General features: G+C 42.3%; 1 protein-coding gene and 1 pseudogene across 1 annotated transcript; both read right to left on the minus strand.

The window, feature by feature from the left end:
• Nucleotides 1-731, minus strand: part of LOC127419373 (probable tubulin polyglutamylase TTLL9) — a 20,200-nt pseudogene extending 19,469 nt beyond the window's left edge.
• A 6,606-nt stretch (nt 732-7,337) lies between these two features.
• Nucleotides 7,338-50,415, minus strand: LOC127418726 (endothelin-3-like). Its single transcript, XM_051659459.1, has 4 exons — nt 50,355-50,415; nt 49,782-49,983; nt 20,883-21,023; nt 7,338-8,201 (listed from the first exon to the last, which is right to left on the minus strand). Exons 1-4 carry the CDS (start codon nt 50,413-50,415, stop codon nt 8,165-8,167), a joined length of 441 nt encoding a protein of 146 aa, XP_051515419.1. The 3' UTR covers nt 7,338-8,164.
• Between the last annotated feature and the right edge of the window lie 21,674 nt (nt 50,416-72,089).

Raw genomic sequence — 72,089 nt, forward strand, 5'->3', positions numbered from 1 at the left:
CAGCCATTTTCAGATCTCTCCAGAGATGTTCAATCGGGTTCAAGTCTGGGCTCTGGCTGGGCCACTCAAGGACATTCACAGAGTTGTCCCAGAGCCACTCCTTTGTTATCTTGGCTGTGTGCTTAGGGTCACTGTCCTATTGAAAGATGAACCTTCGCCCCAGTCTGAGGTCCAGAGCGTATGTGGCAAGAGTTTCCCTGCCTTGACATCTGACTCAAAGTATGTCTGTCTTGCCATGAATAACCAAAACTCAACCTTCTGTGACAGAATAGTGTTGTACCTATATTTTAGCTGAGTCAACTCTCTAAGACCATTGGATGTCATTCAATGCTTCAGCTCTGTTTCAGCAATTTTAATACTCTTTTCCAATTCTATAAATTCCTGTGCTTTGATCTTTTTAATGTATGATGCACCCCCTAAGGACTGCCATGCCATGGCCACAGAGGACCAGTTGGTTTCAGCATAAACATTGACTTCTGTCTTTAACATTTGTTGTCCCCACTTTTGCCTTTTAATGTCCCCACAGGCCATCGATTTTAAATTTTTCAACATCTTGCACTCCCAGTACAGCTTAACAATCGAAACTTTTTCAGTTCTCACCAGTTAATATTGATTAAAGGATAATTGTAGCAAAGTGAAGCGGATCTCACCTCTAAGCGACCAACACTCACATAGCGCCATGTCACCAGCACTTCCCTTTCAACCACCAGGATTCTCCATTCTGGTGACATCCAATTTTCACAATGTAAACAAATAAAATCAAGTCCCTCCAGGGTCTGATTGGGAGACAACATTTTCCAGGGAATTTCAGGATTCTTTCAGCCCATTGAACATAGGTTTTACCATAAATATACAGTATATCTATTATTATTATTATTATTGACTTATATATGGGTTTCAACAGCTACATTGCATGTAAATAGAACAGTTTGATTCATGCACTATGACACAAACTGATGTAATTGACGACACAAATTGTTATAATACACAACACACAACCTAATTTACTCTCGTGCTTATCTACATGCAGCTGGATGGTAAATAGGTGTTTGTTGTTTATAGGTGTAAATAGGTTATGGTAAATAGGTGTTTATTAGTAAATACAAAAGTTCATGATTTGCTTCATTCAAAATATTTTTTTCAACTTCATTAATTTCAGTAAAGACAGAAAAGTCTGCGTTGCATGGTTTGAAGTATTTCCACTTATATGACACACAACTGCTACTATTGAGTCCCTATGGCACAATGTTTTTTTTCTATCCTCTTTGATCCAATGACAAAGATGGGTACGTGAAACATTCAGGAATGGGGGTTGTTTTTTATTTTCAAAATGACAAATATTTTATAGCAATAATATAATATGTTTAATTTTTATATCACAATGTGCATCGGCCTGCTAGCGGCCCGCCAGGAAAAGTCATAACTTTCCCAATGGCCAATTCAAACCTGAGTCCTGCCTATTTCTCATTGAATATCCTGTTTCATTCGAAAATATGCCAGATTATGTCCGAAAATATATGTCTGGGAAGTAAAATGGGTAAGGAACATAGTTTCACGTTGACTTTAATACATAGTGATACCTGATTAGGACACAGGGAGCAGTAATTCATTACTGTCACATCTCACTAGAATTTATCAGTCAACAACACTATCAAACATGTACAGTGTTTACATCATAAACATAGCAGTGTATATAGATTATGGATCCATAATCTCTCTTTGTAATCTACACCTCAACATATTGTTTACCTTTCTAAGAAAGATTCTATCTGTCATACAAGCCTTGCATCATGCATCAGTGAAACACGACCTGCTCCAGTCAGCTGCTTCTGGGATTATTTTGTTTGCTCCTGCAGAACAGACTGTCGATCAACAAGACAACAAGCTTAATTGTCTGTGAAAGATTACCACAAGGGGCTCAAAATTTCCCTATACGCCTAAAAGCAATTACCTTGCCCTTGTTTTTAGAGGGCCATGCTTGTGTGGTGATGCATGGATGAAAACAGGGATCATGCTGGGACTGTATTAGGTAAAGGCCTGTGTGAGGTCTGTTGTTTTAATCAGTAATATATTATAACCAAGCCACTTGAAATGAAACATCAGCCTAGATGTTAATTTAACTGATGATGTAAGCAGAAGACTTCAGGTGTGACATATTTTCACAGACATGCTATTAGAATTAGATCTACTCTGATGTGCCTTCTTTAAGAGTAGGTTTGCCACCTTGGCCCTGGAAAATACCTGGACACCTGATCAATGACAGAAAAACAAGTTCAGTACAGCACAAGTTAAAACAACACATAACAGCTGGGCTCAAATATAACTGCACAGTATTGAAAAGTAGATTAAATGCTATGCAAGATGTTATGCAACTTCAACATCACAAAATCAGATATTTGTTCATTCATGAAATATCACCAGAATCCCATCAACACATTCTATGCCATAACTAACAGTATATTTCATCCAGTATCTCTAACATTAGAACAAAAACAAAAAACGTTTGTTGAAATTATTTCGTTAACACGTTGCAAGGTTAGCTGACTGCCTTCTGTCGGTGCCATAACTGACATAGTATGGGGCCCTGATGATTATTTCTAAAAATGTAATGCATCATACATAGCCACATACATTTTCTTCTGTGCCTACACAAATTTGTAGAAGCAGTGTCTAATATTGGAGAAAGCTTTTCAAAGCAAGCAGAGTTGTAAAATTAGGGTAGATCTCAAAATAAATTGGACTCACTGATAATTTTACCCCAAAATGCTCCTGGTCTAATACAATTTTCTCCTTCTCTTATAAGGGAAACCAATAACAATAGCAAGCCTCTTTACTGATCATTATTAAAGGAAAACTAACCAAAATCAAGGAACTTTTAATGTATAAATTCACAAACATTGACAAAAATAAAATAAATTGATAATTAATCAGAATCACAAAATCTTAATGAATGTGAAACGTGGTTAAGGATGCTGCTTTTATAATAAATATAAAAGTTCTAAAGATTATGTAACAATTATCCTGAATTATCCTGTCCTATTTAATAAGCTGTGAAAAGATGTTTAATGCAAATCTCCCTAAACAATATCATAAATAAAGCAGTTAGGTCAATGCTAAAAAAAAACTCTCAGGTCACAGTATTTAGTATAGTATTTAGTATAGTATTGGACAGTTTAGTATACAGTATGTCTCAACAATGGTAACCATTATTTCATACTTTTGCATGAATAATAAAATTATAGCTTAAAGCCATCTGAAGAGTATCAAATGTCAACTTCCTCAAATGCCGTATAGTAGAGATACATTTAGCTTGAGTGAGCAAAAATCTAAGGAATATTTTCTGGAGGTTGAAAATTGATGTAGTGGTGGTTAATGTGGCAATCTTTCTCTCCAGAGATGACTTAAAAAGGAGACATATGAAATAGTGTTCAAAATGTTTTTTCTTCTTGTATCAGGTAAGTTGAGAAGCTTTGGTACAAGTAAAAATTGAAGAACCACATAATTTTCATCTTCACCCAATAATTTCTCTGGGTTCTCAGAAAATCTGACAAAAAGTGGAGGTCAATGTACAGTATAACTTACAGGCATATTTTCAACACTGCAAGGTTCCCAAATTCAAGGACATCCACTTAATATATGCATTAGAAGCATACTTATCTTTGCATAATGAGTTTAGAGCCAAGTTGAAACAAGCACAGTGGTTATAACCCTTGAAGCAAAGATTTGGGACCCACAGATATGCTTCCAAAATCTGCAATGTGTTTTCTTAAGAATTCAGATGGTACTGTGGACCAGATGAGTCAAGGGTGTTCCCGGAAATGTTGGCTGAGGAATGTGCGTAGGTGCTGCTCCAAATCAGAGTCAGTAAAAATCCAAAACCTTTGCCTTGTAAGGTGCCAAGTTTGATAGTTTGATGCTAATCATGAGTTCAGATCTCTCAAGGTGTGAAGATGAAGAGAAGGCAGCGTTTTTACTCAGGGAAGTGTCATTTCAATCTTCTGTCTGGTACAGTGTTCTGCAGTCTGTGTTATCCAGAAGAAAAAAAACACAGCCATAACAGATTACACACTGAATGATGATGAAACTTTAGAATAAACTTTTCCCAAAGTTTTTCAATGAGCATTTTGCAATATTGGAAAAACATCTGAGTAGACCAGGGCCGGTCAACCCATCAGGCGACATGCTGTAGGCGACCGCCTAGGGCGGCATCGCTTCAGGGGCGCCGATCTACCGAGCCAATTTTAGCATGTTTCCAATCTGTGTCGAACAAAATGCACCGTTTATTCTGATAACGTGTTGTGGCACCCTGCACGGAGCATATAGACCGTGTACTAAACTACCATACTACTGTTACTGTTTATGTTATATCTGTGTTGACTCTTTTGAGTCGGTTCTTCTCAATGAATTTGTCTAACGTGCAGGCTGAATCATTTGAAGTGCTCTGTCACACAGTAAAACAGTAACGGGATGCTTTAGAAGACAGAAGACAAAAACAACACTGAATGAAGTGTTTACTTTCATTTCACTGAAACAAAACCTGCAGCTGCATTCAACCATTTGCCAGTGATGAAGAAGGTCATGTGCAAGTGCGATTGCTGTGAGCAATTGTCTATTGCAGGTAAAGACATTTTCTAAATGAAAGTGTATCAAAATACTAACATTACATGAAAGCACTTAAAAGTACCAAAAATTACCAAGCCAATACCATGTTTATTGGATACGTTCCTTGGAGTAGCCTACCATAAATACCAATTATAAAAAATTATTAAATATTATAAAAATACCAAGGTATTACCATATTGTACCAACACTGTACCATGAAACTGCCACAGCAGGCTTTTGAGAACGGTAACTTTGATAAACTTCATCTTGTGTTGTGTAATGTGAAAATGTGAAAATGTGCCAATATGTTTTTAGTCCATAGTTTCAAATGCTACATAATATATGTAGGCTTCTAAAGAAAATGTTCATATGATGCTCCTAAAATCACCAGAAATTAATGCTTTGACGCTGTTTTTGCAAAAAGAATAAAAATAAAAATCTCCCAGGGACCATGCCCGCAGACCCCCTACAACATCATAGTACAATAGATTGTGTACTTGATGGGCCCCAGGCTCCCCAGTAATAAGAAAAGTCTACAAATGCCCCTGCTGTCAAACATACTGAACAATGTGTATAGATCTTTAGGGCAGTGCACCTTTGCTTTCTTTCTTTCTTTCCTTCCTATTTATTTTTCTTTTTTCTTTTAACATCTTAGACCACTTGGCTTATGTGCAATTTACATTAAGTTTATTTCTATATACTGTATGATGATACCATTTATGATGCCTTAAGAACACATGCACTTGCATATTTCATCCCAACATTGTTTATTAATGTTTTGCTAGATTTAGTTTATACCCATTTGTGATGTATTTAATTAAGTTTTAATTTGTACTGTTATGTGTAACAGTGAATCAATTTTCAGTACATTGGGGGTGGTGGTGGGGGTGTGTGACTGGGGGGTCTCGTCTAGGGTGCCAAATGGGGTAGGACCGGCACTGGAGTAGATTATACAATTTACTTAAAGGGGTCATGTAGTATATGTTATATTTTTTCCCCCTGTGGTTCCCGAAGATACATCATGATGGCACCGCAGATGGCTGCCTCGGTGTGGAGCGCTCCTATTGTTTTGTTGTTTTTGTTTGTTTGTCCTGTGTTTAGTAATCTTTTTCCAGTCAGTTTTACCAGAGACGAACTGTTAAACATTCGACAGCATATACCAGTCAATCTTTTCCTGGATTTTGAATATTCAGACGTTTTGCTGGATATTTTAGTTGGAGGCGCGGCTGTGTTGTTTGGGAGACGCAGGTGAGGGAGACGAGCAGGCGCGCTGGTCAGACTCCGTTGGCGCGGATTTCAAACAGCACTGCAGAGCATTCATCTTGCGAATCTCCGCACTCTCCCTAACAAAACGGACAAACTACATCTCCTCACCCACACAAACAAGGACTTTTCAACCTCTACTGCCTTGTGCTTCACAGAAACCTGACTGAGTGAAGCCATTCCGGACAGCACGTTATTTCTGCCGGGCTTTCAGCTGTTCAGAGCGGATCGCATCGTGGATTTAACGGGGAAAACGAGAGGCAGTGGAGCATGCTTTTACATCAATAAAAGTTGGTGTACAGATGTAACAACGTTAAAGAAGATGTGCTGTCCTAATTTGGAAGCGCTCTTTATTAACTGTAAGCCTTTCTACTCGCCACGGGAGATTTCTTCATTTATTCTGGTGAGTGTTTATATCGCGCCGAACGCGTGCTGCAACAGCTGGCTGATCAAATCACAGACATGGAACAACAATACCCGGACTCAGTTATTATTATTCTTGGGGATTTTAACAAAGCAAACCTCACACATGAACTGCCCAAATACAAACAGCACATTACATGCCCCACCAGAGGCAGGAACATACTGGATCACTGTTACACAACAATAAAGGATGCATATCGCTCTGTCCCTAGAGCAGCTTTGGGACTATCTGATCACTGTCTGGTTCATCTTCTTCCAACCTACAGACAGAAATTAAAATCAGCTAAGCCTGTAGTAAGGACTGTAAAGAGATGGACCAACGAAGCAGAGCTGGAACTACAAGTCTGCTTTGACTGCACTGATTGGAGTGTTTTTGAGGCTGCAGACACCGATCTGGAAGAGCCCACAGATACTGTAACATCATATATCAGTTTCTGTGAGGATATGTGCATTCCTACTAGGACTTATTTAACATTTAACAATGACAAACCAGGTTTACAGCAGAACTCAGGCAGCTTTGTCAGGCCAAAGAGGATGCTTACAGAGTTGCGGATAAAGTCTTGTACAATCAGGCCTGGAACACAATGAATAAGGGAATCAGAGTGGCTAAAAGAAGATACTCTGAGAAGCTGAAAAGCAAGTTTTCAGCTAATGACCCTGCATCAGTGTGGAGTGGCATGAAACAATTTACGAATTACAGGACTCCTGCCCCCAACCCTGTGGTCGACCAACAACTGGTTGACGACCTGAATGTGTTCTACTGTAGATTTGAAAGGCCCAATCTCACACCCCACACCCGCTCTGACCTTCACTTCACACAAACACCAACACCTCCTGCAAATGAATGTGAAACGTGGTTAAGGATGCTGCTTTTATAATAAATATAAAAGTTCTAAAGATTATGTAACAATTATCCTGAATTATCCTGTCCTATTTAATAAGCTGTGAAAAGATGTTTAATGCAAATCTCCCTAAACAATATCATAAATAAAGCAGTTAGGTCAATGCTAAAAAAAACTCTCAGGTCACAGTATTTAGTATAGTATTTAGTATAGTATTGGACAGTTTAGTATACAGTATGTCTCAACAATGGTAACCATTATTTCATACTTTTGCATGAATAATAAAATTATAGCTTAAAGCCATCTGAAGAGTATCAAATGTAACTTCCTCAAATGCTGTATAGTAGAGATACATTTAGCTTGAGTGAGCAAAAATCTAAGGAATATTTTCTGGAGGTTGAAAATTGATGTAGTGGTGGTTAATGTGGCAGTCTTTCTCTCCAGAGATGACTTAAAAAGAGACATATGAAATAGTGTTCAAAATGTTTTTTCTTCTTGTATCAGGTAAGTTGAGAAGCTTTGGTACAAGTAAAAATTGAAGAACCACATAATTTTCATCTTCACCCAATAATTTCTCTGGGTTCTCAGAAAATCTGACAAAAAGTGGAGGTTAATGTACAGTATAACTTACAGGCATATTTTCAACACTGCAAGGTTCCCAAATTCAAGGACATCCACTTAATATATGCATTAGAAGCATACTTATCTTTGCATAATGAGTTTAGAGCCAAGTTGAAACAAGCACAGTGGTTATAACCCTTGAAGCAAAGATTTGGGACCCACAGATATGCTTCCAAAATCTGCAATGTGTTTTCTTAAGAATTCAGATGGTACTGTGGACCAGATGAGTCAAGGGTGTTCCCGGAAATGTTGGCTGAGGAATGTGCGTAGGTGCTGCTCCAAATCAGAGTCAGTAAAAATCCAAAACCTTTGCCTTGTAAGGTGCCAAGTTTGATAGTTTGATGCTAATCATGAGTTCAGATCTCTCAAGGTGTGAAGATGAAGAGAAGGCAGCGTTTTTACTCAGGGAAGTGTCATTTCAATCTTCTGTCTGGTACAGTGTTCTGCAGTCTGTGTTATCCAGAAGAAAAAAAACACAGCCATAACAGATTACACACTGAATGATGATGAAACTTTAGAATAAACTTTTCCCAAAGTTTTTCAATGAACATTTTGCAACATATTGGAAAAACATCTGAGTAGACCAGGGCCGGTCAACCCATCAGGCGACATGCTGTAGGCGACCGCCTAGGGCGGCATCGCTTCGGGGGTGCCGATCTACCAAGCCAATTTTAGCATGTTTCCAATCTGTGTCGAACAAAATGCACCGTTTATTCTGATAACGTGTTGTGGCACCCTCCACGGAGCATATAGACCGTGTACTAAACTACCATACTACTGTTACTGTTTATGTTATATCTGTGTTGACTCTTTTGAGTCGGTTCTTCTCAATGAATTTGTCTAACGTGCAGGCTGAATCATTTGAAGTGCTCTGTCACACAGTAAAACAGTAACGGGATGCTTTAGAAGACAGAAGACAAAAACAACACTGAATGAAGTGTTTACTTTCATTTCACTGAAACAAAACCTGCAGCTGCATTCAGCCATTTGCCAGTGATGAAGAAGGTCATGTGCGAGTGCGATTGCTGTGAGCAATTGTCTATTGCAGGTAAAGACATTTTCTAAATAAAAGTGTATCAAAATACTAACATTACATGAAAGCACTTAAAAGTACCAAAAATTACCAAGCCAATACCATGTTTATTGGACACGTTCCTTGGAGTAGCCTACCATAAATACCAATTATAAAAAATTATTAAATATTATAAAAATACCAAGGTATTACCATATTGTACCAACACTGTACCATGAAACTGCCACAGCAGGCTTTTGAGAACGGTAACTTTGATAAACTTCATCTTGTGTTGTGTAATGTGAAAATGTGAAAATGTGCCAATATGTTTTTAGTCCATAGTTTCAAATGCTACATAATATATGTAGGCTTCTAAAGAAAATGTTCATATGATGCTCCTAAAATCACCAGAAATTAATGCTTTGACGCTGTTTTTGCAAAAATAAAAAATAAATCTCCCAGGGACCATGCCCGCAGACCCCCTACAACATCATGGTACAATAGATTGTGTACTTGATGGGCCCCAGACTCCCCAGTAATAAGAAAAGTCTACAAATGCCCCTGCTGCCAAACATACTGAACAATGTGTATAGATCTTTAGGGCAGTGCACCTTTGCCTTCTTTCTTTCCTTCCTATTTATTTATTTATTTATTTTTTAACATCTTAGACCACTTGGTTTACGTGCAATTTACATTAAGTTTATTTCTATATACTGTATGATGATACCATTTATGATGCCTTAAGAACACATGCACTTGCATATTTCATCCCAACATTATGTTTATTAATGTTTTGCTAGATTGAGTTTATACCCATTTGTGATGAATTTAATTATGCTTTAATTTGTACTGTTATGTGTAACAATGAATCAATTTTCAGTACATTGGGGGTGGTGGTGGGGGTGTGTGACTGGAGGGTCTCGTCTAGGGTGCCAAATGGAGTAGGACCGGCACTGGAGTAGATTATACAATTTACTTAAAGTGGTCATGTAGTATATGTTATATTTTTTCCCCCTGTGGTTCCCGAAGATACATCATGATGGCACCGCAGATGGCCGCCTCGGTGTGGAGCGCTCCTATTGTTTTGTTGTTTTTGTTTGTTTGTCCTGTGTTTAGTAATCTTTTTCCAGTCAGTTTTACCAGAGACGAACTGTTGAACATTTGACAGCATATACCAGTCAATCTTTTCCTGGATTTTGAATATTCAGACGTTTTGCTGGACATTTTAGTTGGAGGCGCAGCTGTGTTGTTTGGGAGACGCAGGTGAGGGAGACGAGCAGGTGTGCTGGTCAGACTCTGTCGGCGCGGATTTCAAACAGCACTGCCGAGCATTCATCTTGCGAATCTCCATACTCTCCCTAACAAAACGGACAAACTACATCTCCTCACCCACACAAACAAGGACTTTTCAACCTCTGCTGCCTTGTGCTTCACAGAAACCTGACTGAGTGAAGCCATTCCGGACAGCGCATTATTTCTGCCAGGCTTTCAGCTGTTTAGAGCGGATCGCATTGTGGATTTAACGGGGAAAACGAGAGGCAGTGGAGCATGCTTTTACATCAATAAAAGTTGGTGTACAGATGTAACAACGTTAAAGAAGATGTGCTGTCCTAATTTGGAAGCGCTCTTTATTAACTGTAAGCCTTTCTACTCGCCACGGGAGTTTTCTTCATTTATTCTGGCGAGTGTTTATATCGCGCCGAACGCGTGCTGCAACAGCTGGCTGATCAAATCACAGACATGGAACAACAATACCCGGACTCAGTTATTATTATTCTTGGGGATTTTAACAAAGCAAACCTCACACATGAACTGCCCAAATACAAACAGCACATTACATGCCCCACCAGAGGCAGGAACATACTGGATCACTGTTACACAACAATAAAGGATGCATATCGCTCTGTCCCTAGAGCAGCTTTGGGACTATCTGATCACTGTCTGGTTCATCTTCTTCCAACCTACAGACAGAAATTAAAATCTGCTAAGGCTGTAGTAAGGACTGTAAAGTCATGGACCAATGAAGCAGAGCTGGAACTACAAGTCTGCTTTGACTGCACTGATTGGAGTGTTTTTGAGGCTGCAGACACCGATCTGGAAGAGCTCACAGATACTGTAACATCATATATCAGTTTCTGTGAGGATATGTGCATTCCTACTAGGACTTATTTAACATTTAACAATGACAAACCATGGTTTACAGCAGAACTCAGGCAGCTTCATCAGGCCAAAGAGGATGCTTACAGAGTTGCGGATAAAGTCTTGTACAATCAGGCCTGGAACACACTGAATAAGGGAATCAGAGTGGCTAAAAGAAGATACTCTGAGAAGCTGGAAAACAAGTTTTCAGCTAATGACCCTGCATCAGTGTGGAGTGGCATGAAACAACTTAGGAATTACAGGACTCCTGCCCCCAACCCTGTGGTGGACCAACAACTGGCTGTCAACCTGAATGTGTTCTACTGTAGATTTGAAAGGCCCAATCTCACAACCCACACCCGCTCTGACCTTCACTTCACACAAACACCAACAACTCCTGCAACCCCTCTCCTCCCACTCAACCTGCACTTAAGATCTGTGAAGATGATGTGTGCCGTGTCTTTCGATAAACAAAGGATAAGGAAAGCACAGGGCCCAGATGGCGTTTCACCTGCATGTCTTAGATCCTGTGCTAACCAGCTGGCCTCCATCTTCACACAGATCTTCAATAGATCACTGGAGCAGTGTGAAGTCCCATGCTGCTTCAAACATTTCACTATCATCCCCATCCCAAAGAAACCAAAAATCACAGGACTTAATGACTACAGACCTGTCGCACTGACGTCTGTGGTCATTAAGTCATTTGAGAGACTGGTGTTGGCCCACCTGAGGGACATCACCGGACCCTTTCTAGATCCCCTTAAATTTGCTTATTGAGCAAACAGGTCTGTGGATGATGCAGTCAACATGGGATTGCATCATGTCCTGCAATATCTGGACAGACCAGGGACATATGCAAGGATCCTTTTGTGGACTTCAGTTCGGCTTTCAACACCATCATCCCAGCTTTTCTCCGGACTAAATTACACCAACTCTTTGTTCCCACGTCTATCTGTCAGTGGATTACCAGCTTTCTGACAGACAGGCAGCAGCTTGTGAGACAGGGAAAATTCACTTCCAGCATCTGTACAATCAGCACTGGTGCCCCCCAGGGATGTGTGCTCTTCCCACTACTCTTCTCCCTCTACACCAACGACTGCATCGCCAAGGACTCTTCTGTCAAGCTCCTGAAGTTTGCAGATGACACCACTGTCATCGGCCTCATCCGAGATGACGATGAGTCTGCATACAGAAGGGAGGTTAAACAGCTGGCTGTCTGGTGCAGTCAAATCAACCTTGAGCTGAACACACTTAGAACGGTGGAGATGATTGTGGACTTCAGGAGGAACCCCCCAACACTGTCCCCCCTCACCATTCTAAACAGCACTGTGGCAGCAGTGGAGACATTCAGGTTTCTGGGCACTACCATCTCACAGGACCTGAAGTGGGAGACCCACATTGACTCCATTGCAAAAAAGGCCCAGCAGAGGTTGTACTTCCTTCACCAGTTGAGGAAGTTCAACCTGACACAGGTGCTGCTGATACAGTTCTACTCAGCAGTCACTGAGTCTGTCCTCTGCACTTCTATAACTGTCTGGTTTGGTTCAGCTATGAAATCGGATATCAGAAGACTACAAAGGACAGTTCGGACTGCTGAGAGGATTATTGGTTGCCCCCTGCCCTCCCTTCAAGAACTATACATTTCCAGAGTGAGGAAAAAGGCTGGAAAAATCTCTCTGGACCCCATTCACCCTGCCCACTACCTTTTTGAACTGTTGCCTTCTGGCCGAGGCTTCAGAGCTCTGAGCACCAGAACCGTCAGGCACAGGAACAGTTTTTGCCCCCAGGCTATCCATCTCATGAACAGTTAAAACTGCCCCTTTGAGCAATAATTAATGTGCAATACACAGCTTAGTCTTTTTATATTATCCAACACATCCTACCTCTTCTGCCATTACATTCCCTTGCACTGTATATAACCGATTTGTATTTAGATTTGTGTGTGTGTGTATGTATGTATATATATTAATATATATATGCATCATCGTGGGCATATTAACTGGAGTCCATCTCCACCACCCGGATTTTACGACTGAAGGGAAGGAGAGTGAATCTCTCGTCCCATAACAATGAAAACTCAGTAGCTGTGGCAAAGCTACGCAGTGTCTCGTTCCCTCCTTTCAGGTAAACAAGGTCAGGAGAGCAACTGTGACATTCCTTTTCAAAAAGGTGTGGCATTGTGAGCAAGAGACAGATGTGCGTGTGGTGTCAGGCCTCGGTATGGCGTTGTTTTTAAGATAATAATAAACAGAAAATGTCCAAAAAGGGGAATTAAAGTGTCCATTGTGGAAAGTGTTCAAAATAAAGGGGATTCTGGTGTCCTCACAGTGAGACAGGGCTTTGTGAAGGATGGGGAGTGTTCAAAGGAATGGTCCAGAACGTGGGAGCGGTCCAGCGGCCGTGACGCGCTCCCCTCCGGCCTGTCTTCCCATGGGCCGCGGCAAGTGTGAGGGGAAAGCGGCCCAGTTTCCTAGCCCGTCGGCCGCGACACCCACTCCATTCCCCCTCATAACATCTAATTCGCACCCAGGGTCCGAGGTGCGGTTCCGGCAACTCATCTAGCTTGGCCAATACCCTCCCTGCTCTGCTCTTAGATCTGCGAGGATGCCAGTGTGTGCACACAAGGAAATAGAAGCTGGCTTCCCAAGGAAAGACATGTTCTGCATTTTAATGGCAGCACTGATGGCAGCAATGATGAGGCTCCACTCACATCAGGAGTGCCTCATCAACTGCTGCCCAAACAATGCACAATAATTTGCATCTCTCCTTTCTCCTACACAATCCTGTTGCTAGCCTGGCTGAAGGATGGTCCTAAGAGGCAGTGTGATGATTATGAGAGGGAGGGGTGGGTTGTTCCACCACATCCCCCCCATCATGTGTTGCCCCGGCGGCACCTCTTCTTATGCTCCTATCTGAACACAGAGTCAAGAGCCTGAGGTACACACTCTTTAGCCACTCACACAGGATTGCTACTTCCTCAACCAGGCCCTACGGTCAGAGTGGACATGTAGGGGATACCTCTCCGGGCTAGCTCACCCCCTCGCCTGCACTCGGGCGGGAAAAGGTAAAACAAGGGTTAAACATGACAGCCTCAACCGACCGGAGGGTAAATGCTTTTTAAGTGCCACTTACCCTTTTGGTGGTTTGGAGGCCGTCCCAATGGATTCTCCATCCTGTTCCAGGCTTTCCATCTAATCTGTGAATGTGAGGGCAAGTGACGTCACTGTTGGTTCCCAGCTGTACTGTCTCTGTGACGGCTTCATCATAGTGGCCCGGCTTCCCTGGGCTGCAGTGTGTAAGGAGAATAACGGGACGCCACCTTGTCCTGTCAGCCGCGACGTGTGCTCCAATCCCTGCAATGCATCTATTTTGCGCTAGGGGTCCAGGGTGCAGGTCTGACAATGCATCTAACTTGTGCTGGACCCTTCCTGCCCTGTTCCATTCCTGGACATGTGATGACGCCAGTGTGTGCACACAAGGAGACAAGCCTTCTCCCTGAGGAGAGGTGCGATGTACGTTCTTATGGCAGCAATGATGAGACTATATTCACATCAGGTGCACCTCATCATCCGCTGCCCAAACAACTTCTTAAATTGCACTTCTCCTCTCTCCTGCCCACTCCCGTTGTAAGCCTGGGTGAAGGAAGGCCCTCAGAGGATGGGCGATGATGAGGTATGGGTCATTCCATCACAAAGGTAACGTCAACGCTGCATCAGAAGCTGACAGTATGGGAGACGTATATGCAAAGACAGAGACACTAGCCATCCCGGGAAGAGGTTCAATGTCTTAACACATCTTCCCGGCTAGCGAGAAGGAGGGGAGCAGAGCGACCAACAGGGTAGTGAAGCATTGCATCCATGTTCTCATTCACACCAGTCGGAATGGAGAGACCACAGTTTTTGATCTGACACCAATACTAACTAGTTGGTCAGTGATCAACCCTCTTCCTCTGTAAAAATCTGGGAAGAGAGGGTAGTTACATGCAGATTTTAAAACCTTGCAAAGGTGTTAGGGGAAGCCTAACCTGCAGCCAGACATACAGTATGTCATCTAGTCTTTGCCCATGCCCAGGAGGAAGCCATACTTCTGGTAGAATGAGCTTTCAAGTCCATGGAATGTTGTATGCCTTGCGAATCATAAGCTATCAAATTGACTAGTTCAGTCAACATACATGCATAGTCTCTTAGCCTTTTCTGACTCAAAGGGAGGCGGAGAGAACCCCTGCAGGGTAACAACCTGAGCCCCAAAGGGGGTTGCCAGCACTCTGTTAACACAACTCTCTCTTGGCCTGAGAATGGTCTTTGACAGTCCTACTCCAAACTCTAAGCAAGAGTGGCTGACCGAAAGTGCCTGAAGGTCCCCAACATGTCCCCAACATGAACAAAGCGTGTTTAGTTTCATGTGTTAGCCATTAACCCTCCTGTAAAGTTTGTGGGCAAATTGACACCACAGCAACTTTGCCATCTCTTAAAAATATGCTAAACGTTTTAGAAAAGCTTTAATCTTTCTGACTTTTCTTGAATGTATTAGAAGAATATATAAATATGTAATTCATATGTTTCAGAGTTTACAAATCCCTGTACACATTTTGACCACATCAGTGATGTTTGGGTTCATTTTGACCCCAACATAATTTACGCCTCTGAAAACCTCTTTTTGACTAATTGTGAATGCTTTGTATCAACAGCTTTTCCTAAAATAAAGGAAGAAAACTAGTATTTGTAAAAACAACATAATAATGTGTTTATAAACACATTACTCTATTTTTCTTACAGCCATGAATGAAAAGGCATTGCTTTCAGATGCAATAAACATACATTTACAAATGGTCTGTACATTGCAAACATTGTGCAAGGGACTGTTCTGAATTTATGTTTGGCATGCAAAACACTATCAATAGTGCCACAGAAAAAGGTATCCACATTTGAATTAATGCAAAGATGTCTGATGGGGGATGGCGCCTGCCAGTAATGGGGTCAATATCAGGGTGCTGGAATATTTGGGAGCAGCATTTTGACTTCCAGTATGATCGTGCTGATTGGAAAGGGAGAGGTTTTCAATTGTATTTATCAATAAATAAATTCAATTTAATGTAAAACTAGCTAATTTGAAAAAACAACTTGGTTATTATTGCTTTTTATTATTATTATAGCTTTTTATTATAGTTTTTCCTAATATAAAGGAAGAAAACTGGTTATGTGAAAACATTATAATGTGTTTACAAACACAGTAGGCTTACACTAATAAACACTAATTATACAACCATGAATCAAAAGGCTTTGCTTTCAGATGCAATAAACATACATTTACAAACGATCCACATATTATGTACGCAGTAGCACAGATCCACAGAGTATCAATGAATACTTGTATCACTGGTTTATTGTTTAATGTTTCTTGTTGAGGATCTGTGGTGTTTTTTGCAAATAAATATGTAAAACCTGTTTGTTTTGACTGGGGTCAAAATGACCCCAAACATAATAAATGATTGTAACGTCTGTGTAAGATCAGTGATGGCTAATTACACTTTGTTTGAAAAAAACCCTTTTAGCCTTTTGACATTTGCATATAAATTACTGACCTGGCCTCCGCGTTTACATTTATATGGGTGCTAAATTGCAGATGGTCTTTATCACTATCAAAAGGATGCTAAAACAGGTCGCCTCTGGAGTGTCTCCATCAAGCTTCAAACACATTCCACAGAAAGGGGGGTGACCCCCGTGCCAGGCACCAGAGCAGTTGTCTGTCTCCAGTAATTCCAATACACGTCACACACACACCTAAAGACATTTTCTCTATTTAGGCCATAGTAAGCAGTTATAAATGTATCTGCTATATGCATGTGTTGTATGTATATTCCCTTATTATATTAACTTAGTTAAAACCCTTTACTTGTATTAGTTAGACGTTAAATGCCTATATTCAAGTGTATGAGTGTATCTCTGCTTTAATATCATCTGGAGGTTACCTTCTTGGTATCAAAATGATCTTCTCTTTATTTCTCACACAATAATGTACACCATGTGATCGTGAAATGCATCGAACAATTCTTACTATGTTTTGAATTAAAAGCTGCACTAGCGGTCCAGATCAGCAATAAAATGCGAATGGGCCATAAACGGAGACAAAGGATGTCTCTCCCGCTCAAAATGCATGCCTCTGATTGGCCACTCCACCCACAAAATGGGTGCGGCAATGAACTATTAAAACTCCAGAACGCAGACTAATCATGGCTCAAAACTCTTCTTCTTGAGAACAACACACTCCAAAACTCTCTTCTTGAGTTTAACCTTCTGGCAGTGTTTACCTTCAAGTAACTTGTGGATTTGCTGTGGACTTCTTCAACTCACTCCTAAAGAAATCGTCGAGAACCTCGTCTACCGCATCAAGACACTTATTCAGCAACAAACCAATGCAAGTAACCATTTACAACTGATTAGATGCGCGTTTAAATTTGAACCCCTTTTAAGGTGAATTGTGCCTCTGATGATTCTCATTTAGGTTGTGGTTAATTGATGTGAAATACTGCCATTCTTTGCTCTTCTCTCTCCTTTCCTTACTTTCCTTCATTCTATATATGTATGTTTTGCTTAGTTTGTTTGTATGTTAGTTATAGTTTCATTTATTAAATCCCTTATATTCACAATTGATTGTCTCTGTGTTCCGCTCACAATTCAAAGTCACTGAATGTTGCTCCTTGCTACATGCTAAACTACTGCTAGCACTGTATAAGTAGGAAGGCTATTGTTCCTTGGCCAGGAAAGTAATCTTCCTAGAATTGATAAATAATTATATTGTCTGCTCGGTGGACGGACAGATCAAGTAATTGTAATATCAATTCTGCTACAGTTAATTCTAAGATCTAATCTAAATACTTATTATTAATTATAACCAGTTATAATTAATTATAAATAATTCCCTTTTTAAGCTAATTTGCTACATGATTTACATGTGCATGGTAACTACCTCGTGCTCCATGCAACAGAAAGTATAACTCTGAGGCAAAATGTCTCATGTCTCAGTTTAAACTGGCCCTTAACACTTACTTAGTTTACTAATTGTAAACCATGACTTGCACTGCACATAAATAACTAATATTGGCATTTTATTCATGTTGTTTAGCCAGAGGGGAACTGGCCCCCACAGTGAGCCTGGTTTCTCCCAAGGTTATTTTTCTCCATTAACAAACATCTTATGGAGTTTTGTGTTCCTTGCCACAGTCACCTTCGGCTTGCTCACTGGGGTTCTAAATACAATTATTATTTACTTATTTATTTTTATACACAATTTACAATCATATTTAATCAAACTACACAATGATGACTCTAAGACTTTATAGATATTACAGTTTCATTTTCTGTTAATGCATGATTTTCTGTAAAGCTGCTTTGAAACGATGTGTGTTGTGAAAAGCGCTATACAAATAAATGACTTGACTTGACGGTGGATCCCGTAGTGCTACACTTATTATCATTTTATTAAAGAAAATTGCAATCTTTAAAACCAACTAAATGTAAATCAGATATTTGAAAACGTTTTTTAGTTATATATGTCAGTGTGGAAAAGCACCTGCCTTTTGCCAGCTGTTTTTTTTCCCCCCTCTTTTCATAAGTTTTTTTTTATGGGTGGGAATTGGAGAAATAGCCTATGACACCGGAGTGGACAGGAGCAGGACAGAATCTTACGGAAGCGGGACTGAAAAGTCCTTGTAGACCTCTATCTGCAGGCTTTTGTGGGCGGGAGCTGGACAAAAAATGAAAGTTGCGGGCGTGTCAAAATCTGACATATTTTTGCGGGAGCAGTATAGAATCTCGCGAGAGCAGGTCTGAAAAATCCATCCTGCGCAAACGGCTGGAAGTGTTGTTGAACATATGGACATATGTGAGCTCCAGTTTCCAGGTGACATGTCCACAGAGTGGCGCCAAAAGCAAGTTGTAAAGTGCGTAGTTTTTAGCTGTAAATGATGTAATGCAGTGAAGAGAACCTGGCCACGGGCATGATGTGTTTATTAAGGAAAATAGGTATGGATGGGGAATTCCAATTGCCGATCTGGGATAACGCTGTTTGTAACTGCTGGTCTAGGATCAGTTTCCCCACTTCAAATTCAAACCTTAATTACTAGTGAGAAGGTAAAAACTGACTTTAATTAATTTTACATCACTTGAGTGGCTGCAGCCAATCGCTGCGTGCATGTGCAAAGAGAATGTTTTCATTTTGTTTTTGTTTTTTTAAACAAATATAAAATAGTGTAATTGTTGAATTCAAACAAATGTATTGGTTTATGGTTGTATTTAAAAATGTGTTCATCCAAGTTTGTAATGTAGCTTTTTTTTAATTATACATCCATTAACATTTAAATTAATAAGCATCCAAATTGAACTCGAAATGAGTGTATCACTGTATGACTTTGGTGAAAATAAATTCATCAGGACACGTTACTTTAAAATTTATGAAGACCCTCTCCACTGGATTTAACCTTAATTTCCAAAACATTTCAAGTCATCGCTGCATGACATTGTCTGTCCGGTCCGCTTTTGATTATGGCATATGCAAGGTTCAAGCAGTTCAGTTTTCATTTTATTTTGCAGCGTTTAGAAAGACAGTGCTTATTAGGCATCTTTTTTCAAGTTTTATGTTATGCTGATAAAACAAAACAAATCACTAAAATCTGCTTGCTCTAATCTTGAGTCACTAAATAATTATCATTATTACTGGCATAATAACAATAAATAAAAGAAAGTAGAATAAAACAACTTTTATAAGGTTACTGATATGACTAGCGTCCTCATCTCATGTAAGTGCTAATGATTTTATACATATGTTTTACAATAACATATGATTTACTGAGAAAAATTTACTGAGTGCACCTTTAAAAAATATTTTCTATTTATAACTTTTGAATGTTTAGCTTTTAAATGTTTTTAAAAAAATTTTTTTAAATAATTTCTAAGGTGGTTAGCCCTACCCTGCGGTTCAATCGAACTTCACCCATGCTTACATCAGAAAGTTGTGAAACTTAGTTAGTTTCGACAAATTTTTTTGACTGGTTTTCAGAATAATGGAGACCACTGTGCTCTTGGGAACCTTCAATGCAGCTGAAATGTTTGTAGCCTTCCCCAGATCTGTACGTCAACACAATCCTGTCTTTGAGCTCTGCAGGTAGTTCCTTTGACTTCATGGCTTGGTTTTTGCTCTGATATGCATTTTCAGTTGTGAGACCTTCAGTTCTGAATTTTACAGTATGTTTACATAATACATCAAACTCTTTTATTTCAAGATATCAAGCAAGCATTATGCCAGTTGTATCATCCTCTACAATCACACACTAAAATTATTTCAAGATATTCATTAATAGTACAGTACTGTGCAAAAGTTTTAGGCACTTGTGAAAAATGTTGCATAATGAGGATGTCTTCAAAAATAATGACGTAAACAATTTTCATTTATCACTTAATATCATACAAAGTCCAGTAAACATAAAAATAAGCTAAATCAATATTCGGTGTGTCCACCTTTGCCTTTAAAACAGCAACAATTCTCCTAGCTACACCTGGACAGTTTTTCTTGGTTGTTGGCAGATAGGATGTTCCAAGCTTCTTGGAGAATTCGCCACAGTTCTTCTATCTGTTTAGGCTGTCTCAGTTGCTTCTGTCTCTTTATGTAATCTCAGACTGACACAATGTTCAGTGGGGGGCTTTGTGGGGGCCATGACATCTGTTGCAGGGCTCCCTGTTCTTCTATTCTAATCTTTTCTATTTGCAAAAGTAATGTTTGGGAGTCTAACATTTATATTTCCTATTGACACACTAAAGCTGAAGATATAAATAACCATCTTAAGACAAATGCTTTTGTGAAACATCTTATGTGTCTAAGACTTTTGCACAGTACTGTAAATATACAGTAGGCCTGCCAATACCAGGAAGCGTAAAGATAAAAGCATTTTAAATACACAATTATATTCATTAATGTGTTTAATTTACCTTGAATCACAGAAGTTGTGGCATAGTGCATCATTGTGGTCTGCACATTTGCAGTGATGAAGCACAAACCCTATCGTGCCACTGGAGCGTCTGAATCGCTGAGGGCTGCGGTAAGTAGACAGGCCATAAGGAACTGTGTGCCTACAGACAGGAAGTGATGGACAGACATGAACTCAGAATCTCAGAGATGGAAAAAACATTTTGGTTTCTTTTTAAGTTTTAAAATATGTATACAGTAGCAGAGAGAGATCCACCTCATTTCATGCACTTCATATGTCGAATATTTCTGATAAACATACTGTAAGCTGCATAAAAAAAGCCAACAATAATGCAAATTTAGTTGCAGTGATCCCCAAGGAATTTGCATATTTGGTTTTGAAAGGAACAAAATGAAAGAATAATAATAATAAAAAAAAAAATATATATATATATATATATATATATATATATATATATATATATATAGTTAGCAGGGGCACACTTTGGAGATGCTACTATGGAGACCTCTATGGTACTATGGAGTGCATGTTCCAACATCTTTTCAGGAGAATGCAGGTTCAACCTCAGTCAGTGCATCATATACTGACTTATAGCTGCTTACAAAGATTACATAGAAAACTCACAGATAACTGCTGCGCTCTTCAATTTACAGAATTTTCCATACATTCCACCAAGGGCGTAGATTTTGCTTGAACTTTGGGGGGGGGGGGTTGGGGTTGCAGCGTGAAGCATTTCCATTGATCATGGTATAAATAATGGGGGGGTTGTACTTGCTTGTTTTGATTACTGGGGGAGGCGGGGTTACCTGCCCCGGAATCTACGCCCTGCATTCCACATGACATTTTAATCAGTAATCCACTGTATTACTGACCAGTATTTCAGAGGAAGACGTACATTGTTAAACAATAAACATGCTGCTCAAAAGAGAAAGAATGATTATAATGTACATGTTTGGTGATACAGTATTTTCCCCTTTGTTCTGTCTTTGGCATGAAAATTAAGATAGAACACTGCTAATGCTATTCCAGAGCCACATATTTTCGTGCCATTATTTTTACAGTTTACCTAAATCTTCAGGTCCAGCATGTTGCTTATTATTAGGCCTAGATGGAATCTGCTGACTTTTTTTTTCTTTCACATTTTCTGCGCTGATATGAGGGAGAAATCTGTGGAATTCTGCAGAATGGATTTAAACATGGGTAAAATTTGCAAAACAGAGCTGAGAGTACTACAATCATAGTCATAGCTAAAAACATCATCAAATAAACCAAAATACTTAATAAAAGCATATTAAGAACTTTATGAATGATCAGCATTCTAATTCTGTGAAAATCTGTAGAGCTTTCTGTGGGCACAAATTCATGTGTGCGTACACATAGCATTTGATGTAGTTTCATTTATAGTTTTGCTTTATGACAAAATATCTTAAAGGGAGTTAACACTTTGTTTGTTAAATAATAATAATGAATATTATATCAACTTAAGCTTACTTATGACCCCAGAATAGAATGACTGTACTCCAGTTTCCCTGTCAGTTTCTCCAAAGATTTAGAGCACAGACAAACTTCTCTTATGCCTGTTAAGACTAAAGCTAAAAAGGGTATGACACAGTTTCTGATACAGTGAGATTCGATACACCCTGATTCTTAACTGTTCTAGGAAGACAATATGTAAAAAGAAATCAAAATCCTCGGGCTCTGGAGATATTAAAAGACACTTACGGGGGGCCTGGGTAGCTCAGCGAGTAAAGACGCTGACTACCACCCCAGGAGTTCGCGAGTTCAAATCCCAGGGCGTGCTGAGTGACTCCAGCCAGGTCTCCTAAGCAACCAAATTGGCCCGGTTGCTAGGGAGGGTAGAGTCACATGGGGTAACCCCCTCGTGGTCGCTATAATGTGGTTATAAAACAAGCCACGAGATAAGATGCGCAGGTTGACGTCTCATACGCAGAGGCAACTGAGATTCGTCCTCCGCCACCTGAATTGAGGCGAGTCACTACGCCACCACGAGGACTTAGAGTGCATTGGGAATTTGGCATTTCAAATTAGGGAGAAAAAAAAAAAAGAAAAAAAAACCCACTTATGTGCATGGGCTAATTTCCCTGAGAAACAGGCCGAAAGCCCTGGACTCAATTGAACGAACAGTGTTCACCTGGATGGTGAACTGAAAGAAATCCGCTGTGAATTGATGAATGTGTTGGCAATGCAGACAAAAGTCATTGCAGACTTGGAGGATCTTGCTTTAATACGTCGATTGATTATGGCGATGGAGGCAAAATTCTCTGAGTTGGTTACAAGATTGTCAGATGTCGAGAGACGGATCGATTATCTGGAGTCATCGGAGAGGGAATCAGCTGCTAATCCGCTAGCGACCAAGGCAGATTTGGAATGTGTTTGGGAAAAACTGGAGGATTTGGAGAATCGTAATCGACGAAACAACATCCGAATTGTTGGAATTCCTTAGTATGAGGAAGGCAGAGATATGGTAAAATTCCTAGACAAGCTCTTCCCGAGTCTGCTCAACATAACAGGCCATAAGCTGGAAATTGAGCGAGCTCACAGAAATCCGTGGAAGGAGACAGGCCCCGATCAATTCTGGCCAAATTTTTGAGATCATCCGATAAAGATCTTGTGCTACGTGAGGCGAGGAGTAAAGGAAAGCTTTCTTGGAAGAACCACAGCATTTTCTTGTTCCCAGACTTTACGAATTCGACAAGAGAGAAACATGATCAATTCAAGGAATGCAAGAATCTCTTACATCAACGGAAGGTCGCTTTTGCACTAATGTTTCCGGCCAAAATGAGAACAGATACTAAGGATGGATGTAGAGAATTTACATGCCCACAGCAAGCACTGTCTTTCATAAAAACATTGGAGTGTGTAAGCCATTTGGTGAGTTTCATGTGGCCGCCTAGGGGACCTGTCTCATTAAACATACACTCGACTGTTCGAGGAAGCCGAGCGCCTATTTCATTTCTTTTTCTGCTGGTTCCGCCTAGCAGCTGGAGTTTGTTTTGTGTAATATAATTTCTTCGGGACAGCTTGTGGATGAATCTGCTCATTTTGGCTGCTTATGCCTAATGTTGGCTGGAGTTGGTTTTGTGGAATATTTCTTGCAGGACATTAGAGTGAGTTTGACTACCCAAAGAACTGAACGGCCATTTTTTGGGGGGTTTTTTTGTGCTGGTTCCACTAGCGGCTGGAGCTTGTTTCGTGGAGGCAAACACGTTCGAGACAGTTAAGTGGATGAATCTAAATGGGTTTTTTTGTGTGTGTGTGTGTGTGTGTGTGTGTGTGTTTATTTTGCTTACTGGCTGAAGTCTGTTTTATAGACTATCTTCTGTTGTGTAATTCTGTATTACAGATTTTTGTATAGAAACACCAGACTTGAGCAATCCGACGGCAAAGTTGTCATGGGGGCTCTCGTAGGCATACATGGACTGTTTGAGTTTAGAGGGATGGACGCTGGTTAGCACTGTCATGCGCGGGGTTAATGCGCACGTATTTCTTTTTTCTGTTTGTTTTGTTCTGGGGGATGTTTGGGGGTTGATTGTTGCACTAATGTGAAATGTGGTCTTTATAATTTTATTTTTGACACACAATCTATATTTTCTTATATGTCAAAATGTCAAATGTTAATATGAGTGGATTGTCTCTCTCCACGTGGAATGTGAATGGGTTGGGGCACCCCATATAAAGAAGGAAGGTTATTTATTTTCTTAAACATAAGAAATATGATGTAGTGTTTCTTCAAGAAACGCATCTTTCCCCGCAAGAAGCTGAAAAATGTGGGAAGATATGGGGTGGACATGTTTTCTTTAGTGCTGGCTCGAGTAAGAGCAGGGGAGTCATTATACTGATAAGTAAACATCTACAATTCAAATGTCTCAAACAGATTAAAGATAAATTAGGAAGAGTCATTATTGTTTTGGCAGAAATTCAGGGGCAAAGGTTGATTTTGACTAATATTTATGCACCTAACGTTGATAATCAAGGCTTTTTCATAGATCTTGAAGGGATGTTGCAAGCCGCTGGCACCCCTCATGATATAATATTGGGAGGAGACTTTATTTTATTGATGGACTCAGTCCTTAATCATAGTGGAGCAAAAGTGTGCAAGCCTCCTAGAGCAGCATTGATGCTTCACAGGATGTGTAAAAATCTTGGTCTTGCAGATATTTGGAGACTTTTGAACCCATCTGGTAGGGACTATACATTTTTTTCATCAGTCCATAAGATTTATTCTAGAATAGATTTTTTTTATATATATCTAAGTCCCTCATTTCATCTGTTGTTGATTGCTTAATTGGAAACATCTTAGTCTCGGATCACGTCCTGGTGAGTTTAGAGGCATTGCCACATACGGAGAAAAATAAATCATATAGTTGGTGCTTTAATGTATCCCTTTTGCAAAATCCTGAATTTCAACAAATGCTAAAGGCTGAAATCAATGGTTATATGGAGACTGGCCCTCGGTATCCTCAGTGGGCGTGGCTTGGGAGACATTTAAGGCGGTTCTTAGGGGCCGGATCATACAGTATGCCTCATTCATCAAAAAATCCAAAGCATGAGAACTCGTGGATTTGGAAGTGAATATTAAAAGTGCAGAGGCAGAGCTGATGCGCCGAATGTTGTCTGATGGCCTCAGAGAACTGACCTGATTGAAATATAGATATAATATTATTTTGTTACGGAAGATGGAGTTTTGGCTATTCAGGGGAAGACAGTCATACTTTGACTGGTGACAAAGTAGGGAAGCTTTTGGCTAGATATATAAAGCAGAGAGAGTCTTTTTCTACCATTCCCTCAGTGAAATCTGCTGGTGGTGAAATATTTATCTTGGCCATTGATATTAATAATGCTTTTAAATAATTCTATCTTGCTCTCTATAGTTCCATGTCTTCGTCTATTGATGAAGATGTTAAAAACTTTGTGGAACCATTAGAACTCCCTAAACTGACGACTGAGCAAAACAATTCTCTTGATTCTGAGATAACCTTGGAGAAGACTGGCAAAGTAATTAAGGGGCCAGATGGTTTTGCTGCTGAATTTTTTAGATCTTATGCTTCAGAACTGGCTCCACATTTATTAGAAGTTTATATGGAATCATTAAAAAATGGAAAGCTTCCGCCAACCATGACACAAGCCCGGATCAGTTTGATTCTTAAAAAGGACAAAGATCCAAGCAAATGCAAGAGTTACTGTCCAATTTCCCTGATCCAGCTAGACGTAAAAATATTGGCAAAAATCCTGGCTAACCGATTAAGTAAAGTTATGACGTCTCTTATACAGTACATACAGATCTGGTGGGGTTAATTCGGGGCTGCAGCTCTTCTGATAAAATTAGGCTTTCATCAATATCATATGGTCAGTGGTGAATGATCAGACTCTGGTCACTGCTGTCTCACTTGATGCCGAAAAGGCATTTGATATGGTAGAATGGGATTATCTTTTTATGATTTTGGAAATATACGGGTTCGGGAACACTTTTATTGGATGGATTAAGTTACTTTATAGACATCCGGTAGCTGCGGTACAAACAAATGGATTCATTTCAGATTATTTTACTCTGGATAGGGGCACCCGGCAGGGTTGCCCTCTTTCCCCATTATTGTTCTGTCTTGCCCTGGAGCCATTAGCAGCTGCGATAAGAAAGGAGGATGATTTTCCAGGGGTGGTGGTGGGAGGTATGGCACATAAGCACTCAAGATGGCGCCGAGTATGGCTGCTGCGTTGCGAGCTCCGAAACAACATTGTAGTTTTTCGTTTGTTTTGTTTACAATTCTTATGTTTTTTATCTTGAATGTTGTCTGCCTTATTGTCTATGACAGACAAACAATTTTGGAAAGCGGACTTCAAATTCCTCAATGCCGACCCGCTGTTTACAAACACGCAAGCGGAGCCCTTTGTCTGGGCTGCCCAGCCGCGAAAACGCAGATGGAAAAGGGGAAACAGAGCCGGCGTTCTCATCAGAGTAAGACGTCGTGCAAATCGACCCCCGCTACCCAGTATTCTACTGGCAAATGTTCAGTCTCTGGGCAACAAGCTCTGCGAGCTGAGAGTGCGGATCTTTTCCAACGAGAGATGTGGGACTGCTGCATTATCTGCCTTACAGAAACTTGGATGTCTGCGGAGATTCCAGACTCAGCCATCGAACCCGTGGGGTTCTCCGTGCCCCGAGCGGACAGAGCGAAAGACCTCTCAGGAAAAGCAGAGGTGGTGGTGTATGTTTTATGATCAACAAATCCTGGTGTGATCAGAGGAAGTCTTTCTGCTCTCCTGATCTGGAATTTCTCATGCTTCTGTGTCGACCATTCTGGCTACCGAGGGAATTCACAGCGGTCATTATCATAGCTGTGTACATCCCCCCACAAGCCGACACAGACCGGGCACTCAAAGAACTGTACGGGATTATAAGCAAGCAGAAAACCACGCACCCTGAGGCTGTGCTCATTGTGACCGGGGACTTTAACAAAGCCAATTTTAAATCAATTGCACCAAAATACCACCAACACATCAGTCTTAACACATGAGAGAACCGGGTTTTGGACCATTGCTACTCTCCCTTCCGGGATGGCTACAAATCCCTCCCCCGCCAACCATTTGGCAAATCAGACCACTCTTCCATTCTGCTTCTGCCCGCTTACAGGCAGAAACTGAAACAGGAAGCACCCACCCTCAGAATGATCCAGTGTTGGTCGGACCAATCAGACTCTATGCTACAAGACTGTTTTGATCACACGGACTGGGAGATGTTCCGGTCCGCCTCTGATGACGACATCGAGGTTTACGCTGATAGCATAACGTGTTTCATCAGAAAGTGCATAGAGGATGTTGTTCCGTCCAAAACAATACGGATCTACCCGAACCAGAAACCTTGGATTAATAGTGATGTTCGCGCGGCACTTAATGCGCGGACCTCCGCTTTCAATTCCGGGAACGCGGAGGAGCATAAACAAGCCAGTTATGCCCTCCGAAAAACTATCAGAGCAGCAAAACGCCAGTTCAGGAACAAGATTGAAGGACAGTTTAACACCATCAACTCTAGAAGCATGTGGCAGGGAATTAATATCATCACGGACTTTAAAAGGAATAAAAACTCCGCCGTGAACACTGCTGCCTCTCTCCCGGATGAGCTAAATAATTTTATGCTCGTTTCGAGGGAAATAACACCACCCTCACGGAGAGAGCTCTCACGGCCGAACCTACAGAGGTTAGTTCACTCTCCGTCTCTGTAGTGGATGTAACCCCATCCTTCCGACGGGTGAATATCCGTAAAGCTGCGGGTCCAGACGGCATTCCAGGACGCGTCATCAGAGTGTGCGCGAACCAACTGGCTGGTGTTTTTATGGACATTTTCAACCTTTCCCTCTCTTTGTCTGTAGTCCCCACATGCTTTAAAACGTCCACCATTGTGCCTGTACCAAAGCAATCCAAAATCATTTGCTTAAATGACTGGCGTCCTGTTGCTCTGACCCCATCATCAGCAAATGCTTTGAGAGACTAATCAGAGATTACATCTGCTCTGTGCTGCCTCCATCACTGGACCCATTGCAGTTTGCATACTGCAACAACCACTCCACTGATGATGCCATTGCATCTACAATACACACTGCTCTCTCCCACCTGGAAAAAAGGAACACTTATGTGAGAATGCTGTTTGTAGACTACAGCTCAGCATTCAACACTATAGTGCCCTCCAATCTTGATGAGAAACTCCGGGCTCTGGGCTTAAACAGCTCGCTGTGCAGCTGGATCCTGTCAAGCAGCACCAGGTGGTTAGAATGGGCAGTAACATCTCCTCATCACTGACCCTCAACACTGGAGCCCTGCAGGGCTGTGTTCTTAGCCCACTCCTGTATTCCCTGTACACACATGACTGTGTGGCAACACATAGCTCCAATGCCATCATTAAGTTTGCTGATGATACGGCGGTGGTAGGTCTGATCACTGACAATGATGAAACAGCCTACAGAGAGGAAGTGCTCACTCTGACACGCTGGTGTCAGGAGCACAACCTCTCCCTCAACGTCAGTAAGACAAAGGAGCTTGTGGTGGACTTCAGGAGAAGAGAAAGAGAACACAGCCCCATCACCATCAATGGAGCACCAGTGGAGAAAGTCAGCAGCTTCAAGTTCCTGGGTGTCCACATCACTGAGGAACTCACATGGTCTGTCCACACTGAGGCCGTTGTGAAGAAGGCTCATCAGCGCCTCTTCTTCCTGAGACGACTGAGGGAGTTTGGAATGAACCGCCACATCCTCACACGGTTCTACACCAGCACTGTAGAGAGCATCCTGACTGGCTGCATCTCCGCCTGGTATGGCAATAGCACCGCCCACAAGCGCAAAACCCTGCAAAGGGTGGTGCGAACTGCCAGACATCTATACCAGGCGGTGTGTGAAAAAAGCTCGGAGGATCATCAGACTCCAGCCACCCGAGCCATGGGCTGTTCTCACTGCTACCATCAGGCAGGCGATATTGCAGCATCAGGACCCGCACCAGCCGACTTCGTGACAGCTTCTTCCCCCAAGCAATCAGACTTTTGAACTCTTGATCACTCATGATCAATATAAATCAGCACTGCACTTTATTAATCTTATTATCTCACACTGGACTGTCATAAATTATATTCTCTTAACAACACACTGGCAACTGACTATCAACCGACAGCCTGAATGTCAATACAGTACAATACAACCTACTGTACATTTTATATATACTATACAGTGCATCCGGAAAGTATTCACAGCGCTTCACTTTTTCCACATTTTGTTATGTTACAGCCTTATTCCAAAATGGATTAAATTCATTATTTTCCTCAAAATTCTACAAACAATACCCCATAATGACAACGTGAAAGAAGTTTGTTTGAAATCTTTGCAAATTTATTAAAAATAAAAAACAAAAACAAAAAAATCACATGTACATAAGTATTCACAGCCTTTGCTCAATACTTTGTTGAAGCACCTTTGGCACCAATTACAGCCTCAAGTCTTTTGAGTATGATGCTACAAGCTTGGCACACCTATTTTTGGGCAGTTTCTCCCATTCTTCTTTGCAGGACCTCTCAAGCTCCATCAGGTTGGATGGGGAGCGTCGGTGCACAGCCATTTTCAGATCTCTCCAGAGATGTTCAATCGGGTTCAAGTCTGGGCTCTGGCTGGGCCACTCAAGGACATTCACAAGTTTGTCCCATAGCCACTCCTTTGTTATCTTGGCTGTGTGCTTAGGGTCGTTGTCCTGTTTGAAGATGAACCTTCGCCCCAGTCTGAGGTCCAAAGCGCTCTGGAGCAGGTTTTCATCAAGGGTGTCTCTGTACATTGCTGCATTCATCTTTCCCTTGATCCTGACTAGTCTCCCAGTTCCTGCCACTGAAAAACATCCCCACAGCATGATGCTGCCACCACCATGCTTCACTGTAGGGATGGTATTGGCCAGGTGATGAGCGGTGCCTGGTTTCCTCCAGACATGACGCTTGCCATTCAGGCTAAAGAGTTAAATCTTTGTTTCATCAGACCAGAGAATTTTGTTTCTCATGGTCTGAGAGCCCTTCAGGTGCCTTTTGGCAAACTCCAGGCGGGCTGTCATGTGCCTTTTACTGAGGAGTGGCTTCCGTCTGGCCACTCTACCATACAGGCCTGATTGGTGGGGTGCTGCAGAGATAGTTGTTCTACTGGAAGGTTCTCCTCTCTCCACAGAGAAACGCTGCAGCTCTGTCAGAGTGACCATCGGGTTCTTGGTCACCTCCCTGACTAAGGCCATTCTCCCCCGATCGTTCAGTTTGGCCGGGCGGCCAGCTCTAGTAAGAGTCCTGGTGGTTCCAAACTTCTTCCATTTATGGATGATGGAGGCCGCTGTGCTCATTGGGACCTTCAATGCTGCAAACATTTTTCTGTACCCTTCCCCAGATCTGTGCCACGATACAATCCTGTCTCGGAGGTCTACAGACAATTCCTTGGACTTCATGGCTTGGTTTGTGCTCTGACACGCACTGTTAACTGTGGGACACAGGTGTGTGCCTTTCCAAATCATGTCCAATCAACTGAATTTACCACAGGTGGACTCCAATCAAGTTGTAGAAACATCTCAAGGATGATCAGTGGAAACAGGATGCACCTGAGCTCAATTTTGAGTGTCATGGCAAAGGCTGTGAATACTTATGTACATGTGATTTTTTTCGTTTTTTATTTTTAATAAATTTGCAAAGATTTCAAACAAACTTCTATCACGTTGTCATTATGGGGTATTGTTTGTAGAATTTTGAGGAAAATAATGAATTTAATCCATTTTGGAATAAGGCTGTAACATAACAAAATGTGGAAAAAGTGAAGCGCTGTGAATACTTTCCGGATGCACTGTATATCCTATTTTTTTATTGTATAATGTGTATTCTATATTGTGTGTATTGTATAATGTACATTGTATGTTATTATTTGTATATTGTGTTGTGTGTAATTATGTGTATATTAGATTTTAAATTGTGTTGTGTAAATTTGATGTTTATTGTAGATTGGTATATGTCTCATCACTGTCACGACTGCTATGTTGCTCGGAACTGCACCCAAGGATTTCACACACTATTGCACTTGTGTGTATGGTTGTGTGACAATAAAAGTGATTTGATTTGATTTGATAAGCTCTTGCTTTACGCAGATGATATTTTATTATTTGTCTCCAACCCCACTAGATCTATGCCTTGCCTTCACAGAATTATTAATACCTTTTCTAATTTCTCCGGACACAGAGTCAATTGCTCTAAATCCGAAGCTTTGGCTCTGACAGCATACTGCCCAGTAATGGCCTTCCAGCCGGGAACCTTCCAGTGGCCCAAACAGGGAATTAAGTATTTGGGCATTTTATTTGGGCAAATTTGTGTGATTCAGTTAGAGTTAATTTTAACCCCTTAATAAAAAGGTTTTTGAGCAATGTGAGCAGATGGGCTTCATTAAATTTATCTATGATTGGGAAGGTTAATGTTATTAAAATGAATTGTATTCCAAAATTCAACTACCTGCTACAGGCTCTCCCCTCTCTTATTTCAAGCAATTTGATAGCATAGCGAAGTCCTTCATATGGAATGGTAAGCGTCCTAGATTACATTATAATAAGTTGCATAGGCCGAACGACAAAGGGGGGCTTGGCCTAAATTTTGTTTTATTATTATGCATTCGGTCTTAGACATTTGGCTCACTGGTCGCTTCCACCTGAGAGAGCCCCTCCCTTTTGTATTAAACGGGAAGATCTTGCCCCTATTTCGCCATTGCAAAGCCTTTCTATCAAACTAATTGGAGAAGTTAAGTTACACCCCGTTATCTCACATTTGCACTCAGTATGGACAAAAGTGTCCAGAATGTTTAATTCGGACATTTATTTAAATGTTGCCTCAAGCATATGGCTGAACCCTAAATGATGTATTGATAAGTCCCCTTTCTGCTGGTCAGAGTGGATTGTGAGGGAGGTTAATACAATGGGTGACCTATATGAGAGCGGAGTGTTGAGATTTTTTGAAGATTTGGTACAATATTTTGGGATTCCTAGTTCTCAGTTTTTTAGGTATTTACAGCTGTGCCACCTGCTCTGTACTATTTTTGGGAGTAACATAAACCCCCCAAAGCGGCAGATACTCTGGGAGTGGTGAGTACAGCTTTTGGAAAAGGTCATGAAGCATCAGTGTATTACTCCCTGCTAATTCATAGTCTGGGGGATGGAGCTTTAACTTCTATCAAGAGATTATGAGAGAAAGATTTAAACTTTGTATTGGAGGAAGGAGTGTGGGCTAGGATTTTAAAAAACATCAAATCTGTATCTAGAGACGTAAGGGTGCACCTTATGCAATTCAAGATTATACATCGATACTATTGGACCCCCTCTAGATTGTATAGGCTCGGTCTTAAAGACACACCCACCTGCTGGCGATGCCAATCGGAGGATGGAGATACGGCCCATGTTTTTTGGTGGTATGTTGCGATCCAGGGGTTTTGGATGAAGGTTCAGAGTGTTGTGTGTGAGACGTGTTGGCCAGTTGGATTTTGTTTTGCCCCAGACTCTGTGTTTTGGGCGATGAGGAGGTCATCGATATGGGGAACAAAAACATAAAGAACTGGGTCCTGACAAGTGTGATAGTTGCCAGACAGATTGTATTGAGGGGATGAAAGTCGGCTGGAGCACCCCCATTTCAGGAGTGGAGCGTGGAGATGGGGAGGGTGGCAGCATATGAGGAGATGTTATTTAGGAGATTGGGTAATTTGAATTTGTTTGTTGGGATGTGGGGCAAGTGGCAGGCGTTCTTGGAGTGTTCGCAGGGAGAGGTAGGTTTAGCTGTGTATGTGTGCGATTATTATATATATATATATATTATTTCTTTATAATTTATTTTTATTTTATTTATTTATTTCTGTGTGAATATGTTCATGTGACCATGGGAGTGTTTGTTGGGGGTCGGGGTGGCGTTGGGGATTGGGAGGGGTAGTGGTGGGGATTAAATGTTAAATGTTGATTCCATGTATATATGTTTTGTTTTTTGTGTCTTCTGTGGAATCAATAAAAATGTTAAATCACAAAAAAATAAAAGACGCATGAAAAAACAGAGATATCCTTAATGAAAAACTGGTCCAGAGCACTCAGGACCTCAGACTGAGCCGAAGGTTCAGGACAATTACACTAAGCACACAGCCAAGACAACGCAAGAGTGGCTTAGAGACAACTCTGTGAATGTCCTTGAGTGGCCCAGCCAGAGCTCGGACTTGAACCCAATCAAACATCTCTGGAGAGATCTGAAAATGGCTGTCCACCATTTGGACGGTCCCCATCAAACCTGACAGAGCTTGAGAGGATCTGCAGAGAAGAATGGCAGAAAATCCCCCAAATCCAGGTGTGCAAAGCTTGTCGCATCATACCCAAAAAGACTTGAGGCTGTAATCGGTCACAAAGGTGCTTCAACTAAGTACTGATTTAAGGGTCTGAATGAATCAATGTGATATTTCAGTTTTTTCTTTTTAATAATTTGCAGATTTATCAAAACTCTGGTTTTTGCTTTGTCTTTATGGGGTATGGAGTGTAGAATGATGTGATTTTACTGTTGTACAAAGTTTAATACCATTGGCAAATGCCATAGCTGTTCAGCCATGACATAGATTTGTAGGCCATCCTGCAAGGCTAATTCTCCAAGGGTTACCTCTCGAATTTTCTTTGGGCTTTTATAATGTCAGTTTTGGATTTATGACCAAAATAAGATCTGTGCACTTTTTGTTCCTGAGCATAAATTACATACCCTAACCCCGTACCTTGTTTACATCAAGCACGTAAATTCACATGCTTGTGGTTGTAGACCTTAGTAACCCTAACCCTAAACCTAACCCTACTTCTCTTCTGAGTTTTAGGACTACAAACTGAACAGTTCTTGTTTCTTGCATGCCACATGACCAATCGTGACAATATAAAAAATATAACCACAAGATAGCTCTCAACATTTGTGATATTTATGACACTGTATTTTGGGGGGGGGGTGGTAATTTTTGGAACTTGGCAGCACAAGTCACTATCCACATTGTTTATATAGAAGCTTAGACTTCTCCTTTCTTTTCTTAAAAAAGCAAAAATCTGGGTTCCAGTGAGGCACTTACAAGGGAAGTGAATTGGGGCCAATCTGAACACATTAAAATACTCACTGTTTCAAAAGTATAGCCATGAGACATAAACAATATGCATGTTAACATGATTTAAGCATTATAAAATCACTTACTATCCTTTTCTGTGTAAAGTTATATCCAATTTTACAACTTCGTTTCAATGACGACATAACAACATAAACCCTAAAAACATCTATTTAAACAACTGTACAGGATAAATAATACACAAGTTTTAACAGAAGAATTAATGCAAGTACTTTTATAAAATTATAAGTTACACATTTCTGCCTTTAAACCCTCCAGAAATTGGCCCCATTCATTTCCATTGTAAGTGCCTCAACGTAACTTTTTTTTTTTTTTTTTTAAAGAAAAGGAGAGATACGTCAAAATAATTTTTTGTGGTAATCAACGTTATGTCAAATGCAGTTCCCTATCTGTCACTCACTCGACGTTGGTGTCGATGTAGTGACACTAGGGGTCACTCTTGGGAGCCCGAGACACCTCTGGTCTTTGATAAAAGGCCAATGAAAATTGGCGAGTGGTATTTGCATGCCACTCCCCCGAACATACGGGTATAAAAGGAGCTGGTATGCAACCACTCATTCAGATTTTCTCTTCGGAGCCGAACGGTCATGCTCGCTGAGCTGAATACTACTGTTCATTCACCTGCTGGATCTGACGGCGCATTTCAGCGGCTTCTCCCCCCTCTGCACTGGTGCACTGCAGAGAACGCCCCTGGGCGCTTCGGCAGAAAAACTAGAGAGTATATTTTCTGAAAGAGCATTTTTCCCCTCTAAAAGAGTATATATTCCTCTAAAAGAGCGCACACACGGAACGTCTTTTTAAAGACGCGTCTTTTTAAAGATGCTTTTCCGATTGTGTGTTATTCCTGGTTGTGCTCGTTATCTCTCGCCTTCTAACGGTCACGATCACTGTCTTTCGTGTCTGGGCACTGCTCACGCGGAGACAGCGTTCGTGGATGGTCACATTCTCATTGCGAGAATGTGTCCATGGCAACGTTGCGGTCGCGGCTCGCCTTCGTAAGGAAGCGAGCCACCCCAGAGGCTCCCGCCTCGGTCCTTTTACCCACGGGTTTGAGGCCAGCGCGGCTAGCATTGGGGGCGATTTGGGGACCCCAATGGGACCGCCTCCGCCGGGTATCCCCCCGCGGACCTCCCATTCCCCAGCACGCTCGTCTGCCCCGATCGGGCTTCCGGGTGAGTCCGCCGGCTCGTCTCACGGCGAGTTCGACCTCTTATTCGGAGCCCGCGAAAGTGATGAGCTCTCGAGCGCAGCATCGGAGAGCGGGCTCGTCCAGTCGGAAGCCTCAGCTGGGCTCCTCCCTTCGGGGTCGATCGCCCAGTCACAGGCTGACAAGGAGATGACGACATGCTTTCCCGGACAGCCGCGAGCGTCGGTTAGAGTGGATTTCACCGCTCTTCCCTGAACCCTCGCGGCTCTGTGATTGGTTCCTGGGCTCGCGGCGCCGCTCAAAGCCACGCCCCGCCCCGCCCCGTTCCTTTCTTCCCGGAAGTGCATGAAGAGCTGACAAGGTCGCGGGAGGCACCTTTTACTGCCCGGTCCCGATCTTTTCAGCTTCCCCGCTCTCACTACCCTCGATGGTGGGGCGGCCAAGGGTTATTCGGCAATCCCCCGGTGGATAAAGGCGCTCGCGGTGCACCTATGCCCGCAGAGCGCCGCCACCTGGCGCGGGTGCCCAAAGCCCCCGTCCAAGGCCTGTAGGTTTACGCCGTCTCTGACGGTCAAAGCCTACGGCGCTGCTGGACAAGCCACCTCCGCCCTGCACGCCATGGCTCTCCTGCAAGTCCGCCAAGGCGCTAAAGGAACTGCACGAGGGTAGTTCCGCCCCGGGATTGATGCAGGAACTGCGCTCGGCGACCAACCTCGCTCTAAAAGCGACGGAGGTCACGGCGCGGTCTCTCAGGCGGACGATGGCCACACTAGTGGTCCAGGAGCGCCACCTTTAGCTCAACCTGGTCGAGATGGGTGAGGCCGACAGGACACGATTCCTTGCTGCCCCCATTTCCCAGGCGGGCCTATTCGGCGACACTGTCGAGGACTTTGCCCAGCAGTTCTCAATGGTAGAGCAGTAGATGGATGCTAGCCGGCTTGTCCTGCCCTGGCGTGGCTCAAGATCCCGCACCCCATCTACTCATCGCCGAGGGCGTCCCCCTGCGGTGACTGCACCGGCTCCGCCGCAGCCCGCCCCTCCGGCCCGGCCCACCGCAGGAAGCCGACGCCACCCGTCTCACAGCCGGCACCAAAGAACCCACGGAGGTCTTCGAAGCGCCCCTGAGACGGGCGACCCAGGGACAACGAAACCCGCTGCTCTGGAGCTGGAAAGCAGATCTTCTTTTTGTTACCTTTTGCATTTAATTGCGCTGCATGCCCAAGTGGCTGCAGTACTCAAGAGCTCCGCAAGAGTGGTTTCCTTGTTCCCTGGGTCACATATTCGGTGTGTACGGCTGGCATCACAACCACCATCCACCACTCCATTTGGCAGGTTGGCGCTCCAGCGGCGGTCTCCCGCCCTGAGCGCCCAGCTGTGGCACAAATCCGCCCCTGATGTGACAGTCTCCACGGGTCATGAGGACAGGCCTCTTCCTCCCCCGTCCAGGCTGTTCCGGGGGTGGTCACAAGGAGCCAGGTAAGTGCTTCGATGTCCTCGGACTCAGCACGGCCACGATGTGGTGTGGCACCTCAAGCTCCGCCCCGCCGCGAGGCCCCACCCGCCGGTACATCCGATGACGTTGTCCCTTTGGTCCCCCTTGCGCGGAACTCGGACGCATGGCTTGCGCTTTCCAGTCCGTCGCGAGGGCTGGTCCGGACCGTCCGACTCGGATGCACGATTCACTTCGCTGGGCATCTGCCCAGGTCCAGCAGTGTCCACTTCACCTTGGTGAAAGATGGAAACGCTGCTACCTTGCGCGGAGATCGCTACCCTCCTACGGAAGGACGCGATAGAACCTGTCCCTCCAGCCGAGATGAAGAAGGGGTTTTACAGCCCCTACTTCATTGTACCGAAAAAAGGCGGTGGGTTGCGGCCAATCTTGGACCTGCGAGTACTGAACCGGGCCTTACACAGACTCCCGTTCAAGATGCTGACGCAAAGACGCATTCTAGCGAGCGTCCGGCATCAAGATTGGTTCGCGGCGGTAGACCCGAAGGATGCGTACTTTCACGTCTCGATCCTTCCTCGACACAGACCCTTCCTGTGGTTCGCGTTCGAGGGTCAGGCGTATCGGTACAAGTCCTCCCTTTCGGCCTGTCCCTACCTCCTCGCATCTTTATGAAGATCGCAGAGGCTGCCCTTGCCCCGTTAAGGGAGGTGGGCATTCGCATTCTCAACTATCTCGATGACTGGCTAATCCTAGCACACTCTTGAGACGGGTTATGCGCACACAGGGACCTGGTGCTCTCACACCTCAGCCGACTAGGGCTTCGGGTCAGCTGGGAAAAGAGCAAGCTCCTCCCGGTTCAGAGCATCTCTTTTCTCGGTTTGGAGTTGGACTCAGTCTCCTTGACGGCGCACCTTACGAACGAGTGCGCCTAGTCGGTGCTGGCCTGTTTGAAGGCGTTCAAACAGAAAACAGCGGTTCCACTGAAACATTTTCAGAGGCTCCTGGGGCATATGGCATCCTCGGCGGTGGCCACCCCGCTCGGGTTGATGCATATGAGACCGCTTCAGCACTGGCTCCAGACTCGAGTCCCGAGACGGGCATGGTGCCACGGGACACACCGCGTGGCCATTACGTCGGTCTGTCACCGTCTTTTCAGCCCTTGGACCGACCTCTCGTTTCCACGAGCAGGTGTTCCGCTAGAACTGGTCTCCAGGCGCGTCGTGGTCACGACAGACGCCTCCAAAACAGGCTGGGGCGCTGTTGGCAACGGGCACGCAGCCGCCGGCCTCTAGACGGGTCCGCGGCTGCGTTGGCACATCAACTGCCTCGAGTTACTGGCAATTCTGCTCGCCCTGCGGAGATTCCGGCCGTTGATCCAGGGCAAGCACGTGCTAGTTCGGACAGACAGCACGGCAGCGGTAGCATATGTCAACCGCCAAGGCGGTCTGCGCTCCCGCTGTATGTCATAAATCTCCCACCGTCTCCTCCAACGGAGTTAGCAGCACCAAGTCGCTGCAAGCCACTCACATCCCGGGCAACCTCAACACTCCGGCGGACACGCCGTAACAACAGGTTACCCTCAAGGGAGAGTGGAGACTCCACCTTCAGGTGGTCCAGCTGATTTGGAGTCGATTCACTCAGGCACAGGTGCACCTGTTCGCCTCCCAAGAATCCTCCCACTGCCCGCTCTGGTACGCCCTCACCGAGGCCTTCCTCGGCATAGATGCGCTGGCACACAGCTGGTCCCCTGGCATTCGCAAATATGCGTTTTCCCCAGTGAGCCTGCTCGCACAGACCCTGTGCAAGGTCAGGGAGGACGAGGAGAAGGTCGTCCTGGTAAGCACCCTACTGGCCCGCCCAGACGTGGTGCTCGGACCTCACGCTCCTCGTGACAGCTCCCCCCGGGCAAATTCCCCTGAGGAAGGCCCTTCTTTCTCAGAGAAGGGGCACCATCCGGCACCCGCGCCCAGACCTCTGGAATCTCCATGTCTGGCCCCTGGACGGGACGCGGAAGACCTAAGCTGTCTCCCACCTGCGGTGGTAGACACGTTCACTCAGGCTAGGGCTCCCTTTACGAGGCGCCTGTATGCCTTTAAGTGGTGTCTGTTCGCTAAGTGGTGTTCTTCCCATCAGGAAGACCCCCAGAGGTGCGCAGTCAGATCAGTGCTTTCCTTCCTGCAAGAGAGGTTGGAAGGGAGGCTGTCCCCTTCCACCTTGAAGGTGTACGTTGCTGCCATAGCAGCACACCACGACGCAGTTGACGGTAAGTCCTTAGGGAAGCATGATCTGATCATCAGGTTCCTAAGAGGCGCCAGGAGGCTGAATCCCTCTAGGCCACGCCTTGTTCCCTCATCGGACCTCTGTAGTTTTTCAAGGTCTACAGAGAGCCCCCTTTGAGTTTTGCAGTCAGCCGGGCTTAAGGCACTCTCCTTGAAGACTGCCCTCCTGACTGCGCTCACTTCCATCAAGAGGGTAGGTGACCTGCAAGCGTTCTCTGTCAGCGAAACGTGCCTGGAGTTCGGTCCGGGCTATTCTCACGTGATCCTGAGACCCCCAACCGGGCTATGTGCCCAAGGTTCCCACCACTCCTTTTAGGGACCAGGTGGCGAACCTGCAAGCGCTGCCCCAGGAGGAGGCAGACCCAGCCCTGTCGTTGCTGTGTCCGGTGCGCGCTTTACGCATCTATTTGGATCGCACGCAGAGCTTTAGAATCTCTGAGCAGCTCTTTGTCTGCTTTGGTGCACAGCGGAAAGGAAGCGCTGTCTCCAAGCAGAGGATCGCCCACTGGCTCATTGACGCCATAACTATGGCATGTCTCGCCCAAAACATGCCGCCACCGGTAGGGCTACGAGCCCATTCTCCCGTGGTGTAGCGGCTTCTTGGGCCCTGGCCAGAGGTGCCTCTCTAACAGACATTGCAGAGCAGTGGGCTGGGCAACACCCAACACCTTTGCAAGATTCTACAACCTCCGGGTGGAACCGGTTTCGTCCCAGGTAGTGGCACGCAACACAAGTGGATAAGCCCGGGATAGCCGGCCGGGTGTATCGCTTGCACATAGCGCCTTCCACCTCCTTTTGAGCTGAAGACATGCGCTGTTAATTCCCAGTAGTGTTCACAAAAGTTGTTCCCTGGTTGACTTCCTCCGAGCCCTGTGGCAGTCGAGTTTTCGGAGAGACTCGCTGCCGGCCCAGTACACGCGCTAACTAAGAGCCCGGTTCTGGGGTAGGTGCTCCGCATGTGGCGGTTCCCTGTAAGGCTAACCCCATGCGATCTATATCTTCCGCTAGTTCGTTTCCCTACTGGCAAACTGTGTCTTCCTTGGGCAGAGCCCCTCAGTCTCCATGTTGTAGTAACTCCTCCCCCATTGGGCAGGATCTACCTTGAAGGCTCTCCACATGGTTGGAAAGACCACGTGATGTATTCTTCCACTTAAATATCCCCCCCTCTCTTGGGGCAAGGTGTGGTCTCCGCGGTGTCCTCCCCTTGGGAGGGACACCCCCCGACTAGACCTGGCGGCCCAGTCAGATAATCCCCCTTCTTTTTTAGGGAGTGGAAAAAGAGAAGGGGAAAGAGGCCACGACTGGGTTAAGCCTGTCTCTATCTCTGGGTAGTCGACTTGTCCCCAAAAAGGGCCATTCGACACTCATAACTGTGTTGGGGGAGGTTACGTGTCGACATGGTGCGCTGGCTATGAGGCACACAGCAAGTCTGCCCACCACACACCGCCAGTTCACGTAACACAGTTCAGCCTTGTGGCGTTTTGTATAGGGACCCCTAGTGTCACTACATCAACACCAACGTCGAGTGAGTGACAGATAGGGAACGTCATGGTTACTGGTGTAACCTCCGTTCCCTGATGGAGGGAACGAGACGTTGGTCCCTCCTGCCACAATGCTGAACTACCCGCTGAAATGGCCGGACCTTATATCGGCTCCTCAGCGTAAAACCTGAATGAGTGGTTGCATACCAGCTCCTTTTATACCCGTATGTTCGGGGGAGTGGCATGCAAATACCACTCGCCAATTTTCATTGGCCTTTTATGAAAGACCAGAGGTGTCTCGGGCTCCCAAGAGTGACCCCTAGTGTCACTACATCGACACCAACGTCTCGTTCCCTCCATCAGGGAACGGAGGTTACACCAGTAACCATGACGTTGATGGAGCTTAACTCGCATTGCACCCAGAATATTATTTAAATGCTTAAGAGGGAGGACATCTAAATCTAAAATTGCATTGACGTTGAGTTGGATATTAACCACAAGAGACTGCCTCTAGTGATGGAGATAACAGGTTGACATGCCAGCCAAATATCTTTCTGCAGTCATCTGGGAGAGTTCCATGCTCTTATGTGAGCTTCTCTCTGATCTCCAAACACTCTGCTTAGTATGATTTGAATGCCTTTCAGCTAAAATCAGAAATAATTGTTCTTATTCTGACCATTTGGTTTCATTGTGGAGCCAGGGGTCCAAGCAGATTGCTTGGAGAAACATCAGTCAATATCCATAGCGAGCAATGTGCCTCACTACATTTTAAGTCATAGTTCAAACAGCTCAACGTCATTCAGAATCACTCTACTGTTGTCATCACGTATGTATTTGGTTAAATAGAACAGCATGCAATAACTCACTGCTAATCATGACTCATATGTTATATCGTCCAACGGGGGCTTATATGGTGCCGCGAGTTGTCAGAAGCGCTTGGATTCAAAAGCAGAGGGGAGTGGATACAGTAACACCTGGGACAGTGAGGTGTGGCTGCGTTACAAAACCTAGAGACGTGCCAATGAAGGCAGCATTTTTATGGCATAACATTCATGATCACACTGTGAATTTGGCCATAGGAGGTCGAAAGTTTTGTGGCTGAAATTGGCCTGTGCTCACTGCCAATCAGTGGCTGAAGCTGGAAGTGTTGTTGAACGTACAGGCATGTGTGAGCTCCAGAAATGTCCACAGTGTGGTGCCAAAAGCGAGTTCTATTTTTAATCGTAAATTATGTAATACAGTCAACAGGAATGAATATTTTATTAACCACACACCCTAACCCAAACCTGAAAATTCAACCTCTGATCCATGCTCACCATTGCTTACGTGAATGTGATTACTGCATGGTTTCCATGGCACCGTTCCATCGTGTACAGTTGAATTGATACAAAATGTTTGATGGGGTATGGCGCTTGTTAGTAGCCTAATTCAGCAAATGGGGTTGATTTCAGGGTACATTAACTTTCATGTCGGAGCTACATGTCAATTTCCCATGTGATCATGTTGCTCCCGACTACCTTTTTTGTTCCAAACGGTAGGCAAATTAAGTATGCTGCGCTGCCTCCTAAGATACCTTGTTGCGTCTATGTATGGTATTGCAATGAGCACAGTGAAAACATAAATCCAAAATGTTAGACAAAGCAAAATAAATGTTGATTATAAATGTACATACATTTCATTTGATATATAAAAAAACTAATGTTAAAAACAGATTAATCTAATTAAAAAATGAATGGACAGGCTGATTGTAAACTTAGCAACAACTGTAAGATGAGTCTCCTGTGCAGAATGTATCGCAAGCCATTTCAACATTTAATCACGAGCAGGATATGAATTCTAGATATTTACAGTTAAATTTTCACAAATTAAAATGCTCATTCTTGATACTGTATGAGCAATTGAATTACTACTAGTGAAATTTCAGTTATCTTTAATGTGATTGTAACTAGTAAGAAAGCCTTTTATGATACATTTAATTACTCTACAACTTATTGATATCTGAAATCCATTTTTAGATATCTGAAATTAACATTGCCACTTGTGAATACCAAATTACAGATATCAAAAATGTGCATTTGTAGTTGTAATTCAATTGTTGATATCAGGAATGGACATTTGCGCCATTAACAATGTAATTGTTGAAATAAAAAAATATTGTTTGTACTAGTAATTAGTACATTGCTGACATGTGAAATCAGAATTTATAGTACTAGTATGAAATTAATTATAGATAGATATCTGTAATTGAGCTTTGAACGGGAGTGAATGACAGATCATTGTGAAATTCTACTAGTGAAAATGCAATTACAGATTTTTTACCAGTTGAAAATCCATTTTTGATATCAAGAATGGGTGTGTACACGAGTAATGATGTCAATTTTTTATATCATGAATGAACATTTTATTATAGACATCTATAATCATATCCTGCACATAATTAAATGTCAAAAGGGGTTGTTATACAGTGCTATTTGTGCCGTATTGAATTGCTATTTCTTTAGAGCATTCCAAATCAGTTACTTAAGAGGTTCCATCTCTATTAGGATGCTGCCTTAGAAGGTCGCTGTCAATATAGGCAGTAGAAATTAAGGCAGCTAACTAAGTCCCATTGAATAGTTAGTGATAAGGAGTATTTGCATTACTTCATTATAATATTTGTATTTATTCCGGCTACTACGACAAACTATGCAACTATTGTGGAAGTGGAAGCAACTATTTATTGATACAGAAACCAGGTTTATATTGAGGAAAATATATTGTGTGCTAATTTAATCTCCAACCATTTTAATTTTGGGGGGAACATTTAATACTCTCCATGCATCAGCACCATAGACAGTAACTCTCACCAAACACAGAGTCCCATCAAAATATGTTTGTGGTGTGTAGAATTTCTACAGAAAACCATTGTAACTCCTTCAATTCAGTCTGTCTGGTTCTAAACAACAAACTAAATAGTATAATTGGACCTACTGTATTTTGATGCCTATTGTTTGAATCATTTTGGTGCATGTTAAAGGGGGCACTACAGAGCCACCCCCCCCAACGCCCATGCGTGAACTTTTGCCCAGCCCTAATTGCTGACGACTCTGATGTGTGTGCAAAATTTCATGAAATTTAAAGCATGCCAAGTGCCTCAAAAACACCCAAACATAGGAAGAAAGGAATAATAACAATTAATGTGTTGCCATGGCAAAAATATTTAAAAGATAAGTATTTAAGGACTGGTGGTGGCGTAGTGGACTAAAGCACTGAACTGGTAAGCAAAAGGTTGTTGGTTCAATCCCCACAGCCACCACCATTGTGTCCTTGAGCAAGGCACTTAACTCCAGGTTGCTCCAGGGGGACTGTCCCTGTAATAAGGGCACTGTAAGTCACTTTGGATAAAAGTACATAAAATGTAAATGTAAGATATCAAATATTCCTTTACAATTTTACAGTCTGTTAAAAGAGCCATACTTCCTGCTGCCAGTTGGTGGTGCTATGACCGTGACCCATAATAGCCACATCAATGTGATCAGCCCTTATTACCAAACATACAGCTGAATTTTCATTAAAATCACACAATGCACACAGAAGATATAAGGCACTTCCTGTTTTCCATTTTTCGCCATAAACGTATTGCTTCGCCATGGCGACACCATTCAAAATATAAACAATCCGTTTGCAATTTAGCATCTAAATATCTTGGCATGATGTTGCACAAATTTGGTGCCAGCCACATGAATCACCTAGGAGGAGTATTTAAAAGTTCAGAGCCTGCAATTTTCAGAAAATCCAAAATGGCCAACTTCCTGCTGGGCAGAGCTAATGACTGCGAGTATGAAAGTTGTTCGGCTTTATGAGAACTTGTACCAATTTTGGTGACTGTAGGTGAAAATAGGGGTGCTAAAGAGACCCCTTTTACATGCCCATTTTAAAGGGGGCACTACAGAAAAAGAAAAAAAAAATCCTTAGAAGAACAATAGGGCCTCTGCACTTTAAGTGCTTGGGCCCTAATAATAATAATAATAACAATAATAATCCTTAGAAGAACAATAGGGCCTCCACACTTTCAGTGCTTGGGCCCTAATAATAATTAGAGGTGGGGAAAAAAATTGTTTCAGCAATGCATCGCGATTCATACTCAAACGATTCTGAATTGATTCTCAAAAGAATCAGAATCGATTCTGAGTTCAGTTTAAATCACGGCAGAGCAGTGGCGCGTGCCAAAGGCAGATGTAGAAACAAAGTCGCGAGTTAAGTGCATACTCTAAAGTCTAGTGCACAAACACGACTGTTTGCAGACCAGCTGTATCAAAGTCATGACCATTTGTGCCCAAATGAAACTACGATCCCAAAATTCTTTCACAAACCCACGCACATAGCAACGGGAGAGTTTATTCGTGATAACAATCCAACAAACAACATGAAAGATGAGCTCGCACCCATTATTGCACTGATTTGCACACAACGGGGGAAAACACAGAGGAAAATAATGACGAGGCAGCGGTTCGGGAGATGTTGGTGATGTTTTCATTTCATTCTTTTCTTTCGATGCCTTTCTCTACTCTTGCGCGCTCTCTATTTCATTGGCTTTTGCTTTATTGCCGGTCACTCGCTTGTCAGGGCAGTGCGCAAACCTGATGATAAAGGTTTGAATCCACAGTAGCTTTTGCAACAGGGTCGTGCAATCTTCTACTCGCAAAGCAAACAGATGGAACAGTGCATACGAGACGCTTGATACATTTCTGAAGCAACAACTGTGCTATTTAAACCGCTTTACTATCACCTGTGCAGGTGAGGAGAGGAGAAGCTGACAGCTGCACTCTCATAGAAGCAGATATATCTCTCATCCTGGACCAGCAACTTCTAGTTGCGGTTAAAAATAAAAATGAATAGCATGGCATAGATTAATTTTAAATAATAATTCAATACTATTAAATCATTTACAATGCTTAAACAAAAATAAATAAAATAATTTAATCAGTTGAAGTAATCGTAGTCAGTGTGTTTTGATGGAAAACCAATATTTTTTTCTTGTGATTTTAAGAGATTTTTTATAAAGTTCTAAAGAAAGAAATTAAAAAACTGAGATCCTCTTTTAAACTATAGAATCATTTATTTAATCTTGTGGATGTTCCATGTTTTGTTCACAGCTCATACTGAATGTAAAAGGCCAGTTTATGTAATGTGACTCGTTCTGATTTTTTAAAACAGCTGTTAAATAAAAAGGAAAAAAAAGAGAGTAAAAAATAAATTTTGAAGAAACTGAAAAAAGAAAGAAATTGAAGGACAAGATGAAGAGAATAGTTTTATAATCAAATCGTTACCCTTTGAATCGTAATCGAATCGAATCGTGAGGCCAGTGTAGATTCACACCTCTAATAATAATCCTTAGAAGAACAATAGGGCCTCCTCACTTTCAGTGCTTGGGCCCTATTAATCCTTAGAAGAACAATAGGGCCTCCTCACTTTCAGTGCTTGGTCCCTATTAATCCTTAGAAGAACAATAGGGCCTCCTCACTTTCAGTGCTTGGGCCCTAATAATCCTTAGAAGAACATTAGGGCCTCCTCACTTTCAGTGCTTGGGCCCTAAATAATAATAATAATCCTTAGAAGAACAATAGGTCATCCTCACTTTCAGTGCTTGGGCCCTAATACAAATAATAATAATAATCCATAGAAGAACAATAGGGTCTCTGCACTTTCAGTGCTTGGGCCCTAAATAATAATAATAATCCTTAGAAGAACAATAGGGCATCCTCACTTTCAGTGCTTGGGCCCTAATACAAATAATAATAATAATCCATAGAAGAACAATAGGGTCTCTGCACTTTCAGTGCTTGGGCCCTAATAATAATAATAATAATAATAATAATCCTTAGGAGAACAATAGGGCCTCCGCACTTTCAGTGCTTGGGCCCTAATGATTTCAGGGATGGCCCTGTCATCTTGTCCTCAGTCTTGACCCCCTTATTAATCCAAGCTGATCTACAACTACTCAATATCCAATGACTCTTTGCTAGAAAACAATATTATTCCAATATGATGAAAAAGCACAAGACAGAACGACCACATCCAATTACTTTCACGTACCTCTCCGTTCTCTGGCCCTGTATATAAAGGTCACTGGATTGATCGTTCATCAAGCTGCAGGCCTGAACAATAAACTTTCAAAATGGATTCTTCAGCATGAGTGAGTACCCTTGCCTTATCTCACGCATGGAATTTATTACTTTCCCAGGAGTTGGTTTTGTTCTCCCCCTCTTTACATCCTCAACCACCCAACCGTTGAAAGCTGACATTCAAAATATTGAAAGCTGCTCAAACTGTACTCAGATTTTTATAAATACCACAAATGCACACACTAAACAATTTGAACTAAGATGAATTTGATGGAATTTTCTAAATAGATCTTGATGTTCATCACAGGCAGCAAAAACACCTTTCTTTTAGCTGAAGAAGTGCAGTAGTTTGGGAGCAGGGTTGGGAGGGTTACTTTCAGTAGTGTAGTCTAGGGCATATGCAGGCATAAGCAATATGCCCACCTATCATTCAGAACGAGTAGGCTTTTGACCCGGAACTTTTTCAATCTACTAACGTGATGCCGTAGCACCGTTGAGTGAATTGTGTGCTTTTTATTTTAAAAAGTGTACAGAGCTGCGGGAGGCGTGAGCGCAACTGATGGCACTGGCAAGACAGACAGTCCAACTATGTTGATACACCAATCAGAACATTCATTTTGACGTGATTTGCTAACCAATCATATTTTCAGTTTCAGTAAGGGTATCAGCGTAAAGCTCGATGTCGTCATCAGAGGCGGACCGGAACATCTCCCAGTCCGTGTGATCAAAACAGTCTTGTAGCGTAGAGTCTGATTGGTCCAACCAGCACTGGATCGTTCTGAGGGTGGGTGCTTCCTGTTTCAGTTTCTGCCTGTAAGTGGGCAGAAGCAGAATGGAAGAGTGGTCCGATTTGCCAAATGGTTGGCGGGGGAGGGATCTGTAGCCATCCCGGAAGGGAAAGTAGCAAAAGTCCAAAACCCGGTCCCCTCGTGTGTTAAAACTAATGTGCTGGTGGTATTTTGGTGCGACTGATTTGAGATTGGCTTTATTAAAGTCCCCGGTCACAATGAACGCGGCCTCAGGGTGCACGGTTTCCTTCTTGCTTATAATCCCGTACAGTTCCTTGAGTTCCCGGTCTGTGTCGGCTTGTAGGGGAATGTACACAGCAGTGATAATGTGAATTCCCTCGGTAGCCAGAATGGTCGACACAGAAACATGAGAAATTCCAGATCAGGAGAGCAGAAAGACTTGATAGAATGTATGTTCCTCTGATCACACCAGGATTTGTTGATCATAAAACATACACCACCACCTCTGCTTTTACCTGAGAGGTCTTTCGCTCTGTTCGCTCGGTGCACGGAGAACCCCGCGGGTTCAATGGCTGATTCTGGAATCTCCGCAGACATCCAAGTTTCTGTAAGGCAGATAATGCAGCAGTCCCTCGTCTCCCATTGGAAAGAGATCCGCGCTCTCAGCTCGCAGAGCTTGTTATCCAGAGACTGAACATTTGCCAGTAGAATACTGGGTAGTGGGGGTCGATTTGCACGGCGTCTTACTCTGATGAGAACGCCAGCTCTGTTTCCCCTTTTCCTTTTGCATTTCCACGGCCGGGCTGCCCAATCAAAGGGCTCCGCTGGCATGTTTGTAAACAGCGTGTCGGCATTAAGGAATTTGAAGTCCGGTTTACAGTGTGTAATTACAGAACCAATGTCCAAAAGTGTTTGTCTGTCGTAGACAATAAGGCAGAAAACATCTAAGACAAAAAACATAAGAATTGTAATCAAAACAAACAAAACACTACAATGTTGTGTCGGAGCTCGCAACGCAGCAGCCATACTCGGCAGCATCTTGAGTCCAAGTTTTCTACCTGCTTTGCTTTTCTCCATGATGTACTGTAGTGATTCCCTCCTGCTCTGTCTTTGTAAATGTAATGAGGGCAATAGTCATCTGCTAGTGCTATCGCTGCCTAGTGGCATCTTCATGTTAAGGTGATAGCGGGTTTAAAGGTTTAAAAACCTATTGCAATAAAAACGAAAACTACAACATTTTTATGATTATTTTTATTTTTTTCAGAGCCATGACAATTTATTTTATTTTAGTTTCAGTTTTTCAGTTCTGTTGATTCTAATTTTTAAATTCAGTTTACGAAAATGTTTTTTTTACACATAGTTTTAGTTTATGAAATAACCTTGGTCGGGACGCCTTTTGTCCTGATTATCAGTCTTAGCTTAAATGTTTTACGAAACTGACATAGTTGTGCTTCGTGCTGCTTCTGTTATGAGAAACAAGTGACAAGTAATGAAAGAATCATTTATTTACGCAAATCAGCCGTACTTTCTCTATGCAGATCCCAGCCTGTGCAAAAATGTCCCCCTTGCTAAATTAAACAAAGTATTAATTTAGGAGTGTCATAGTTGGCAGTAGATGAGCTATATTACTAACATTAGTAAACATTTTGAGGCTGTGTGAGCTGGGCAAAGTGGAATTGAGAAAAATGAATGAACAGCACGTCTTTTTTTAGGAGCTGTGCTGTATCTAAACAATGCTAGGTTCCTGAAACTGCATGTTGTTTAGATACAAGTTTATAGCAGCAGTTTATGCATTCATTACACAATTCTTTTATTTTATTAGCACCACCTCTGAACCATTAAGTCCCCCCTTTAGCACCCCCTCCAAAAAAATCCACTGGCATAGACTAAAGACTCTGGAATGCTGCTACTGTATTGTATCTGATCCGACTGTAGAAGAACCATGCAAATCTCTCTATCAATCTGTAACACTGTTTCTGCTTTCATCAGCCGAAATCATGGAACATCTACTCACTGTGGGGTGTTGATCCAGATAATGCCCAGGTGACAGTAATAGACACACTCTATGTCCCTATAAGAGTAACACGTGCAGCGTTTGGATCTCGCGCGGGTGTGTGATGTTGCATTGAGCGCTGCTTCTGTCTGCTGATGTAAAACACCAGAAGAGAACTCTTCAGATGAGCGCACGTGCGAGTCTTGACTCTCAAACGTCCCGAACGATGGTGCACCTGTCATATAATAACGAATAATTTTCAAGAGGCAGAACAAAAGTCAAAGCACACTTACATTGCATTGAATTTTCACACATTATTCTCAAAGCTGGGCATATACAGTAAATATATAAAATACTTTAGTATTTAAATAATATAGGCGTTTTTCACATTACAGTTAGCTAATGGAAAGTTATGTAAATAATCTTAATGCAAAAAACAAAAAGCAAACAAATTGTCCTAAAATATGCTTAATTTTCTTGCAAATGTGCCAAATAACAACCAAATGTTACAATACAATAGGCTAAGTCTGACTTGCTGATATAAACTCACATTCACAAAATGACAGCGTTTCAGTCTATTAGAGCACTTACCCTCGGTGAAAATGTTTACAAGGCTCAAAATCAATAAAACCGCATCGAAAACCATTTTTGCCATTTTACCGGCGTGCGGCGTCCTTATCAAAAGTGAGCGCGCGCGACCAATCGTTATTCGTGGAAAAAGTTGTCAGACGCGCCTTTCCAGATTTCCAAATACATAAAACAAAATCCTCCAAAACAAATCCGTTTCAGCCCATAGAGGAATTCTGAGCATCATCTTCTCCATATGTGAAATAGCTCACGGGGTAAAAGAAATTGAAAAAAAATTAAGCGTTCAGGCATTATTTATGTAGCGCGTGCTGACACCACGCCCACTGGTGACCGCGCGCTCACACACGTGCTCACTGCGCACATTGCGCACTGTTATGTTTCACTAACCACGGGAGCATAGTTGTGACGTTAAAGATGACTTGTCAGCATGACATTAGTTAACAGAAGTGCTCTGAGTGCTGTGGAATTCGGATACATCCCTATTACTCCCTTCTAACTAATCTTTCGCAGCGTAGTGAATTCAACCCTAAGCCATTAAGGGTTGCCATCTTCTGAAAAGAAAGCATGGTTCCTGTCTTTCTCGAGCTTAGGAAGACTATGAAATAACAGTAATTAAGATATTATAAGAACCCTATCCTCAGCTTTTACCCAAAGGGAAACAGATATATTTGAAATATTGTAATAATCTCGTATGTACAGGTGTGTCAGGTTTTGGGAAGCTTTATTCAACATTTATTATTTCTGTATAACTTTTATGAATGAACATGTTCTAAATTTGGTGGCCATAATGAAAAAACAAAAACAAATACAAAACATACATTTACCAATCATCAAAAACATTTAGAGATGGGAAAAAAAAGGCCACGAATAAACTTTATTAATTTACAAGTTGTATATAATTAAAAGAAGAAAAAAAAGTAGGCATCGCGTCTTCATCTCATCTTTATTTAACTAATTAGTTACAAAAATCAAGAAGAGAAAAATCTTCTATCCATGTTAAAGTATACATTTTCAATTGCCACCGACATGATTTCTAATTTGGTTTCTGATTTTAAATGTTACTTTTTCCATTTGATATATTCCATTGTGATCTGTTTTAAGGCTGCTATTCTAATTACTCTAAATGTATATTGTTCTGTTTTGTTTCTTAAAGGCAAAGGGAGTTTACCCAAAATAAGGTTTTCTGGATGGACTAGATGGACTAGTGTGCAGTTAAATATTAAATTCATCTGTCACTTCATCACTTCATTCCAATATATTTTTTATATAAGACACACGTATAGAATATGATTGACTATAATGACCCTTATTTTCCCCACAATTATGCCAACAAGCCCCTTTTACCAATGATTGTATTTAATAACTGGTGTATTAAAACTCTCATTTGTATCTTCCAAGCATATTTTCTCCCAACACTGGAATTAGTAGTCTGAAATGTATTGTGATATTTCTGCCCAGTGTTGCTGACTGATTCTTATTTTTAATATATACAGTTGTGCTCAAAAGTTTGCATACCCTGGCAGAAATTGTGAAATTTTGGCATTGATTTTGAAAATATGACTGATCATGCAAAAAAACTTTTATTTAAGGATAGTGATCATATGAAGCCATTTATTATCACGTAGTTGTTTGGCTCCTTTTTAAATCATAATGATAACAGAAATCACCCAAATGGCCCTGATCAAAAGTTTACATACCCTTGAATGTTTGGCCTTGTTACAGACACACAAGGTGACACACACAGGTTTAAATTACAATTAAAGGTTCATTTCCCACACCTGTGGCTTTTTAAATTGCAATTAGTGTCTGTGTATAAATAGTCAATGAGTTTGTTAGCTCTCACGTGGATGCACTGAGCAGGCTAGAAACTGAGCCATGGGGAGCAGAAAAGAACTGTCAAAAGACCTGCGTAACAAGGTAATGGAACTTTATAAAGATGGAAAAGGATATAAAAAGATATCCAAAGCCTTGAAAATGCCAGTCAGTACTGTTCAATCACTTATTAAGAAGTGGAAAATTCAGGGATCTCTTGATACCAAGCCAAGGTCAGGTAGACCAAGAAAGATTTCAGCCACAACTGCAAGAAGAATTGTTCGGGATACAAAGAAAAACCCACAGGTAACCTCAGGAGAAATACAGGCTGCTCTGGAAAAAGACGGTGTGGTTGTTTCAAGGAGCACAACATGACGATACTTGAACAAAAATGAGCTGCATGGTCGAGTTGCCAGAAAGAAGCTTTTATTGCACCAATGCCACAAAAAAGCCCGGTTACAATTTGCCCGACAACACCTTGACATGCCTCACAGCTTCTGGCACACAGGCGAATGGGCAGCTATACCACCTGAAAGAATTTGGGGCATCATAGACAACTATTACAAAAGACTGCACGCTGTCATTGATGCTAAAGGGGGCAATACACAGTGTTAAGAACTAAGGGTATGCAGACTTTTGAACAGGGGTCATTTAATTTTTTTCTTTGTTGCCGTGTTTTGTTTTATGATTATGCCATTCTGTTATAACCTACAGTTGAATACGAATCCCATAAGAAATAAAAGAAATGTGTTTTGCCTGCTCACTTTTGTTTTCTTTAAAAATGGTACATATATTACCAATTCTCCAAGTGTATGCAAACCTTTGAGCACAAGTGTGTGTGTGTGTGTGTGTGTGTATATATATATATATATTCAGTTGAAGTCAAATGTTTACATACACCTTAGCTAAATACATTTAAACTCAGTTTTTCACAATTCCTGACATTTAATCATAGAAAATGTTCCCTGTCTTAGGTCAGTTAGTATCACTACTTTATTTTAAGAATGTGAAATGTGGATTGATGTGACGCCATGCAAGAAGCAGACACGTGAGTGACGAGCTCTGCGCACTTTGCTAAATTTTTAATTATTTTCATGTTATAATCTGGTGAAATTTGATACCCATTTGCTCTTTGAGGCAAAACATGGCAAAGAAGTCAAAATCCTCGGACTCGGGAGACATTAAAAGACACTTACGTGTTCAGGATGAAAGTCCCGACAGGCTTACAGACCGGGGACTCGATTTGGATGGTGCGGCGGGAGAGGAGATCCAGCGTCAGTTGTCCAACATGTCGGTGATGTTGACGAAGGTTCTTGCTGACTTGGAGGATCTCGCTGTAATACGCTGATCGATTACGGCGATGGAACTAAAATTAATTAGTTACAAGAGTGACTGATTTTGAGAGACGAATCGATTGTCTGGAATCTCCGGAGTGGGCATTAACCGCTAATTCGCCCGCGACCAAAGTTGATTTGGAACATCTCCTTGAAAAGCTTGAAGATCTTGAGAATAGAAGCCGCAGGAATAACGTTCAAATTGTTGGAATTCTTGAGCACGAGAAGGGCAGAGATATGGTGAAATTCCTAGACGAGCTTTTCCCGAGTCTGCTCGACATAACAGGCCACAAGCTGGAAATCGAGCGAGCTCACAGAGTCCCAGCTCACAGATTTGCTGAGGGAGATTCTGGCCAGATTTCTGAGATCATCCGATAAAGATCTTGTTTTGCGCCAGGCGAGGAGCAAAGGGTAGCTTTCTTGGAAAAATCATAATATTTTCTTGTTCCCGGACTTTGCGAGTTCAACAAGAGAGAAACGCGATCGGTTCAAGGAATGTAAGAAACTCTTACGTCAGCGAAAGATCACTGGGCATCATTTTGGTTTATTTTTTCTTTTTGTGTTGGCTCCGCTGAGCGGTTGGAGTTTGTTTTGTGAATAACACTTTTCCTTAAAGAAACTTTTGTATTGACGAAAGATTACTTTTGCATTGAAGTTCCCGGCCAGTTTGAGAGTGGACACTACGGATGACTGCAAAATATCTACATGCTCACACAAAGGATGTCTTTTATAAAGTTGACAGATTGTGTAAGTCATGGTATATACTTTAATGCGGCCTCCGAGTGAACTGACTCGACCATCCGGGGAACCGGGATGCCGGTTTGTTTCTTTTTGTATTGGTTCCGCCTAGCGGCTGGAGCTTGTTCTATTGAATAACACTCCTTTGGAACAGCTGTGGATTAATCTGTTTGTTCTTCGTGCTTATTCCTCCTGCTGGCTGGAGTTTGTTTTGTTGAGTATTTTTATGGGACATTGGAATGATTACGTCATCCGCTGAACTCATAACAGCCGGCTCACTGAACATTCGTTTGTCTGTCCGAGGAATCTGAATGGTTTTATATCAGCTGGAATTTGTTTTGTGGAAGATCACACCTTTGAGACAGTTCTGTGAATGAATCTACACGTTCTTTGTGTTCATTCTTCCAGTTGGCTGGGGTTTATTTTACAAAGTATTTTCTGTTATGTAATTTTGCCTCACAAATTTGTGAGGCAAAATTGAGCAATCCTATGGCAAAGTTGTCGTGGGCACTTTCGTGCACGGGGTTAATGCGCACGTTTTTCTTTTTTCTGTTTGTTTTGTTCGGGGGGAAGTTTGGGGTTTGATTGTTTCACCAATGGGGAATGTGGTGTGTATAATTTTATTTTTGACACACAATTAATTTTTTTCTACTATATCAAAATGTCAAATGTTAATATGAGTGTACTATCTCTCTCCACATGGAATGTGAATGAGTTGGGGCACCCCATAAAAAGAAGGAAGGTTATTACTTTTCTTAAATGTAAGAAATATGATATAGTGTTTCTTCAAGAAACACATCTCTCCCCGCAGGAAGCTGAAAAGTTTGGGAAGATATGGGGTGGACATGTTTTTTTTAGTGCTGGCTCAAGTAAGAGCAAGGGAGTCATTATACTGATTAATAAACATCTACAATTCAAATGTCTCAAACAGACTAAAGATAAATTATGGAGAGTCATTATTGTTTTAGCTGAAATTCAAGGGCAAATTTTGATTTTGGCTAATATTTACGCACCTAACGCTGATGATCAGGGCTTTTTATAGATCTTGAAGGGATGCTGCAAGCCACTGGCACCCCTCATGATATAATATTGGGAGGAGACTTTAATCTTTTGATGGACTCAGTCCTTGATCACAGTGAAGCAAAAGTGTGTAAACCCCCTAGAGCAAAATTGATGCTTCACAAGATGTGTAAATATCTTGGTCTTACGGATATTTGGAGACTTTTGAACCCATCTGGTAGGGTCTATAAATTTTTTTCATCAGTCCCTAAGATTTATTCTAGAATAGATTTATTTATTTTTTTTATATCCAAATCCCTCATTTCATCTGTTGTTGATTGCTCAGTTGGAAATATCTTAGTCTCAGATCATGCCTGGTGAGTTTAGAGGTGTTGCCATATACAGAGAAAAATAAATCATATAGTTGGTGCCTTAATGTGTCCCTTTTGCAAAATCATGATTTCCAACAAATGTTAAAGACTGAAATCAGTGTTTATATGGAGACCAATTGGTCCTCAGTATCCTCTATGGGCGTGGCTTGGGAGGCACTTAAGGCGGTTCTTAGGGGTCGGATCATACAGTATGCCTCATTCATTAAAAAATCCAAAGCACGAGAACTCGTGGAGTTGGAAGAGAATATTAAAAGTGCAGAGGCAGAGCTGAAGTGCCGTATGTCAGCTGATGGCCTCAGAGAATTGACCCGATTGAAATATAGATATAATACTATTTTGTTGCGGAAAGTGGAGTTTTGGTTATTCAGGGAAAGACAGTCATACTTTGAGTTGGGTGACAAAACAGGGAAGCTTTTGGCTAGATATATAAAGCAGAGAGAGTCTTTTTCTACCATTCCCTCAGTGAAATCTGCTGGTGGTGAAATATTTACCTCAGCCATTGATATTAATAATGCTTTTAAAGAGTTCTATCTTGATCTTTATAGTTCCACGTCTTCGTTTACTGATGAAGATATTAGAAACTTTGTGAACCATTAGATCTTCCTAAACTGACGATTGAGCAAAAAAACTCTCTTGATTCTGAGATAACCTTGGAGGAGCTTGACAAGGTAATTAAGTCTCTACCTACTGGCAAGGCTCCGGGGACAGATGGTTTTGCCACAGAATTTTTTAGATCCTATGCCACAAAACTGGCTCCACTTTTGTAAGAAGTTTATACTGAATCATGAAAGAATGGAAAGCTTCCTCCAACCATGACACAAGCCCGGATCAGTCTGATTCTTAAAAAGGACAAAGATCCAAGTGAGTGTAAAAGTTACCATCCAATCTCCCTGATCCAACTAGATGTAAAAATATTGTCAAAAATTTTGGCTAACCGATTAAGTAAGGTTATAACATCTCTTATACATATAGATCAGGTGGGATTTATTCAGGGCCGTAGCTCTTCTGATAACATCAGGCATCTCATAAATATCATGTGGTCAGTAGCAAATGATCAATCTCCGGTCGCTGCCATTTCACTTGATGCCGAAAATGCGTTTGATATGGTAGAATGGGATTATCTTTTTAAGATTTTGGAAATGTATGGGTTCGGGAGTACATTTATTGATTGGATTAAGTTACTTTATAGACAACCTGTAGCAGCGGTACAAACAAATGGATTAATTTCAGATTATTTTACTCTAGATAGGGGCACTCGGCAGGGCTGCCCTCTTTCCCCTTTATTGTTCTGTCTTGCCCTGGAACCATTAGCAGCCACTATAAGGGTGGAGGATGATTTTGTGGGGGTGGTGGCGGGAGGTGTGGCGCATAAGCTTCTGCTCTATGCAGATGATATTTTATTATTTGTCTCTGAACCTACTAGATCTTTGCCTTGCCTCCACAGAATTATTAATTCCTTTTCCAAGTTCTTAGGATACAAAGTTAATTGGTCTAAATTCAAAGCTTTGGCTCTGACAGCGTACTGTCCAGTAACGGCTTTCCAGCCGGGCGCCTTCCAATGGCCCAAACAGGGCATTAAGTATTGGGGGATTTTATTCCCAGCAAATTTGTCTGATTTAGTTAGTGTTAATTTTGACCCTTTAATAAAAAGATTTTCGAGCGATGTGGGCCGGTGGGCTTCATTACATTTATCTATGATTGGGAAGGTTAATGTTATTAAAATAAATTGTATTCCAAAATTTAATTACCTGCTGCAATCTCTTTCTGTAGATGTCCCCCTCTCTTATTTCAAGCAATTTGATAGCATAGCGAAGTCCTTCATTTGGAATGGTAAACATCTCAGATTGCATTTTAATAAGTTACATAGGCCAATTGACAAAGGAGGGCTAGGCCTGCCCAAGATTTTGTTTTATTACTATGCGTTCAGTCTCAGACATTTGGCTCATTGGTCACTTCCACCCTCCCTGCTTTGTTATTGAACAGGCAGTTCTTGCCCCTGTTTTGCCATTACAAAGCATCTCTATCAAACTAATCGGAAAAGTTACACCCCGTTATTTCGCATTTACACTCGATATGGACTAAAGTGTCCAGATTGTTTAAATTGGACACTTATTTAAATGTTGCCTCGAGCATATGGCAGAACCCAATATTATGTATTGGCAAGTCCCCTATCTGCTGGCTAGAGTGGCTTGTGAGGGGGGTTGCTACACTCGGTGATCTATATAAAAGTGGAGTGTTGAGATCGTTTGAAATCTTGGTCCAACATATTGGGATCCCCAGACCTCAGTTTTATAGGAATTTACAATTGCGCCACCTGCTTTGTACTATTTTTGGGAGTAGCACACACCCCTCTAAGGCGGCAAATGCTTTGGGAGAGGTGATTGCGGCTTTTGGAAAAGGTCATGAGGCATCAGTGTACTACTCCATGTTAATTCAGAGTATGGGGGATGGAGCTTTAACTTCTATTAAGAGATTATGGGAGAAAGATTTGAATTTGGTATTGGAGGATGGAGTGTGGACTAAGATTCTGAAAAATGTCAAGTCTGCATCTAGAGATGCAAGGGTTCGCCTTATGCAATTTAAGATTTTACAAAGATTTTATTGGACCCCCTCTAGATTATATAGGCATGGTCTTAAAGACACACCCACCTGCTGACAATGCCAATCAGAAGTTGGAGACACAACCCATGTTTTTTGGGGATGCGTTAAGATCCAAGATTTTTGGTTAAAGATTCAGAATTATTTGCATGACATTCTGGGCACTCAAATTTTACTTTGCCCCAGACTTTGCATTTTGGGCTATGGGGAAGTTATAAATTCGGGGGATAAATATATAAAAAATTGGGTTCTGACTGGCGTGATGATTGGCAAACAAATTATTTTAAGGGGATGGAAGTCAGACGGAGCGCCACCATTTCCGGAGTGGTGTGCGGAGATGGGGAGGGTGGCGGCTTACGAGAAGATGATAGATGGAAGGCTGGGGCTGGAGGACTTATTTTTCAGGAAGTGGGGTAGGTATTTGGAAGTTTTGGAGGACTCTAGGGGAAGGGATGAGGAGGGAGACGTTTAGTTTAATTATGCATGTTTATTATATATTTTATTTTTATTTATTTATTTTTTATTTTATTGTTTGTGTGTGTATTATTTTATGTGACCACAGGGGTGTTCTTTGGGGTAGGGTGGGGTTGGTGTTTGGGGAGGGATGTTAATGAGGGTTAAAAGTTAAATGTTGATTCAGTGTGTATATGTTGTGTTTTTCTCTGTTGTGTTTTTTCTTTGAATCAATAAAAAATGTTAATTACAAAAAAAAAAAAAAAAAAAGAATGTTAAATGTGAAATAATATTAGAGAGAATTATTTATTTCAGCTTTTATTTCTTTCATCACATTCCCAGTGGGTCAGAAGTTTACATACACTTTGTTAGTGTTTGGTAGCATTGCCTTTAAATTGTTTAACTTGGGTCAAACATTTTGGGTAGCCTTCCACAAGCTTCTCACAATAAGTTGCTGGAATTTTGGCCCATTCCTCCAGACAGAACTGGTGTAACTGAGTCAGGTTTGTAGGCCTCCTTGCTCGCAACGCTTTTCAGTTCTGCCCACAAATTTTCTATTGGATTGAGGTCAGAGCTTTGTGATGGCCACTCCAATACCTTGACTTTGTTGTCCTTAAGCCATTTTGCCACAACACTGGAGTATACCTGGGGTCATTGTCCATTTCGAAGACCCATTTGTGACCAAATTTTAACTTCCTGGCTGATGTCTTGAGATGTTGCTTCAATATATCCACATCATTTTCCTTCCTCATGATGCCATCTATTTTGTGAAGTGCACCAGTCCCTCCTGCAGCAAAGAACCCCTACAACATGATGCTGCCACCCCCATGCTTCATGGTTGGGATGGTGTTCTTCGGCTTGCAAGCCTCAACCTTTTTCTTCCAAAGATAACGATGGTCATTATGGCCAAACAGTTAATTTTTGTTTCATCAGACAGAGGACATTTCTTCAAAAAGTAAGATCGTTGTCCCCATGTGCACTTGCAAACTGTAGTCTAGCTTTTTTATGGTGGTTTTGGAGCAGTGGCTATTTCCTTGCTGAGCAGCCTTTCAGGTTATGTCAATATAGGACTCATTTTACTATGGATATAGATACTTGTCTACCTGTTTCCTCCAGCATCTTCACAAGGTCCTTTGCTGTTGTTCTGGGATTGATTTGCACTTTTCGTACCAAATTATGTTCATCTCTAGGAGACAGAATGCGTCTCCTTCCTGAGTGGTATGATGGCTGCGTGGTTCCATGGTGTTTGTACTTGTGTACTATTGTTTGTACAGATGAACATGGTAACTTCAGGCATTTGGAAATTGCTCCCAAGGATGAACCAGATATTTGGAGGTCCACAATTTTTTTTCTGAGGTCTTGGCTGATTTCTTTTGATTTTGCCATGATGTCAAGCAAAGAGGTACTGAGTTTGAAGGTAGGCCTTAAAATACATCCACAGGTACACCTCCAATTGACTCCAATTAGCCAATTAGCCTATCAGAAGCTAATTTGCTAATTGCCTAAAGACCTGACATCATTTTCTGGAATTTTCTAAGCTGCTTAAAGGCACAGTTAAGTTAGTGTATGTAAACTTCTGATCCACTGGAATTGTGATATAGTCAATTAAAAGTGAAACAATCTGTGTGTAAACAATTGTTGGAAAAAAGACTCATGTCATGCACAAAGTAGATGTCCTAAACGACTTGCCAAAACTATAGTTTGCTAATATGAAATCTGTGGAGTGGTTTTAATGACTTCAACCTAAGTGTATGTAAACTTCTGACTTCTGATTTATATATATATATATATATATATATATATATATATATATATATATATATATATATATATATATATATATACACACTGTATATATACAGGGTTGGGGAGTAACAGAATACATGTTACGGGATTACGTATTTAAAATACAAAATATAAGTAACTGTATTCCACTACAGTTACAATTTAAATCATTAGTAATTAGAATACAGTTACATTACAAAAGTATTTTGATTACTGAAGAGGTTACTTTGCATTTTATTGTCATTTGTTTCATTTAATATTTAGTCATATTTATACATATAAATGATGTGATCCAAAGTGCATTTGAACAGCAGTGAAACACTTTCTTATGATGTGTTACATTCATACGAGCAGACAGAGAGGTAAGTTTGAAGTAAGTTTGGAGCAGCAGAAATAGAAATAAACCCTGTGTAAACTGTCAGCTTTATGCTAAGCTAAAATGCTATTTCTAGCCATTTTACATGCACGTTACCAGGCACAGTCATATTTTTTTAGTCAAGAAAATTCACATTAGATCATAATTTCTTTTTTTCCAGTAAGATCTTTGATATTAGGGCAAAATTCTTGATAATAATATAATTTTTGTATTGTTTTCCTGTAAAAATATCTAAAAATCCTTAAAACAAGATCAGTTTGATTTATCTTGTTTTAGAAACAACACTGCATAAGATATTTAGGTTTTTCAGAGAATGTATTTTTAACATGTGTATTTTGTCTTACTGTACTGGCAGAGTTTTTATAGTCAAAACAAGTGAAAAATCTACCAGTGCTGAAGAAGTAATCCAAAGTATTTAGAATACGTTACTGACCTTGAGGAATCTAATGGAATACGTTACAAATTACATTTTACAGCATTTATTCTGTAATCTGTAGTGGAATACATTTAAAAAGTAACCCTCCCAACCCTGAATATATATACACTACCGGTCAAAAGTTTTGAAACACTTACTCATTCTTTATTATAATTTCTTTTTTTTTTTTCACATTTTAGAATAATAGTAAAGTCATTAAAACTATGGAATAACATAAATGGAACTATGGGAATTATGTTGTGACTAAACAACATCCAAAATAAATCAAAACTGTGTTATATTTTAGCATCTTCAAAGTAGTCACCCTTTGCCTAGAATTTGCAGACATGTACTCTTGACATTTTCTCAACCAACTTCTTGAGGTATCACCCTGGGATGATTTTTAAACAGTATTGAAGGAGTTCCCATCTATGTTGGGCACTTATTGGCTGCTTTTCTTTATTATTTGGTCCAAGTCATCAATTTCAAAAATGTTTTTTTTTTTACTTTTTATTAAATTGTAGTTTTATAATGAAATAAATTAATATGGTGGCACAATTATATTTAAGCATACGCCTTCAGATCAAAAGATCAAAACATTTCAGTCAAATGTTTCAAAACTTTTGACTGGTGGTGTGTGTGTGTGTATATATATATATATATATATATATATATACACACATTTAAATTCTTTGTGATATTTCAACCCTAAGGTTTTCCTTAGGATCCAAAGTCAAAACATACAGTATATTCTTATATAGTTATAAATTATAGTCAAAGTCTGAGTGTAATCTACATTCTTTTGATTCCACCCTTATTAAGTGTTGTTGAGTGTTTTCATATTTAATACAATAAGTCTTATCCCCTGAGGGTCAAATAATTTCCTTATACAAAATGTGCATAAAGCCTGTTTACAACAGAAAGACAGGCAGTACTCTAAGCTCTGTGTGACACACAGTAGGCTACTACTCTAGGAAAATATACCTCTGAATAAAAATTAAGATTATTTAGAGACCACTTGATTAAATTGGATTTGAAGTTCTTATATTGGCATACATTGGTGTTTTCTATGCAGGAGAGATACTATGTAGTGAAAAGGTTTTCCCTAACCCACACAGATTAGATGACTTCAAAGCAAACATACATTTTGACTGCCCACCTCAGTGAACTTGTGACCTCAATTTCATCTTCAGCGTAAAGCTTGACCAAGGGCTATATTCCTTAGAGTTAAATTTCAAGCCCTTATATAAATCTCTAAAGGGTCTAAGAGTCTAATTTATTACCTTAAAATGTATGATTTTAGATCTGAAAATACATCACATTATTAACACGAAATATGATGTAAGACATCTGTGTGATTTTTGGTTCACAATGTGCCCAGAGTTATACAACAAATGTCAATGTTCTTTTCCAGATTGATTAAATAGGCTATTATAGACAAGCTATTTAAGGCAAAATGGCACATTTACTTTTCTGAATTTCATAAGGGTCTTGGTAGAAGCCATGTTTGGTAAAGGACATGCCTATGCCTAACCCAGACTTAAACCCACAAGCTATAAGGCAGTGTTCCCATATCAAGGATCCGGGTTAATTGCAATGGAAGACAGAGGAATTCCACACCAATTGTGTGGTTAAAAAAAAAAAAAAAAAAAACACAAGCAGCTCACAAACAAACATCTCTCATTTTTGTGGACTCGGAATGGGCAATCAGTTGCTATAATTTTGTTATCATCAGGAAGCATTTGTTGCATTCTTGGCATATAAACTCATTCACAAAGCTAATTCATCACATTCATACAATTTTGCATATGCATATTGTACCTACTGTACCTTTACCATTAATTTCAAATACATTATATAACCACTTCATATTGTGTCCATTAAGAGTGGAGGTCAGTCATTTTAAAATAACACTCTCTAAATTACTATATCATCAACATACTATTTTCTAAGAAAACTAATTACTATTATACATGCAATAATCCTTTGTGAATTTGATTCCCAAAGGTGCATTGACAATAAACAAAGTTTTCATTAGCACTTTCAGGTGTTGTCATGGAAAAAACATTCTTGGAAGCAAATTCTTGGGGATATTTATGTATGTGCTAAGGGCCACCGCTACAATCTACAGGGCTTGGCACAACATTTTTATGGGGTCCCAATAAATAGGCTACATCATAGAAGAACTTAGTAGGCCCCACTCACCACAGGGCCTGGGACAACATTCCCAGTTATTCCACCACACTTAAACATCAGCCCTGTATGTGCTGCCTGGAGGTCTCCGTGCTTTAGAAGCACTCCCTCAAAGGCCATGTAGGCCTACATGAAAGGAAAATATATGATATATAAATAATCACATATACAGTTAGCACAAAGCCCACACAACCAGTTTAATTGCACATGCAAGTGAAACAATACACATCCGAAGCTTTGCCCAGACCCAGCCATGTAATAATAAAGAAAAATTATGATGCTTTCTTCTCTCACTCTTTTAGAACCATGGTGTATAGAGACTAAACCTTCTGCAGGATAAAATGTTAGCCCAAACTCCTGTTAGCCCAGACTCCAGATGAATGTCTGATTACAGTAAAACTTCCAATATGAAAACAAATGGCTAATAAGTTAGGTAATTATTGAAATAATTTATCTGCAGGTATTTATAGAATATTAAAGATGCCCAACTTTTCTTTTGCTGCGAATAAAAATTAGGGATGAATAGGGATGGGACAATATGGTTATCTCATGATTCTGTTCAATATATGATATGAGGTTCACAATTTGATATAATCTTGATTTGATGTTATAACACATATTCAATATATTCAATATATTGTCCCATCCCTAGTGTTGAAACATTCACTGAAACACACAAACCTGATCTCAAGTTCAGCTCATAATAATTTGTACGAGTTAACCAGATGGCAGAATGGGAAGACATTCTATCTATCCAGTTGGCTCGTACAAAAACGTATGTATGTTTAATTCCTATAGAGAAAATCAACCAACCAACGAACACAATTTCAAGTCTAACCCCTAAACAAACCCCAAACCTAACCATTACGTCCATCCCATTACCAAACCCTAAACCTAACCATTAAGTCCATCATATTACCAAATCCCATACCTAATCCTAGCCATTAAATCCATTCCATTACCAAACCCTAAACTCACCATTAAGTCTATCCTATTATCAAACCCCAAACCTAACCATTAAGTCCATCCCATTACCATACCCTAAAACTAATAAGGAATATTCCTACCATCGGAGCAACTCAAGATTGAAGTACCACCTGTTTTCTCCAGGGGCAGTAAGCAAAACTCCAGCTGTATTGGCTGATCAGATGACAAGACTCTCTACCCCCAATGATGCCCCTCAAGGCTACAGAGTGAATAAAGTGTGTGGTTTTATGGCACCACTACAAAAAAGAACCCGCAGAGGGGCTTATTATTGCCAAAGCATTGAGACTTGCGTGGTCATTTTCTGTGAGAAGTATAAATGAAATTGTATTGACAGCAGCCATTTGAACAGCTATCCTTTAACTGCAAACCGCTGGAATGCATATGATGCTTGTACTACTATGGAGATGGAATTGTTTCATATTAACATACAAATGGAAAGAGATTCACAAATGGAAAGCTGGTTCACAAATATATTGAATGAGATCCACAAATAAATGTAAGGAGTTTCACAAAAATGAAATGAATTCACAAATAAAAAGAATGAGATTTACAAATATATGTTAGGAGTTTCACAAAAATAAAGTGAATTCACAAATATTTAAAATGCATATATTTTAAATTATATAAATATATTTAAAAATATATTTTTTAACTCACAAACACAACTCTGTCTAGCATTCATTTGTGAATCGCGTGCATTTATTTGTGGATCGCTTCCTGTGCAATTGAGGATCGCAACAATTTTGAAACAAATCTAGACAAGTCTTTGCACACAAGTCTACAAATAGGTGGACACCACCCATCGTCTCCTCAAGCCAATCAGATAATGGCCACATTACTCGGACCAATCGTAGCACGTTCTATCTTCAACCAATCACACTTCGTTTTACTATCAGGGTGGATCCAGTGTCACAGAGCTCTCATGAGCATGGAATCAACCACATACAGATAAGCCCCAAGGCCCCAAACTTTTAAAGAAACGGACACCATCAGAGGAATAATGTGGTTATAAACATATGTTCCCTATCTGTCACTCACTCGATGTTGTGTCGATGTAGTGACACTAGGGGTCACTCTTGGGAGCCTGAGACACCTCTGGTCTTTGATAAAAGGCCAATGAAAATTGGTGAGTGGTATTTGCATGCCACTCCCCCGGACATATGGGTATAAAAGGAGCTGGTATGCAACCACTCATTCAGATTTTCTCTTCGGAGCCGAACGGTCATGCTCATTGAGCTGAATATTACTGTTTATTCACCTCTGCTGGATCTGACAGCGCATTTCAGCGGCTTCTCCCTCCTCTACACTGGTGCACTGCAGAGAACGCCCCTGGGTGCTTCGGCAGAAAAACAAGAGAGTATATTTTCTGAAAGAGCTTTTCCTCCTCCAAAAGAGTATATATTTCTCTAAAAGAGCGGCACACACGGAACTTCTTTTTAAAGACGCATCTTTTTAAAGATGCCTTTCCGATTGTGTGTTATTCCTGGTTGCGGTCGTTATCTCTCAACTTCGGATGGTCATGATCGCTGTCATGATCGCTGCTCAAAGCAGCCACGCCCCGCTAGAGTGCCATTCTTCCTGGAAGTGCACAAGGAGCTGACGAAGTCGTGGGAGGCAACTTTTACTGCCCAGCCCCGATTCCGCAGATCCCCCGCTCTCACTACCCTCGATGGCGGGGCGGCCAGGGGCTATACGGCGATTCCCCCGGTGGATAAGGTGCTCACGGTGCACCTATGCCCGTAGAGCGCCGCCACCTGGCGTGGACGCCCTAAGCTCCCGTCCAAGCCCTGTAGACTTACGTCGTCCCTGACGGCTAAAGCCTACAGCGCTGCTGGACAAGCCGCCTCTGCCCTGCACGCCATGGCTCTCCTGCAGGTCCACCAAGCCAAGGCATTGAAAGAACTGCATGAGGGTAGTTCCGCCCCAGATTTGATGCAGGAACTGCGCTCAGCAACCGACCTCGCTCTCTGAGTCGACCTGGTCGAGATGGGCGAGGCCAACAAGACACGGTTCCTTGCTGCCCCCATTTCCCAGGCGGGCCTATTCGGTGACACCATCGAGGACTTTGCCCAGCAGTTCTCGGCAGTGAAGCAGCAGACGGAAGCAATCCGGCACATCCTGCCCCGGTGTGGCTCAAGATCCTGCACCCCGTCTGCTCATCGCCAAGGGCATCCCCCTGCGGTGACTGCATCGACTCTGCCGCAGCCCGGCCCGGCCCACCGCAGGAAGCAGACGCCACCCATCTCACAGCCGGCGCCCAAGAACCCACAGAGGTCCTTAAAGCGCCCCTGAGACGGGTGACCCAGGGACAAGGGAACCCACTCACGTGGAGCTGGTAGAAAGACCACTCCATCCCTCGGTGGAGGGCCGGGCGGAAAATCTTTTGTTGCCTTTTCGTTTGATTTCGCTGCATGCCCAAGTGGCTGTGGTACCCAACAGTTCAGCAAAAGAGCGGCTTCCTTCCTCCCTGGGTCACATACCCGATGTGTACGGTCGTCACCACGACTACCGTCCATGGGTTCTTTCTTGCAGGACTGGCGCTCCAGCGGTGGCCTTTCCGCCCCTGAACGGCCAGCTGTGGCCGAGATGAAGAAAGGGTTTTACAACCCCTACTTCATCGTACCGAAAAAGGCGGTGGGTTGCGGCCAATCTTGGACCTGCGAGTACTGAACCGGGCTTTACACAGACTCCCGTTCAAGATGCTGATGGAAAAACGCATTCTAGCGAGCGTCCAGCATCAAGATTGGTTCGCGGCGCTAGACCTGAAGGATGCGTACTTCCAAGTCTTGATCCTTCCTCGACACAGACCCTTCCTGCGGTTTGCATTCGAGGGTCAGGCGTATCAGTACAAAGTCCTCCCTTTTGGCCTGTCCCTCTCTCCTCGCGTCTTTACGAAGATCGCAGAGGCTGCCCTTGCCCCGTTAAGGGAGGTGGGCATTCGCAATCTCAACTATCTCGACGACTGGCTAATCCTAGCTCACTCTCGAGACATGTTGTGCGCACACAGGGACCTGGTGCTATCACACCTCAGCCGACTAGGGCTTCGGGTCAACTGGGAAAAGAGCAAGCTCCTCCCGGTTCAGAGCATCTCTTTTCTCGGTTTGGAGTTGGACTCAGTCTCCTTGACGGCGCGCCTTACAAATGAGCGCGCCCAGTCGGTGCTGGCCTGTTTGAAGGCGTTCAAACAGAAAACAGCGGTTCCACTGAAACTTTTTCAGAGGCTCCTGGGGCATATGGCATCCTCGGCGGTGGCCAGCCCACTCGGGTTGATGCATATCAACCCGAGACCGCTTCAGCACTGGCTCCAGACTCAAGTCCCGAGATGGGCATGGCGCCTCGGGACATATCGCATGGCCATCACGCCGGTCTGTCACTGTCTTTTCAGCCCTTGGACCGACCTCTCGTTTCTACGGGCAGGTGTTCCTTTAGAACTGGTCTCCAGGTGCATCGTGGTCATGACAGACGCCTCCAAAACGGGCTGGGGCCTCTAGACGGGCCCACGACTGCATTGGCACATAAACTGCCTCGAGTTGTTGGCAATTCTGCTCACCCTGCGGAGGTTCCGGCCGTTGATCCAGGGCAAGCACGTGTTGGTTCGGACAGACAACACGGCAATGGTAGCATATGTCAACCACCAAGGTGGTCTGTGCTCTCGTTGTATGTCACAACTCACCTGCCGTCTCCTTTTCTGGAGTCAGCAGCACTTCAAGTCACTGCGAGCCACTCACATCCCAGGCAACCTCAACACTACAGCGGACGCGCTGTCATGGCCGGTTACCCTCAGGGGAGAGTGGAGACTCCACCCTCAGGTGGTCCAGCTGATTTGGAGTTGATTTGGACGGGCACAGGTGGACCTGTTCACCTCCCAAGAATCCTCCCACTGCCCGCAATGGTACGCCCTCACCGAGGCTCCCCTCGGTATAGACGCGCTGGCACACAGCTGGCCCCCTGGCCTACGCAAATATGCATTTCCCCCAGTGAGCCTGCTTGCACAGACCCTGTGCAAGGTCAGGGAGGACGAGGAGCAGGGCCCCCTCTACGAGGTGCCTGTATGCCTTTAAGTGGCGTCTGTTCGCTAAGTGGTGTTCTTCCCAACGGGAAGACCACCAGAGATGCGCAGTCGGATCAGTGCTTTCCTTCCTGCAGGAGAGGTTGGAAGGGAGGCTGTCCCCTTCCACCTTGAAGGTATACTTTGCTGCCATAGCAGCACACCATGACGCAGTCGATGGTAAGTCCTTAGGGAAGCACGACTTGATCATCAGGTTCCTAAGAGGCGCCAGGAGGCTGAACCCATCCAGACCACGCCTCGTTCCCTCATGGGACCTCTCTGTAGTTATTCAGGGTCTACAGAGAGCCCCCTTTGAGCCTTTGCAGTCAGCCGAGCTTAAGGCACTCTCCTTGAAGACTGCCCTCCTGACTGCGCTCACTTCCATCAAGAGGGTAGGTGACCTGCAAGCGTTCTCTGTCAGCAAAACATGCCTGGAGTTCGGTCTGGGTTACTCTCACGTGATCCTGAGACCCCCGACTAGGCTATGTGCCCAAGGTTCCCACCACCCCTTTTAGGGACCAGGTGGTGAACCTGCAAGCGCTGCCCCAGGAGGAGGCAGACCCAGCCCTGTCATCGCTGTGTCCGGTGCACACTTCACGCATCTATTTGGATCGCACGCAGAGCTTTAGAACCTCTGAGCAGCTCTTTGTCTGCTTTGGTGCACAGCGGAAAGGAAGCGCTGTCTCCAAGCAGAGGATTGCCCACTGGCTCATTGATGCCATAACTATGGCATATGTCGCCTAGGACATGCCGCCCCTGGTAGGGCTACGAGCCCATTCTACCAGGGGTGTAGCGGCTTCCTGGGCCCTGGCCAGGGGTGTCTCTCTAACAGACATTTGCAGAGCAGCAAGCTGGGCAACACCCAACACCTTTGCAAGGTTCTACAACCTCCGGGTGGAACCAGTTTCTTCCCAGGTAGTGGCACACAACACAAGCGGATAAGCCTGGGATAGCCAGCCGGGTGTATCGCTTGCACATAGCGCCTTCCACCTCCTTTTGAGCTGAAGATGTGCGCCATTAATTCCCAGTAGTGTTCACAAGTTTGTTCCCTGGTTGACTTCCTCCGATCCCTGTGGCAGTCGAGTTTTCGGAGAGATTCAATGCCGGCCCAGTACACGCGCTAACTAAGAGTCCTGTCCTGGGGTAGGTGCTCCACATGTGGCAGTTCCCTGTAAGGCTAACCCCATGCGATATATATCTTCCGCTAATTCGTTTCCCTGTTGGCAAACTGTGTCTTCCTTGGGCAGAGCCCTTCTGCCCCAGTCTCCATGTTTGTAGTAACTCCTCCCCCATTGGTCAGGATCTACCTTGAAGACTCTCCACATGGTTGGAAAGACCATGTGACTTATCCTTCCACTTAAATATCCCCCCCTCTCTTTGGGCAAGGTGTGGTCTCCGCTGTGTCTTTCCCTTGGGAGGGACACCCCCCGACTAGACCTGGCGGCCCAGTCGGATAATCCCCCTTCTTTTTTAGGGGGTGGAAAAAGAGAAGGGGAAAAGAGGCATGACTGGGTTAAGCCTGTCTCTATCTTTTGGGTAGTCGACTTGTCCCCAAAGGGCCGTTTGACACTCATAACTATGTTGGGGGAGGTTACGTGTCGACCTGGTGTGCTGGCTATGAGGCACACAGTAGTCTGCCCACCACACACCACCAGTTCACGTAACACAGTTCAGCCAATTGTGGCGTTTTGTATAGGGACCCCTAGTGTCACTACATCGACACAATGTCGAGTGAGTGACAGATGGGGAACGTCATGGTTACTTGTGTAACCTCCGTTCCCTGATGGAGGGAACGAGACGTTGTGTCCCTCCTGCCACAACGCTGAACTACCCGCTGAAATGGCTGGACCTTATATTGGCTCCTCAGCATAAAACCTGAATGAGTGGTTGCATACCAGCTCCTTTTATACCCGTATGTCTGGGGGAGTGGCATGCAAATACCACTTGCCAATTTTCATTGGCATTTATCAAAGACCAGAGGTGTCTCGGGCTCCCAAGACTGACCCCTAGTGTCACTACATCAACACAACGTCTCGTTCCCTCCATCAGGGAACGGAGGTTACACAAGTAACCATGACGTAGTGTCTTGTTAAATGTCAACAGCTGAAAATTGCCCATTTGTAGAGTGTCCTGATCATTAGCTTTATAGCTAACCTGGCTGACTCTATGAGTCTTCTATTTTAATTTTAACCAAGTTTCTTGACTGAAATGTGTCATCAAAACCTTTACTCTTAATGTTACATGGCAGATCCAAACAGACACACTACTAGACACTACAAAAGATCAGTAGTACAGATGTATTTATAAAACATGAATCATATTAGATGATCTTAGGAGCACAAACCATAAATGAATACCCTATATTACACAGTGTACAAGATCTGCTATGGCATTAATTTGGTTTCACATTATGTTAATGTATTAAAAATAATAATTTAAGTAATATTACAAAGGATTTATATTTTTAGCACTTGTTATGTGTTATGGCAAACCAGTCCAAAGTTAATCACAAGAAATAATTATGTTAACCCTGTAAAACAATGCGTATTTCACTTATTTACTCAGGAAGTATATGGGCTGTGAGATACAGGAGGACAATAATAATAAAAGAGTTGTGAGAATACTGGAGAACTGGTGCTCTCTGCTCCACATCACAAAACGATGGAAACAGTTGTGGGACTTTTGTGCTACTGGTGGTAAGACATCACAAAACTCCATGGCCCAATCTTGTTTGTGTAACATATTCTTTTCTATACAGTAATGGACTTGTTTTTCACATATAACTGTTATTTTTTCCAATCATTTGTGCAGAATGCTCTTACCCTGACTAGAAGTATCTGTCCCAGACAGCTGATACAACACCATAACGTGGCAATGAGGATGTTCATGTACAACAAAATCAAGCAAAATGCAAGCACTCTAACTGTAATGTTCAATTCCAGTGTTTGTGTTGTAAATACATGTACTCAAATTTGTTGTCTTTTGTAGTTACATGCATGACAACCTGCAATTTGTAACCAAAAATCATACCTTTTAGCCAACAGACTTGCTTTAAAGTGTTAAAAAAAGACACAATTTAAAACCTGTTTACCTCAAAATGCCTTGATAGAGCTCAGTAAAAGATTTGTCAACTAAATGACAAAAAATATTTTGTCAGATGAGATGAGTCATCATTTATACTCATATTCATGTTGTTCCAAACCCAAACGACTGACTTTCTTTTGTGGGAGGAACTCAAAAGGAGATGTCAGGAATTATGATAGGGACTGACAGCCTCGCTTTCATTAGCCTCATGAAAGGCTCATGACAGCCTCAATAGCAGCATATATATTTTACAATGTATTTTCATATTCCACAGAAGAAACTAAATAGTACAGGTTTAAAAAAAAAACATGAGGTTGAGTAAATAACAGAATTTTCATTTTTAAGTAAGTCAACCAAAAGACAAGGGTACGGGGTGCACAGCGAGTATTGACACTGACTACCACCCCTGGAGTTGCGAGTTCGAATCCAGGACGTGCTGAGTGACTCCAGCTAGGTCTCCTAAGCAGCCAAATTGGCCAGGTTGCTAGGGAGGGTAGAGTCACATGGGGTAACCTCCTCGTGGTCAC

This window comes from Myxocyprinus asiaticus, chromosome 28, assembly GCF_019703515.2.
Source record: "Myxocyprinus asiaticus isolate MX2 ecotype Aquarium Trade chromosome 28, UBuf_Myxa_2, whole genome shotgun sequence".
NCBI classification, from domain to species: domain Eukaryota; kingdom Metazoa; phylum Chordata; class Actinopteri; order Cypriniformes; family Catostomidae; genus Myxocyprinus; species Myxocyprinus asiaticus.

Bases quoted from the DNA above. Each gene is read 5' to 3' on its own strand.
- LOC127418726 (XM_051659459.1), bottom strand. From the start codon at position 50,415: ATGGCAAAAATGGTTTTCGATGCGGTTTTATTGATTTTGAGCCTTGTA. The intron at 49,984-50,354 runs AGGGTAAGTGCT...GTGCACCATCGT, and splicing joins CCTTGTAAACATTTTCACCG to TCGGGACGTTTGAGAGTCAA. The intron at 21,024-49,781 runs GTGAGTAGATGT...TCCTGTCTGTAG, and splicing joins ATCTGGATCAACACCCCACA to GCACACAGTTCCTTATGGCC.